The following is a 71,024-nucleotide window of genomic DNA, read 5'->3' as shown; positions in this document are numbered from 1 at the left end:
AGAAGAAGGTGGAGGGCTGGAGGGGGAGAGAAGGGGACGCAGGCACAGAGCCTGCCTGAGAATGGCAGCTTAGCAGAACTCAGCTTGGCCCTGAGTCCCAGACAGTCCCACTTTTTCTCACCTGGCCACTTTGCTGTAGGCTGGTGTGAGGTGTCATGATGGGACACTCAAAGTCTTGTGGAAGCCAGGAAGGGGGAGGAAGCAAGATACAGAGTCAAGCTCTCCCCTTCAAAGGCATGTCCTGCCCCCTCCATTGGGGATCTAGCCGCAGTGAGGTCAGTGCTCCCCACCCAAGCATAACTCAAAAGTAGCACTTGTTGACTAGAAACCTCCAACCAGCCTTTGGGGACTCAGATCCAAACCTCCAAACCATAACAGAGAATTCAAGGAGGAAGTCTGAGGGGCTCCCAGCTAGCAGAAGAGAATAGTCCCCATACAGGGTACACATGCATGGTACATGCCCCCCACAAGGTGCACACACATGGTACATGCAGCCCTCATACAAGATGCACACACATGGTACATACAGCCCACATACAGGAAGCAGGGCCCTGGCTCAACAGCTCACGCCTTCTCACTCACGCCTCCTCTGTGACCCTGGCTTCCCTAGGCAGCATGGGATGAGGTCTAAGAGTCAGTGGGGGTTGGGGACAGACAGGTACTATGACCAAATGCTTAATCCCCAAGCAAGGCCACTGGTCTAGGACACCCAGACCTAGGTAGCTGGGATCCTGTGGCCATTCCCATCTCTCATGCTCTCTGCCTCTCCCAACTGTCTCTGAACACCTCTGGGCCTCTCCAGTCTGCGTGGGGGTGGCCACACTGACCCCTGAGCTTTCTCAGCAAGGACCCCTGGAGGGTAGAGGTGCTGCATGGAAGGGGAGCCATGGGTCTCTGGTCTCTCTTCTGAGAGCCTCAGGGCTCTCAGGTATTTGCTTTAGGCCATGGTGCTGCCCAGAGCAGGAGACCACATTCCTAACTCCCCATAATGCAGAGCCCCATATATCCCCCCTCTCCACTTTCTGACATAGCACAACCCGTGTACTCCCCAAATCCTAAACCAGCCACAAGGGAATGTGATGAAGCCACCACACACTGGACACTGAGTGAGTTAGTGGAGCCTTCAGCCCCTGTGGGCCTTTGACTCCTCCGTGGAGATGGGCAGCAGATGGGGTCACAATGACCCAAACCCAGTGGGAATGTCTGAGGGTGAACAGAGAGGAAGTGAGTATGGAGGTCTCATCCGGGAGAAGGTACTCTGTGCTAGTGAGGGGACTTCAAGGATATCCCACGGCAAAAGGGGCACCTTTCGAGGAAGACTCTACAGTTCTCAACACATGTGCGCCAAACGGCAGCATCAAAACAAGCACAGCCAAGATGAACAACACTGGGAAAAGAATAGGCAAGTCCATAGTCATGTGCGGAAACCATATTCCTGCAAAGGATGGAGCCACTGTGCAGGGAACCAGCGTGACGATGCTCCGTCCAGTCTGCCACAGTGAACATCACTCCACAGAACAGTCCAGCCCCTCGCAGCCTGGTGTTCTCGCCTCCTGCTCCCCAGGACCCTCGCCAAGACAAATGGCACTCCAGACCAACAAACTTCAGGAAATCAAAGAAAACGTTAATCACAACCTTGAGCCAGGAGCCGGAAAGCAATCCACCACCCAGACAAGTTACAGAGCCGGAAGACGCTCCGCTCCACAGAACCACAGCTGGATGTGAGGGAACGCCTGAGCCTGTGGGCCTTGGCCCATAACTGTGGCCTGGGAGGGAAGAAGGAAGGGGGGAAAGGAGAGAGGGAAGGAGCGAGGGAGGGAGGGAGGAAGGGAGGGGGAGTCTGAGGCTGTAGGTCTGCGGGGCAGTGGCTATCTCAAATGTGACCCAGGCTAGGCCTCACCATCCATCCACATCTGGAACAGGTCTGACTGGCCCAGCTCCGTTTTCTGGCTGTCCACCCATAGACAGGTCACTCACCCTCTCTGAGCCTCCTCAGTCTCTTGTGAAAAATAAGGTGTTAGCATGACCCCCCCAGATGCCTGCAGTTAAGTCAGAACCCCACATGCCGCCTGTGAAGCCGGCAGGACAGGGGCTTTTCTCATCTATTGTCCAATCACAAATCCCCTCCCTCCCAGATAAATAAGGCCACTAAGACCCTTGAGAGAACTGGGGGGAAGTGGGGTTGTAAAGCCCCCTCCTCCATCCACACCAAGGATATGAGACCCTCATCCAGTCAAAGCAGCCGCTGATGAATGAGCACCCAGAGGGCCAGCCTCAGCAGGACTCACCCAATCCAGTCTGAGCCAGAAAGCAACCTGTCTTCCTAAAGAAAGACACTTATCTCTCTGTGTCAGGAGACCCCAGGTGGCACAGGCTGGCTGGCGCCTCCTGCTGCTGACAGGCTGGTCAGCAAGAGACAGAGCCCCACTTTGAACTGTTATCTCCCCAGCCTCTGGTGGGGAGACAAGGTTGGGTCCTTTATCCGGGAGGCTAGACCCAGAAAAAGGACCTATATAAGTCTGGAAGGTTCCAGAAGGGTCTGGCTAGTCTGGAGCAGGGCTCCTGCAAAATGGCTGGAATGATTCATGATTGAGTCTCAGGACCCAGCTGCAAGGCCTGGGGTTTCTAGAGACTGCTGGCCTGGCCCTATCTTCTTTCATTGCTCTGATTTTCTGGCAATCGCTGGCTGCCAAGGAAACTGAGGCAGGGCCCAGAGGCAGCCCAAGGCTGCCCAGTGAGAAAATCCAGTCTCTTCTCATCTCTCAGCCCTCAGCGGCCTCCTGCCATGACTTCCACAATCCCACCCAAACCCAGAGCAATGAGTCCATCTGTTGGTCCTCCCATGACCCAGATCTGTCCCACGGGCTGCAAGAAGAAAGAAAGCAGGGCCTGGGAGAGGGGTAGTGGCCGGGACTGTCACAGGGGCTTCTCTTTGCTTGTGATCCATGTACTCAGCTCTTCCAGGAGTGTCCTTGTATCCCCAGGACACACTCCTCCTCTGTCCCCAGGCTGGACCTTGTCTGGACTCCACCTGGTATTAAACGTGGCGAAGGAGACTCACAGGGTGCACTCTACCGCGGGGCTGTCTGCTCTGAGCTCAGCTGGTAGGCCCGCTGGCCATGGCCCGAGTCATCATAGCTGGACCACACATCCTTCTGTGAACATCCTTCGGTTTCCTCACCCTGCCCTGCTGGTGTCAGGCAGCCTCCAGCTCCCATCTGCATGAACCCTGCGGGTGTGAGCCCTGTCCCTTCCAGTCTGGAGGTGAGTGGGTGGTCAGGCTTCAGTCCCTAGTCCCCACCATCTGCCTACTTTCTAGTCTAACTCACTCATATTACGGATGAGAACACAGAGGCTCAAAGAGGGTCACACAGCAACATGGGTTTTCAGACCCTCAATCTCTGTTCTCTCCCTGACCCTAACCTGCCGGGGAACCACTGTGGCCTATGAACTGCATCACCACCTTGGAGGTTAAAATGCATACTTCTAGATCTCAGTTTAGACCACCTGAATCCAAATAGCTGTGATGAGGTCTTAAAATCAGCAGTTTAGCCTACACCTGAGTGTGGCCCCACTCATTAGCACTGTGGAGCCTGAGGCAATGTGAGCAATTCCGCTTGCTGCTCACTAGAGGGAGCCAGAGCCCCAGAGACCGGGCCCCAGAAGCCCTCACTTCAGGTCTAGGAGGTTTAGCCATTGGACACACGTGTGCACACACACACACACTACACCACGCCACACCATACCACACCTGAGTTCTAGCTCTGCCCTCCTAAGACGCCCATCAACCTCCACTTCACAGAGCACTCACCTCTCCATGACTCAGGATTCTCACCTGGAAGGTAAAACCATGACATCCAAGGGGCTTCTGAGCCTCAGCCTTGATACTTTACAATAAATATGTTAATGTCTACCATTAGCATGAGGAGACGAAAGGCTGTCGTGTAATTCACGTGCTCTGCCGTCTCTCAGGTTTGTGGAACACAGTGCTACTTCTGTAGGTGAGGTCTGGCGCGGTGGCTCTTGGTAGGTTCATAAGGAAAGGTATCCAAGGAGATGGCAGCCCCTACAGCAGCCCTCCACCATCCTGTGGCTGGATTGCACGACCTCTGCACACCCTGCCCATCTTAGAACATTCTGTGCTATAAGCTGGGGACCCTCTGGAGGCTCACATCAGCTGGGCTGGCCCTCTGCGACTTGCAGTTGACAGTAGTCCATCAGTGTCTGACCTATGATGGCCACAGGAAGTAGTCCATCAGCGTCTGACCTATGATGGCTACAGGAAGTAGATCTCCAGCTAGTGTGACTCTAGGGTGATGGCTGGGGCTGGAGCTCTGAGAAGACACAGCCTTGCTCTAGGGGGAGAGGTGAGAGGCAAGAGGAAGGAAACTGGTGGGGCAGTGAGCATCCTAGGGTGTCGGCATTCTCAGAAGACCAGAGTGCGGTGGAGGTGATGGTGATATTGATGGTGGCGGTGGTGATGGTGGTGATGAGGATTGTTGTGTTGGCGATAATGGTGCTGATGATGGTGAAGATAGTAAGGATGGTGATGGAGAAAGCCATGTTGGGTCACCTCTGTCATCTATGAACAAGGATGGATCTGTCTCCCCAGTACCCATTACATAATGATCCCAATACTTGCCAGAGCCTCCCTGCCAAGGCTCCTTGTCAACGCTTCATTCACTCATGGAGCCGGCTTCAGGCACTCAGCTTCTACCCGAGGTAGTTCCCTGAGGAGGAAAACGTGGTCTCTTACTTCAAGGAGCCACCAGCATGCTCATTGGTCAGACATGCGACAGGTACTCAGCTTCCCCAACACGCATCCGGCACGCCTCAGTCTGCCTGGTGTCTGCCCCTAGAGCATCAAACACCCTGGCAGCCTTGTGTGATCTGGGCGGAGCTCACGTTTCCCTGCTGCTGCTCTTTCCCGGTTGTGTAGTATTCGATCGTGTGACTGTGGCATTCTGATGTTTGGTGACTGTCGCCGGGCTAAGTGACTGAGAGCCTTTGTGTGTAGATCTTGTGGGGACACAAGCCCTCCTTTCTGTAAGGTAGGATTGCTAGGGCACAGTGTGCCTGAGGTACAATGACTTAAGATGTGTCAAGGCAAGCCCTGCTTCCTAGTAGTGGGGTTTCAGGACCCATCAAATGAGGGCAGCTGGGACAGAGAGTGGTGCAGCCCAGGCTGGTCACAAACGAGGCATCCTCCTGCCTCGGTGTCTTAGTTAGGGTCTCTACTGTTGTGATGAAACACCATGCCCAAAGCAACTTGGGGAGGGAAGAGTTTATTCAGCTTTTGCTTCCATATCACTGTTCATCATCAGAGGAAGTCGAGACAGGAACCCAAGCAGGGCAGGGACCTGGAGGCCGGAGCTGATGCAGAGGCCATGATGGGGCAGCGGATGTTTAGTGGCTTGCTCAGTCTATGAGGCTGGATCCTGAAGAAGCAGGCTCTAACGCCTAAAGGAATAAATGGTGCGAGCAAGCAGGCAAAGAAAAGAGCTTCCTTCCTCCATGTCCTCTACATAACCTGGCATAGAAGGCGTGGCCCAGACTTAAGGTCTTCCCCATTTCCAGGTCTAGATTAAAGGTGTGTGCCTTCCCGCGTCAAGATATGCATTAGAAGTGAATCTTTACCTCAAATTAAGCCAAAAAAAATCCTTCACTGGTGTGCCCTCCATTTTTTAATTTTAGATAATTCCAGATGTAGTCAAGTTGACAGCCAAGAATAGCCGCCACACATTCAGTCTCTCAGAGGCCAGGCACAGGAATGTGTGCCGCCACACCCAGCCAGAGCTGAGTGTGGTAACATACACCTCTACTGTCATCACAATGGTCTCTGTGTCGGTGCCAGCTGTGCCCACTGAAGGCCCCACACAGATGGTCTGGGGCCCACCTTGGGAGAGCTGGTAGGCCTCAAACATGGTGAGGAACAGAGGAAGTGGGCAAGGGCAGATAAGGAAGCAAGAAGCATGCTGGGATGGTGGACGCTGGAGAGAAGGCTCACTTGGCCACAGGAGGTTGGCAAAGAGGAGAGCACTGATCACCTGCAGTGCCCTAGCACAGTGAATGCAGAGGAAGAGGTGTGAGGGATAGCCAGACACCGAGGACGCTGGCCAGACCCAAGCTGGCCAGGGCGGAAGGAGATGGCGGGGTGATTGAGATGAGACACCAGATAACAGGGACATGGCAGCACCATTGACAGAGAAGGCGTGAAAGACGCTAGGGGCTCAAAGCCCCCTCACTGACCTCGAGACTGAGCCATCTCTGCTATAAAGGAGAAGCCCACAGACATCTCATGATTTAATTGTTTAATTGTTTATCTTGGTGCTTTAATTGTTTATCTTGGTGTCACACACACAGTCACATAGACACACAAAAAGCAAACTTCAGAGCCACATTCTTGGGTTAATGTCATCTGTAGCTGGGATATAACATGAGGAGGAAGAGGGAAGGAGGCGAATGGGAGACAGAAGCGCTCTGGGTGGCACCGCTGGCATTGTTCCATCCACCCCTCACCTTAGGATGGGGAAACTGAGACCCCAAGGCCTGTTTAGTGATAGACAACAGAGCCAGTCCCTCTTTCCGTCCCCAGCCCGATGGTGTGGGTCCAGAGACCAGGCTAAGTTTCTTCTCGCTGTGCCCAGTGACACCCCCAGCCATTGTTTCGTTTCTGTCGTTCACTGTGTAAAATTAACTCAGCCGTGGGTTTCAGGAACACACACCTGTCACCTCCTTCAGTGGCAAGAAAAGAAACTGGCAGGGACTTTCCTGCCAGCCTGGGCGGGTGAGAGGCAGACGGGGTGCAGGGTTGGTGAGAGGCAGACGGGGTGCAGGGTGGAGGACTGCGCCTCGCTGTGGGGCAAAAGGAAGGTCCCTAGGACATTTTCCATCCACCCCTCTCCTCACAATGTCACAAGTACGCCATGCTTTGTACTGAGGCATGGCACAGGAACAAGAAACAAAAGCAAAGAAAAAAAAAAAAAAAAAAACACAGGTTCTAAGTACACCTCGGCCATATTGTCCTCTGCACACAGTAGGTAGCAACAGCACCTGTGGGGAACCAGAGGCATAGGCAACCTTAGTCAGGAGCCCTGAGAATCCTGCTCTGTCACCCCAGACCACCAGACTGCAGCCCCAAGCTGTCCCCCAGTCTCCTGCAGTCATGCTGCCCTGCACCCAGCTCTCTGCGTGGGAACTTGTGGCAGCTGGACACAGGAGTCTGGTCTGCCTCTCCTCTCTACCATAATTCTCAGCATATGTCACTCAGGTGAAACCAAGTCGCGTTCTTTGTAGATTAAAAGAAATCACGGGGAGCGGAGTCTGGAGGCTTTCTGCCTTTGTCATCTCTAGCGATAGCTCCTGTGGCCTCACTTCCCCTCCCGCGCTGTGTGAACAGGCTATGCCCAGCCCAGCGCAGGCCCCCTCACTGACAGACCACTTGACATAGAGATCACAGGGATACCCAAGAAGACAACTGTGGGGTCATTTCTTTGTTCTTGGGAGACTTGTCCCCTGTAGGTCCTCCACAGTCTCCAGAGGCTGCACTTCCAAAAGTTAAGAGACAGCCTGGCCTGCAGCTTAGGGAGAAGGTGGTTGGAAAAGAGAAATTCCAGAGGCCAGCAGGGGGCACTGCTGCCCCGGGCATCCTCCAGGCTACAGTTACCGGGAGGGTCACCTAAGGCTCCTGCTCCAAGCTACCCTGTTTTTCCCGTGAGAGACACCACCTGGGATGGACATGAGCCCCTACACAGGTAGTTGGTAATGACAGGAGCTGCGGGAAAGGGTCACAAGCTGTGCAGAAAAGAGGTCTCCACCCACCCAGCATCCTCTCTCTATCCAGATGTTCGGACCCCAGGAAGGAGAACTGGAGGCACGAAGGGACCTTGAGGCCATCCCAGCACCCTGGCTCCCAGCTGGTGTCCACACCGAGCATCTACCTGGGACTCGCCCCATCTTTATGGCCTTACCTCCAATTAATATCTGGACTTTGAAACACTGCCAGGGTCAGAAAGAAAATGAAAATGAAAAAGAAAGTTGAGCAAGAACTTGCCACCGAGGCCAAGGGCCAGCCACCCTGGCTAGCTGGCCCTTTTTTCAACATGATAAGCACTGACCAGGTTGGTTCTGGAGGATGCCCTGAGGATGGAGGTCAGAGGTTAGACCCTTCTTTCCTTCCCTTCCTGCCACGACAGCAATTTCATCCAATCATCTATCTGTGCCCTTGGGCCTGTCGGCCAGGGGACCAAGAACCAGAGCCAGAATCCCCCATGGTGGGATCAACCCTCTCCCACCCACGGCCACCTTCACACAGTGGGTGATAGTGAAAGAAACTTTAAAGCAGCCCACACAGCAAGAGCAACCTCCAGTTCTCTGGCTCTCCTAGTATTTTGGGTTTTGTTGTTGTTGTTGTTGTTTTTCAGTTTTAAATAGCAAGACAGCACCATTGCCTCAGACAAGGCTTTGACTCTTTCCGGTCCTGGCAGCCCTCACCCGCTCTGTTATCCTCGTCCATCTATCACTGGGGCATGGCCAGGGGCACGGTAACAAAGCCAGGCATGGTGTCCCCTCTCCCACCTGATGATCCTCCACTCCACAAAGGAGGACAGGGACCCGAAAGCTCAGGAGCTCCCCCAGATCACCCACAGCTAACTGTGGGGGGACTGGCTTCTAAAACAGGACACAATTTAAGGGTTCAGGGTCATGCCCACCTATCCATTCACCACCCAACCAAGTCCAGGACAGCTAGACACCTGTGTATTGGAGAAGGTTCTAGAAAGAAAGCTTCAAAGAGAAAGGGGTTTATGGCTCCTTGAAAGTGAGAGCGGAAAGTGTCCCCAGAGAGCAGGGTAGTATCCACACACCCATGCCAATGAGACATGCCTGGCCTTCTATTTCACTCCCTTTTTCTGTTTTATGTATTTTTCCTCAAGATCTGTGCTTTTCAGAGTCATCCCTTCACATTTGAATTTTTACCCTCAGGGGTGAGCAAATATCTTTCTTGAAGTCATGGGTCAAAGAAAAGAACGGTCCACATGAGCCGCCAACATCACAAAGCCACATTGCGTCTGGCGCTTTTCCAGGGTGGCTCTGGCCTTGAGGGAAACTTTTCTAGAAAGAAAGAAAGAAAGAAAGAAAGAAAGAAAGAAAGAAAGAAAGAAAGAAAGAAAGAAAGAAAGAAAGAAAGAAAGAAAGAAAGAAAGAAAGAATCCTGCCCTTCCAAGTGAGTATAGAATGGATTTGAGGGAACCCAAAGGCCTCAGAGCCCTGGTCTCCTGAACAAGCAGTGGGGATAGATCAGGTTCAGCCATGCAACTGGGGTTCACTCTCCGAAGGCCCGGGACCGTAGGAGGGACTTGGACCATGGTGAGATATGGCTGAGGGAAGCCAGCCCTCAGTGTGCACAGTGGGACACAGACTCACTCAAGAGCTGTGCAGGTTGTGTGAGCTGCCCTATCCAGCGAGGCTGGGGTCAGTGAGCAACAAAGGGAGCAAGAGCCTTGCGGGCTGCATGCGTGTGAAGAGCCCAGGCTGTGTAGGCCCCATCAGACACATCAGACACGTGCTTGCTAAGAACAGCTGTTCTGGAGAGGGGATGGGAGCTGCCCCCTCTGCACCGTGACACTCACTTCCTTTCTCCAGCCTCAACTTCCCCATCTGTCGGAACGATAATAACACCAATTGCTTCTTCGGTCAGATCACCTGCTGAGTGCAAGCCCTTGTTCATCTTCAGGAGAGGCCTGTACAGGTAGAGAAACTGAGGCAGGTTCCTGTGGCAATGAGGAGCAGAGATGGGATTTGGATCTGCAGCCCCAGCTCCGAGATTCAGACCAGCTGCCTCCCAGAGGCTTTGGCGTGAGGCTGCCGCCTGCATCCGGTTGGTATGCTATGGACCAGATGCCCAGTCAGGAATACTACAGAAATGGGTTAGAAATGACACACCGTGCCACCTCTCTAGGACAGAAGGCAATGTATTTGTCATAGTTTTACACTTGACCTCTGCAGAGGATCCAGAGGACAAAGCGGTCCCTCACCTCTCAAGAGAAATAGAAGACCAAAGGTCACACATGGGTCACTGGCCACAGGCCGTCCAGCCCCAAGTCTGAATGTGGGAGCCTTGGTTTCTGGAAATGACTGTGCGCACTGGCATCATCACTCGATGAGTGATCATTACCCAGAATTTCAAAGAACTGCGAATGTCATGCTACTTCCACGCTACCAGGGATTGCCCCTGTGCCCTAGTGAGAAAACTTAAGTCGCAGGAGTCCCTGGAGCTGGGAGTCGCCATGAAAGGACTGGGAGGTGAACCCACAGCAGACCTGTACAACCAAACACCGTGATTCCCAACCATCCATGCAGAACCAAAGTCACACATGTCCTTCCTTCAGCATACATGTGACCGTGGCTGGCCAGCTTCAGGATGAACAAAGGCTGTGCCAGGGACAGGCTTCATTCCCACCCCACAGCCTGCGCCCCCAGTGAAACTTCAACTTACAGACTAGGAAGCCAAACTGGGAGTCACAGAAAGCCAGCTCTAAGGCACTGGTGAGCCGGTACCAGCAGGGACACAGACGAGGGACTTTGTCCTTTCAGAGATTCAGGGGGGCCTGGCTTATGAGGGCCTCAGTGGAGGCAGCCTTCCTGAGCACAGCAGCCTCAAAGGCCAGCGCGGACTGTAAACTGTGATGACCTCTTCCCTGGTGAACTGCCCTTAGCAGGGTGTTCAAAGCCTCCCATCTTGTCTCATTCTCCATTCATCCTTCCCAACAAGGGCAGGAGGGTGGCCAAAAGGATCAGGAGTTCCAGTAGGACACAGACAGAGAGCCATGGGTGGGGAGGAACATGGGCACTCTGCTGGCAGTTCTGCCCTTGGTACTCTGAGGTTGTCTCTGCATCCTCCATCTTTCTCAAGTGCTGTGTGACCTCAGGAAATTGACTCTACCTCTCTTGACTTCACGCTCCCCCTCTGAACAACAGAACAGAAGGAACTCATGCGATCATGGCTTCCATGCCATCTGGTGCTCAGAATAGAATCTGATGTGCACTAAGAACCCATCAGTGACCGTTACTGTCTTACCACCCCGTCCCCCCCAACACATAGCCCACGTGTGCCTCCCTGCACCACATAGCCACACGACCCACCACCTCTCCGCATGTGCCAAGCAGAGCCAGCCAGGCAGCAGGGACAACACCAGGGCAGATTCCTATTGCTCAATTTCAGGGCTATGTCGGGGGCCCAACGGTCAGGACCTGCTGCCGGAGTCCAGGCCTTGCTGCCGGCCTCTGGCGGCCACAGGCTTTTAATATTTTAGAGAAGTTGCCTTCAGACCACTTCCTCTCCCTCAGATTCGTCCTCTGTGGGTGGGTTCTGATCCCCAGTGTTCCCAGCTCCCTGGGGAGGGGGCATGCAGGGTCACAGAGAATACTGAAACAGTCAGGCAATGGTACCAAGTCACTCTTGGGGCTCACATCAGCATCCTGACCCCTCCCATAGATGAGGCCCTGCTGCGGGCCTTCATCAGTCCAAACCAGGGTCCTGATTTCTTTTTCTGCCCCCTTCATCTTTGTGTGTGTGTGTGTGTGTGTGTGTGTGTGTGTGTGTGTGTGTGTGTGTGTGTGAGACGTATCAGCCCAACCAGTTGATGAATCAAAAGTCCTTCTATCTGTGGGTAGGTGTCCCTACTACCAGACACATGGGACGGGCTGTTCACCGCCCATGGCTTCCTCTGCTCATGTGGGAACAAGCCAGTCTTCTTCTCCCACTTCCAAACACAAAAGCCCATTGAGCTACAGACCCCACACAGCCTTCTCCAATTTGAGCAGTGACTTGGGAGCAGCTCAGCAAAAGGTTTGGGGCTCAGTCACGTGGTGTGCCTGGACATGGCTCCCCTCTTGGGAAGCACAGCTGACTACTACAGTCTCATAGTGAGTGAGACCAGGCATGAAGTAGAGTAGGGGTATCACACGAGAGCTCTGTCTTCTCTGTTCTTCTGAATGCACCGGGCCCCTCCTGCAGGCACAGCACAGCCCCTTGGAGAGAGCACACACTTGTCCCCCCACGGTTCTAGGACTCAGAAATCCCACACGTGTCTCGCTGGTCTCAGATCTAGCTATGAGCAGTCTTAGTTGGACCCAAGAGCAGAGCTGCCGCCCTGGCTTCTGTTGCCTGAGCTCCTCTGCCCCTGCAGGGCATCTGCCAACAAGGCATGATCCAACATGGCATCCTGTAGTCTCTCTGGCTCTGCTTCTCTTTTCCTATCTGACTCTGGCCTTCCTGCTTCATGTGAGGAATCTGTAATGCCATGGACCACAGAGACGATCCAAGACAGTCTCCCCTCCTGAGGTCTGCACTTAACTGTGTCTGTAAAGTCTTCACCTATGGCAGGCACCTTAGTTGCCGGTTCTGGATATTTGAGGAGGGATATCTTTGGGGGTTGGAGGAGCCCTATTCTGCTAACCATACTAATCTCAGGAAAGTTACTGGTAGTCTCCAAGATCCCCTCTCCTCTAAGGTTTGAGTGGAGGTGATGGAGGAGATGGTGATGATGAAGATGGTGCTGATAACAGGGACAATGACAATGATGGTAAGAGTGGTGGTACTTGTAATGGTGGTGATGTGAGGATGAGGATGGTGATGATGGTGATGGTGGTGATGATGGTAGTGGTAGTGATATTGAGACTGATATACCCATCTTCTGGGATATACTGGGAGTATTGAATGTCTAGTCATACAGCTGACCAGACACATAACAAATGTCATACATGTGAGCCTTTCATAGAAACATGGGAAGTTTCCTCCAGCCACAGTGAAGTTTCCGCATGTGACTTTAGCCCTTATCCCTGGATATCTAACTTGACATGTAACACAACAATCCTTGGGCCTTCAGAGGAAGCCATGTTTCCACCATATCATTGACAGATTTCAGTGATGTGCACTGTGGGGAGCAGGAGTGGGTAGAGTGTGGCACCTCACCTCTTGGTATGGTTGCTCTACCCCAAAGTTGGCTAGCCCCTTGCATAACCAAGATCTTTTTACCCAAAAGCCTTTGTACCAACTGGGCCGCCTTCCTGGCTCTTTCCAGCTGGCCTCTGCCCGTGCCCCAGCCTACAGCCATCCACAATGGTCAATGCAAAGAGGTCTGCAAATGGCCCTCTCAAACCCAAGCTCCCGGTGGACCATTGGCTCATGACTCCATCTTAGATCTACCAGAAGATGCAGCATGAGGCTCTGAATTCTCAGAGGTGGTTAATTAATTTCACTTAATGTGAAACTCAGAAACATCAAATTTCATTGACCAGGGGCTAGAGAAAACATTCAGTTGTTAATATAGCTCCTACTGCTTTTATAGGGAACCCAACCTGGCTCCCCACAACCATGTAAGGCACGAGTATTGCATCGTAGGACAGCGCCCCCTAGAGGCTGCGGTCTCCTCTCACGGTACTGTTAACTGGCATTGATCCTGTGATCGTGAAAGGCCAAGATTCCAACTTCGTAATAAAGATCCTGAGGGGCTGTCCAGACAGCTGGCGTGTGACCTGGTGCTCTGCCTCCACCCAATATACTGCTCCCTTAGCAACCAGGTGGCCTGTCAAGGCCCTATGCAGTTTGGTCCCCAACAGTGCAGCAGGACATTGGGGCGGCAGAGCGGTCAGTGCATGGCTCCCAGTTCAGGAAGGAATGTGTTTTTTGTTTTTGTTTTTTATTTAGTTAATACACGTGTATGTATGAGCGCCTGGGTGTACAGGTGTGCCAAACAAGCAGAGGTCAACCTCAACCATGTTCTTCAGTTGCTCTGGAAACAAGGTTTCTTACTGAACCACCAAGTCCTAGGAATCCTCCTGTCTGCCTTCCCAGAGCTGGGATCATAAGTACGCTTCATCACACCCAGGTTTTTCACATGGGTTCTGGAGAGTGAGTGCAGTCTTCACGTTCACAAGGCAGGCACTGGGCCAGCTGAGCCATCTCCCCAGCCTGGATTCTGAGAGGGACCAGCTCCAGCATGCCCCCAAGTCCTGCTGAACAACACACCAGGCTATTTTTACTTAGCCCTCATCATTCCTCATGGTGAAAGAGACCTGACAATTGAGGAAGTAGTGGGTAGGCATTGTTTTCCCTTCTCAATCAAAGTGCCAACTTTCCCATAGGAATAGCTCTAGGGCCGAGGCGGGGGGGGGGGGGACACGGAGGGGACCAGCAGCAAGAGCGCACTAAGGACAAAGCCCTGGGCATCCTGCTGGTGGATCTCCAGGGGGTGCCCATGATGGCATGCAGAGCTGTGTGTTGTGACACCCCAGAGTGGACAGGCACACGCCCAGGGGTCAGGCTTGGTTTTTCATGTGATCTTGAAAACTCTGGCCTTGGATCCTTTCATAGCAGGACAGAGAAGATTCGTACACACCGGTCACTGGGTGTTTTAGGAAACGCCACGCTTCTACAACCCTGCAACCCTTCAAACCTTTTTTTTCCTTTTTCCAGTTTTACCCTTTTGCAGAATAACTGTTTTCATTCAGACATAGAAGCAAGTGAACTCTCTCAGGATCGCTCTGAATGGAAAGAATCCTGCTGGTGGCATGGGGAAACAGGTGATCCAGGAGACTGTCTAAGGTTTGGGACGTCATCCCCCTGGGAAGAGTGAGCCCAAAGCAGTAGTCAGGCCACCTGTCCTGTCAGGGTCTCTGGCACCCAAGCATACCTGCCCCATCTCCTTTCCTATGACCATGGGAAGGGTCCTCAGACACAAGGATCCCACTTTCCTGGAGGTGGAAGCCCCAAGCCCAGGATCTGCTAGAGCAGGCTGTGCTCAAGTCAGCCTCACGGGTGAGGGTGGTAACCTGGCTGAGACTAAAGACCCCTCAGGATGCAAAGCCTGGGGTGGTGGATGCAAAGGGCAGAGACTGCTAGCTCATGCACATCTGAGCATCCAGAGAGACACTTGGAAGTTTGAGCACAGGAGAGATGTTCACTTTTCTTTGAAATTTTTAAATCTTTTCATAATAACCACCCTCCCTCTGGTGTGTGTGTGTGTGTGTGTGTGTGTGTGTGTGTGTGTGTAGTGTGTTCATGCAGGTAAGCATGTGTGTGCAGGTACTTGTGTATATATTCGTGCATACATGTACATGTATTTGTGTTCATGCAGATGTGCATATATGTGCAGGTACTAGTGCCTGTATTTGTGCATGCAAGTGCATGTGTGTGGGAGGGATACAGAAGTCACCTCAAATGTTATCCCTCAAGAATCATCCACTTTGTTTTTCAAGACAAGAGCTCTTACTTGGACCCGAAGCTTGCTAAGTAAACTAGGCTGTCTGGCCAACGAGCCTCAAGGCTCCACCTGTCTCTGCCTCCCCAGCACTGGGATCACACCTGCATAAGCCCCAGGTTTGATGAGAGACCTTGTCTCAAACAAAAAGGTAGAGCCAGGCTCAGTGGTGCACACCTTTAATCCCCATACTCAGGAAGCAGAGGCAAATGGATCTCTGTGAGTCAAGGTCAGCCTGGTCTACAAAGCAAATTCCATATGAGCCCTGGCTACATAGTGTGACCATCTCTCCCTTCCTCAAAAAAAAAAAAAAATAAATAAATAAATAAAATAAAATAAAAAAATAAATGGAAGAAAGAAAAGGAAAAAGAGAGCTAGGTTGTGGTAGTTCAGGCTTTTAATCCCAGCACTTGGGAGGCAGAGGCAGGAAGATCTCTGAGTTCAAGGCCAGCCTGGTCTACAAAGGGAGTTCCAGGACAGCCAGGGCAACAGAGAGAAATCCTGTTTCAGAAAACCAAAGAAGGAAAAGGAAAGGGAGGGAGGGAGGGAGGGAGGGAGAAATAAAGAGGGAGGAAAATTTAATTTAGGGAGCAAATGCCATCTAGAACTTTGATGTGAGGGTTTTTAAATCCACGCCCCTGGTTTTCTTTGTAACTTGCTTTTATGCACCACAATCACAATGTGAGTATGGGGGGAACATAACCACATAGCTGTCAAGAGATGACTGAGCTTTCAAGGCTGATGCCCCTGGCCTGAAGATGAGCTGCGCATACAGCATCCAGGAGTTCAGACTGCGCACTGCACAGAGGACCAGGATCTCGAGTGGTTAGTTTGCCGCACCCTGGCCAGCAGGTGTGTTCAAAAAGCTTTCGTTTAATTCCTCTCCTACTTCCCAGGGCTAGCCCACGAGATCTTTATGATTCTAGACTGGAAGGGCTGTGAGATGAGGGAGAGGCAGTGCACCTTAGTACACGCTCAGCAGAGGGAAACAGGGCCATGCTGCAACACAGAGAAATGAGGGGATAGGGTTAGAAGGAAGAGCTGTTTGCTGCCTGGCAGTCACAACTAGCTGGGCTTTTTCACATGGGGCTGGTCACGAGCCCTTCCTAACACAGACAGGGGACCACCCTGAGGTCTCTCTTTGCTACTCTCGCCTTGTAGCCCCCCAGGAGCGACAGGAAGAGTGGGCATGTACAACACGAGCATCTCCCATTCACATTTAAGCCCCTGTGCATCAGTCTCTGGATCCTTGCAGTAGGAACTGGCCAGCCGGCCACGGCCCTGAAGGACAGGCCACAGGGACTTAAACCACAGCCAGAGAAAAATGGTTGACACCGAAGCTTTTAGTAACAGGGCAGGGCATTAATGGAGGGAGCCACTGGAGAGGAAGGACACGAATGGGGGAAGAAGGGGAAGGGGGGAGGAGAAGGGAGGGGAAAGAGAGTGAGAACTCAGCCTTTGCACCTGGGCTTCCATTCTGCCAGCTCCAGGAACTGGGGCAGGTTTCAACCGGACATGCACTTGCTCACCCAGGCAGTGCAGAGAGCTGTCATGAAGACACTGTCCCTGGATCCACAGAGCTTGAGGCATCAGCTTCCAAGCAGCAAAAAAGCCAGTGGCTCCTAGGAACAAGCCTGCCAGTGCGCCTGCTCTCTCTCTCTGCTCATGGTCCCTGAGGCTAACCTCAGGAGCAGCAGGGGGCCTAACTCTGTCCTACTGCATGAGGGAAAAACACTCAGAAAAGAGATGGCCGCACTCAGACCGGACACGTGGACAAGGAGAGATGAGGTGCTGCAAAGGGGGACACTTGTGGGGGTGTCACACTATAGGAAGGCACCTGCGTAAGTCTAATCCCACAGAAAGGAACCTTAGCGAGTTTTCCAGAATAAGTTACAAACAGCCACAGTCTCACATCCGACCATACTGGCAGGAGGCTGCAGCCATGCAGCAGAAACAACCTTGTGCTTGGTTGATTTCTTCAGGGGAGAGGAAAGAGCCACAAGCTGTCCCCGAGCCAGCCGTCCTAGGTCTCTGCTCTCACTATGGTAGGCTTCTTCTCCTCCCAGACTGTATCTGGCCACCAGCCCCACCCACCCCTTCCCTGCTGAAGGCCGCAGCTGGAAGTGCCTACAGAGAGAAGCAAGGTTTTGTTGTGCCTCAGTGCCAAAGGCCTCAAGCAAGGATCTAGTCCTTAGGCAAGCATGGAGCATCTTGTCATCTACTGTCCTGTCCTAGGCAGTGCTTTCTAGGCTTCATCTTTATGGCTCTGATTGCTACTGTCTCTGAATCCTCTAAGGCAACATTGTTTTTCCCTGCAAGTACCCCACCTGGAGCTTCGCCCTGCAGGCCGGTGCCTTTCAGCCTCTCTCCACATTGTAATTGCTGACATCCCATCCTCTTCCCTCCAGAATTCAAGTATAGATAGCAGCTTCTCAGAAGCCCCCCTGGGGGGAGCAAGAGTGGCAGAGCTGACTGTAAACATAGCTCACACCAGACCCCTTCAGCAGCTGATGCGCCCATCACAGAGGTCACACCACAGCAGCCATGCAGCCCTCCACCAGACAGCCTGCACCAGAGCTCCTCCTGTTCCACTCAGACCCCATGCACGGCCAGTGTAATTTCCACCCAGCTGCCTGCAGCCTGAAGTCCTGGAGGTCAGGGCTGCATGCACGCTGTACTTGGCCCTGAGCCCAGCAGTCGCAAGTTTTTCTGAAACCTACTGTGAGACTTGACGGAGGGGAAGCGCAGACCCTGCAGACCGGCACTTCTTCCCATCCTCACCTGACCTGACCCCACTTTATCCAGCTGACCCTCACCTCTGCCCTGTCTGCTCCAGCTGGGACCTTTGACCCCTCTGCAGAGCCATCCTATAGCTTCAGCATTCAAGACTGAGCTACTGCCAGTGTGACTCAAGCCCTCCTGAAGCCTTAGCCATTGAGGTCACCTTGGGCACCCACTATGACCTCCTGTTACTGGTGTCATCGTCATCGTTCACAGTGACCTAAGTCGTCAGTGCCACCGCCATCACCCACTGTGGCCTCAGTTGTCATCGATGTCACCTCCATCACCCACTGTGACCTCAGTTGTTTTAAGTGTCATCTCAAGCACTTGTGGTGACCTTGGTCATTAGTGTCACCTCATTTGCAGGGGTCATCTGTGGCACTTGCTCTGACCCTGCCTTCCCGCTGCCCTGTTTTCCAAGCCTTTTATTCCCCACAGCATGCACAAGTTAACAAGGGTATGAGTCTTTCTTGCCAGCTGCAGCTCCACTACTAACCTGGGGACTTATTTTATTCTTAGCTCCTCCATTGCCTCCCCACTTGTGACTAGGTGCAGCTGTCCCTGATATTCAGAACCTGCCTTCTGCTGTCTGAGCTTCCTCTTCCTGAATTCCTCTTCACTTCCCCTCCACTGGTCAGCTCTGGCCTGTGGTGACCTCTCCCGCACAGACCCTCCTCTAGCCAGATCTAGTCAGGGTTTTCACAATCCCTTACTGCCATGGCTGTATCTGAAATAGAGCCTATGATTAAGATTGCAAATGTTTATTGACGGACATGAAGAAAGATGGGTTGGATGGATGGGTTGATGGATGGATGGTAGATAAGTTGATGGAAGGATGGAAAGATAGAACAGAAGGATGGATGGATAGATGGATGGATGGGTAGATAGATGATAGGTGAATGGATGAATAGGATAGATAGATAGATAGATAGATAGATAGATAGATAGATAGATAGATAGATAGATAGATAGATAATCAGTTGATTTACATCGTTTTCAAATCCCACACACCAGCATGGAAGTTACTGGCTCAGCCCAATGGTATTCCCAAAGCTTGTCATGCCTAGAACTGTGGCCCGTGGAGATGTCTAACAACATCACAGTTCATGACACTTGGGGGCCAGTGTGCTGTGGAAGGACAAGTCAAAACTGGCCAGCCTCTGATCAGACCCAGTGTTTTCCTCACAGATCAACTTCACCACTGAGATGACCCATCAGTCGGCTGGAAGCTGCTGGTCTGTGGTAAGGATCCTGAGGGTCCTACACTGAGGCCCCCTGACCTGAACAGCCGTAGGAGCCAATGGGAGCATGTGGCTGCGTCTGTCATAAAAGGTGAGGGGATTTATGGTTTGGATCTGGCTTATCAACCAAGGATCTATGGACTGGAAACTGGGTCCTCAGAGTGTCACCGTGGAAGGTGGCAGTGCCTTTAAGAGGCAGTGTCTTATTGAAAGTCATGGGATCATTGGCAATGCTATCCCAGGAAATCAGATGTTTTATTTGGAATTCTGGCTGATTCTTGATATGATGTCTCTCTCTCTCTCTCTCTCTCTCTCTCTCTCTCTCTCTCTCTGTGTGTGTGTGTGTGTGTGTGTGTGTGTGTGTGTGTGTATACCACTGAGCCCTCATTACTGGAGCCAGCACCAGTCCTATGTTCCACAAAAGTTACAAAGGGCTGAGCAACGTGCGCCTCTGGACAGATATTAGCTTCAATTGAGGTGGGATGCCCCACCCTAAATATAGATGACACCGTTCTCTAAGCTGGGATCATGGACTGGCCCAAAGGAGACCATGAGCTGGGTGTTCATCTCTGCTTCCCGGCTGTGCATATAGCACGAGCGGATGCCTTCTGCTGCTGTGACTTCCCACCAGGTTAGTGGGACTGCCCCCTCAAACTCTGAGCAAACCTTCCCTTCTCACATTGCTTCTGCCGGGTGTTCTGTTACAGCAACACGAAAAGAGACCAATGCAGAAGCTAATTCCAGTGAATTAACATCAAGGCAGCGGCAAGGCTGGGCTTTCTCTGGAGACCTGGGGCTGAGTTCATCCCCTTCCCGCTTCTAGCTTCTGGTGGCCACTGGCTTGGCCTGGCTGGTGGCCTCTGTAGTTACCACCATCCCTCCTCTCAATAAGGACTTGGCTGGCATCCTGGCTCATCCTGGGTCACCTGCATACCCATGGCCATCTTTCTGAAACACTTGCCAAGATTTTGTCCTATGTTTGCCTCTATAACATGACTCTCGCAGGCTCTGAGGTTAGGGTGAGCTCTCTGAGGGGTTGTCGCTGGGTCTGAATACCACCACAGACAGGTTACACTGGGCCTGGCATCAGGGCACATGATCTACAATTCTAGCTGCTTTTATAATGGTGTGGTTCAACACGGTGCCCAAGGTCCCAGGACACAGGAGAGAGAAGCCAGGGCCACCATTGTCGCTGCCACTATCGGTTCTGAGAGTGTGGAAAGCAGAATCATGACTTCCACAGAGACTTTGAAACAGGGGTACCCACTGTTTGTCTGCATGGACGTTTCCTCTGCCGTGCGGTCACAGATCCCACCATGGCCACTTCCCTGAAAGGTGTCATCACTGGCCAGAGGAAGTGCGCTTTAGCATAGCCAGGACATGGTCAGTGGGTGTTAAAAGGGGTCAAGAGCCAGGGGTGAGGAGGAGGCACAGGACCCCTGCCTCTTGAGCTGCAGGCCATCCCAAGATACGTATCTCTGGCCAAGGACCTGAGTCTTCTAGAGACAGTGAGCTGCAGACAGGGGAACCTGATGTCTATCCTGTGTGTGACCCGAGGAGGCATTTCTAATAAAACAACTGGACAGGGGAAAGAGAAAGAGGACCTCTGTCTGGGAGCACTGCTGCTGTTTCCGCCAAGTCAGTCATCTTAGAGAGCTCTTATTAATAACGTCTTAGAAGCTGGAAGAGACGGGAGGTGGCGGTGGGGAAGAGACAGAAATCTTAAATAAATAGATAGATAAATAAATAAATAAATAAATAAATAAATAAATAAATAGAAGCTGGAAGAGGTTAACAATCTCCAATAAAATCCCAAGGACAGAATCATCAAAGGGTTGATAGTAAAAAATGATACCAAGACCCAGAAGGGATGGCCCACACAGGCACGAGGATCTGAGTTCAAACCTGCAGACCCCGCTTTATGCTAGGCAGACACTGTAGTGTGTGCCTGAAATTCCAGTGCTCCTACAGTGACATGAAAAGCTGCATCAGGAGACTGGCCAGGAGTTCAAGGGCCAGTTAGCCCAGCGTACTCTACCTCCAGAAAGATGCCCTGCCTCAAACAAGGTGGTAGACAAAGACTGACTCCTGAGGCTGACCTCTGACCTCCATCTGTGCACCATGGCTAGCGAGCCCCTGCACACATGCACACACACACACATACACACATACACACATGTGCACACGCACTTGAACACACATGCATACCCGCACATGCACATACACACATCTCATACACACAAAGATTTTAAACCTGACCCTGAATCTCTGTGAGCTGACAGCTATGGGAGTGTGGAGGAGGGAACCTCTGTTCTTCATAGATGCTCCCAGCATCTTCGTGTGTGGCTGAGCCACCTGCATGAAACTCGCCTTCACGTGGGCCAATAAACTCAACACCAAAGATCTAGAGAGCAGACATGGCCCAAGTTACCAGCTGCTGAAGGTGGAGAGAGGCCATCTGGCCATCAGTCTCTGTAAGAGTGGAGTTTCCTTAGTAAAAGTCAGGAATATCAGGAGCAGAGAAAGATGGTAACAAACGAGGAAGTTCAACTGACCCTTGCTCAAGATTCAGTTTGGTGGTGTTGGGGAGCATCCTTGGATGAGAGGAGAGCATACCTGGGCATCCAGGCCAGGGGTGGAGCAGGGAGATGGAATGGGAGTAGGAACTGTGCTGAGGAGCCTTCCCAGAGCTATAGCCAGACAAGCAGGGCAACAATGAGGTGGCAACTGTCCTGAGGATGAGCCTCAGCTAAGCCGATTTGATATCGGAGGCTATGCATGTCTGGTGAGAGCTCAGATACGGAGGCGCATGACTGTGTTCCTGGGGGCTGGACCAGCAAATCTCCTCTGTGTTTGGAGGTCTTTGCTGCAATGCTGAAGGATCCAGAGACCTAGACTAATGAAGAAAAGCAGCAAAGGACACTGCTGAGGATCTGAACCACAGGCCAGCAACAGATGCAAGTCTCCTATGAAATGGCCTCGGGAGACAGATGTTCTCTAAGTGGTTCAGAACCTCTGCCCTGGGGGCCTCCAGAGTCCAGCTGGGCCTTAATGGCTTAGGAAGTGAGGGGGGTGTCCACAGGGCCCAGAGGGCCCAGGACAGGATGAGGTTCATGAGCTAGGCACGCAATTTGGTCTTGAACTCTGGAGCTCTGAGCAAGAGGCAGCTGGGGGTGGGGGGTGTCTTGGCTTCTGTTTTCCAGCTGACAGAGAGATAGCTCTGTTTCCTCTTCCTCGCAGGCTGGAGTACACTGCCAGAACACAAGGGGTCATGGAGAGCCCAGCAGAACCTTCGAAGACCCAACCATAGAGGGTCAGCTGTCGTACGTGGGTTCACTCGCCGCCTTTCCCAGCTGCACACTTCCGCTGAGCTTCCCCAGCTCACGGCCAGAACCCACGGAGAAGGGAAGATTTGAGTTGAGGGTCAGTGGGCTCCAGGCTTTAGGACGGCCTCGGTGCCGGAATGTCTGCTTGTTTCCAGCTGGGTGACCTCCAACAGACAAGCGACTGTGCCTCTCTAATCCTCTGTCTTGCCACAAAAACGTGAATGACAATAGAAGGTCCCTTTCAGGACACCCGGTGAGACTAAGGCGTTGTCTGCCAAGGACACAGTACCTACCCTGGCTCACAGAGAACATCCATAAAAATGTAGCAATTGCTAAAGATGCACAGCGCTTGACAGTTTGGAGAATGCTTACCTGATCACCTTTGCTCTGACTGAAAGACATAATGGGCCACCCTGGAACAGCTCGGAGATTCCTCACACTGCCTGGGGGCTGCAGAACCTGATCTGCACCAGAGAAGCTGGAAACCCTCTCCTCACCTCCACCCTCCCCAGACCGGGGTTCCTAGCTGCTAAGTTTCTCTCAGTGTGAAACTTTAAATGGCCCCGATTTCCTTAAAGTCTAGGGTAAGATCCCATGTGTTTTTCTGTTATCCACAAAATGTTTGTTAGTTCCTTAGGGCATTTTAGGCTCACATATGGGCTGACCTCAAACTCAAGATCCTCCTGCCTCAGCCATCTGAGTGCTGAGATTATAGGCGTGCACCACCACACCTGAGTAAGATTATTCTCTGCTTCCATAGAACCCTTTTTAAATGGCCAGCCACCTTATTAGTGGCGGGGGTAGAGGGACAGCCCAGTGTTACCAACAACAACCTTGAGGAGTTCCCACCCAGCTCAGGGACTTCCAGCCAGAGAAAGCCAGATCTTCAATTTTGCCACAGAAAGAACTTTGGGATAAGCCACAGAGAAGCAAAGGTACTGAGTTTATTAGATATTTTGAAGGAGTCATGGAGAGGGACACGACACACTCAAACAGGTCCAAACTCCTCGAGGAAGAGCGGCACTGAGGTGTAGTGACGATGGTTGTACAGGAGACCCTCTGGCTTCTAAGTGTGTTCTTTGGGGATCTGATTTACACCCAGGTATAAAGAATAGGCAAAGCTTAAATAAAAAAAATGCTTCTAATTATCTTTCTTAAAACACTTCCCTTTTGCGAATAAAACTGTCCGGTGGTTTTGTGATGTTTGTTGTGCTGCCTTAGGGTGAGAGAGCAATGCTAATTCAGCAGAACTCAAGGCCCACACATCTGGCCCTACTAAGCGCGGTTCACCTCTTTCTTGTCCTGAACATCTTATCTTGGCTGTGTTGCCATTTCTTGACTCACAGCCCCAGCAAAGGTAGATGAGACCCCAGGGAGAGGGGCTTCTTTGCCTTCCCAGGTTCCCTTTGCTTTCTGTTCTGCCTCAACATAACCAGCCCCTGCTCAGGTTATCTTTCCGGCACTAGGCTGATCTTTTCTACTAAGGCTGGATGCCTCTGGCTGCAGAAATCCGTACCCTGAGGATGGAGGCTACGTGGGCAGAGCTGAGCGGTGGCGCAAGAACCAGCAGGAATGTCCTGCATGGCAGGCAGCAGTGACAAATGACATTTGCATTTGTTCATCCTGTGGGATGCTCACCACCAAGACTGCACTCTGATGTCAGCCAGGCCTGGGTGACAATAACAAGTCCACACGGACCAGGACTCTGGAGAATAGAACTGTGATGGTGAGGAGTGAACGGGCTCCAGGGTGTATGGGAACCCTTGGTGTCTCTCACTGTCTTACTGCCCTCCCAAATACAGTTTATTTTTAAATTTTCAAAAGAAGAGAAGGCCCAGAGCATCGCCCAGGCTCCAGGTGTCCCTTCAGACCCCAGATCCTATCCCTCCGCCTCCTGGCTTTAATTAGCACTAGTGAAAGTGGCTGGGCCTGGGACCGGTTCCTCCTTGGGCAGGGAAGAAGCTGCGGGCTGGCAGGTGCCGCACCCTCGCACCCCCGTGCAGGCAGATGTTTTCACCGTGTGGTCAGGTTTGGGGAAGAAGTGCCTGGAAGCTCTGGGTGGTGGTTCCTTCAGGTGTCTTCAGGGCCACACCTGGGAAGTGTCGAGAAGCGGCCTTGGGTCCTACATGGGACCTGCCAAGCTAAACTGCAAAGACCAAGCCCGAAATTCTACTCTCTGCAGTCCAGGTGCCATGGTGGGTGGGGCTGTCCCAGAGGATCAGGAGAAGGTGGAATGCCTTACTCCGTTCTCCCAGCCAACTGTCCCCTGGGTCTTTCCCCACAGTTACCACTTGCTGTGTAATGGCAGGCAAGGCCCTCACTGCTTGAGTCTTGGTTTCTCCAGCTGTGACATGTCAAAGGGTAAAACTTTGACCTTGTGTTACTGTCATTGTGAGGGTCTGAGCCTGGGGTCCAGCAGCCCAAACAACTTTGAATCCGAAGGTGGCTCAGACAACAATTAATAGATCAATTAAACAGAGAAAGAAGCAAAGCGAACAGGCAGAGAAAGATTCATTCAGGGTGTCTACAATGGAAGGAGGTGCAGTGCCCCCCCACCCCATCCCTCACACACAAATGTGTATTTGGGATTCTGAGGAGTTTCATGTTTAAATAGAGGGCAGAAGTGTGCAGAGATCATCTGTCCTGGACCAGGTGTAGCCCTGACTACCACCAACCACCACTGTCTCAGCTCCAGCCTCCCTGACAAGGCTGTGTGAAATCTCTTCCCTCTGGCCGGCACCTGCTTTAGGCTTTTCCTTCCCACAACAGGAGACTCTCCCAGCAAAGGTCTGTTGTCCCCAGGGTCTGCTAGACAAAGGGAGGGCTCAAGGGTCTCTTTAGGAAATCTTCATGCCTGCCAGGACCCCTCTGTACACCCAGAGGGCATTAGATCAAAGGACTCAACTCGACTGGAAAACTTGCAGCCCGATAAGTCTGTGAACCTCCAGATATGGCAGCCAATCCTGGGAGCCTTGGACCTGGCAGCCCCTCACTTGAGTGTTGCAGAATATTTGATCACACTGTGAAACTCCGAGACTGTGTTCAAAAAATTAACCTTGCATCAGGTACCAGAGCCATTGACTAGCTGACAAGACTTAGCCATAGAGAGTGTGAAGGACCTAGGAATACGGATAAAGAAACGCACAGGAAAGAGTAGGGAGGGACTTAGAGATTTGTAGTCCTTTTTGGTTTGGGACAAGGGGACACTCTTCTCTTGCTTGGTCTCCAGCCAAAGCGGAAGGTTAACCGGTTGCTTCTTGACTTCTCAGATCCAGAAGGTTTCACCCCAACATCTGACTCCTGAGTCCTCCCCTGTTACCTCCGGGGAGCAGTGACTCCCGACTCCTCAGTTTTTGGGAATGAGAGGCATGAAACTGAGGGCCGATGCTGAGCAGCCCAGGCTTAGAGCACCAGGACAGTACTGAACACCCTGTACTAACGTAATAAGTATCCACACTGAGGGCTGTAGCAGTCTAAGCCACAGAGACTGGAGAGGAGAGGGGTCTTCTAAAATGGTCTCCCAGGCGGTGCTTTCCCCCTAAGCCGGTCCTCGATAACTGCCTGTTGTTTGCCCTCAGGGACTTTGGAGATGTTTTTGTTTAACCACAGCCAGCCAGTGAGACAGGAGCCACTGCTGTCCCACCACCAGGTTGAGAATTGTTCAATGGCTGTGTGACACACAGCCCAGGCCAGTGGCTTTAAGTAAGAGACTGCTGGTTCAGACCTGAACCACTAAGAGCAGATTTGCCTCCACGCGCTAGGATCTGAGTCTCTCCAGGTCCTGGCGTGAGTCCCTCTGAGTGTTAGTATCCATGACATCAAACATAATAAATGAATCCTAAGAACCTGTGCCACAGGAAAAGTGACAGAGAGCTGGTAGATACTAAGAGTTAGTCCTGTGTGCTAAGCAGGACGCCATCCTTGACAAGCTCAGCAACCGACAAAGCTGGACAGGGACTGAGGAGGGGTCAGGGAGAAACTCTGGAGATGTGACTTGGGGGAAGAGCTTGGCGGAAGTGAAGAGAAAGCTAATTCAGTGAGCAGGTAGAGGGGCAACAGGGTGACGGGCACAAGCCCCTTTTGACTGCCTGGGGGCTGAAGGGAACATTGGAGAAGTGGACAAGGATCAGGCAACACTACCCCCACCCCTTAGCAATTCCAGTCCCTCAGAGACGAAAAGACCCACATGTCTGCTCATTCGAAGTACTATCCTGAGAGCCAGCAATGTCACACAGCCGGAGTGCATATCTGTGACTCTCCCTTGCCACTGTCCTAGTGACAGGTTGAAGGTGTGTGGCTCTGAGAACACTGTGTGAGATGTAACACATTAAAAAGAATCACAGTTCAGATAACAGCCCCAGAATGAAGGCAAAACAGCCCTGGATGGTAAGCAGGCAGACAGGGAAAGCTCTTTCCCCGCTTTCAGATTTTATATAACGTATTTACTAGGCACTGTTTTTACAACTAATTTTTAAAAAATTACTAGTGAAGATATGTTCCAACCAAGCCGGTGACTGAGGGGGGGGGGTAGCCCAGTTTGCTTTCCCTTCCTCGTGAGGTGCCCTCCCACCTGTGTTTCGGGGTACCTCACCACTGCTGATGGAAGTGAGCCAGCCCCAGGGATGCTACACCCACAGGGAGCATCCTCAAGCTGCACAGCCAGGTGCTGCAGCCCCTGTGATCTCCAGAAAGGCCAGCTTGACCCCAACAGCCTCCTGCCCAAAGCTCAAAACAATGTTAGCAGAGGTGCTCCACAGGACTCCTGACAAAATTACAGCCCAAAGGTACCCTTGGCCTCGGGAAGTAGACAGACAGGATCTCCTGAGTAAATTGAGAGAGTGGGGATCATGGGAGAGGGCAGAAGGGGATAGGGCAGGAAGGAAGGGAAGCGGAGAAAAATATATAGCTCAATAAAAACAACAAAAAATGTAAAAAAGAGAGAGAGAAACCATTTAGAAAAATAACAGCATAACAAAACAAAAAATCTGGAAAAAAAAGATAGCAAGAAAAGCTATGTGACTCTAACTAAGGGTAGGAAGCCTGGACCATCCCCTGCGCACAGGGTCCAGAACAAAGGCTTTCAACCTGGACTTCCTGTTCATTCCTAAATGTGGGCAGACATCTTTTGAATATCATGGGTTCTGCTCAGTGATAGAACTCTGGCCTAGCATGTACAAGACTCTAGGTTCCATGCTCAGCACAAGAAACAGAGAGAGTATGTATGTGTGTATGTGGGGCAGGGGGTACCCAGGTGACTCCAGATTGCATCCAGGCCTGAGACCTAATCTAACTTAGAAAACACCAAGCAGGAGTCTGCAGTTGCCTTGGACTGTTTAGATAAAATCATGGCAGGAGTCACGAAAGTTTGCAGACAGGGTGAATGCCATGCTCCCACCCCCACCCCTGATGCTTCCGGTGAAGCAAATGTGAATTGTTGGGAAGGTCACACAACTCTGTGCACACAGTAAAAGTGGCCAGGGTCCCTCCCACTCCAGTCTCTTCTTGGCTTCCCAATCCTTGGGAGGGGGGAGTCAGTTTTAGGGGCCCATCACACACTACTTCACTCAATGCCTGAGTTCCCTGTTACCCGCATTGGGGCACCACACGGGCCTTAACTCTCCATTCTAAGCGGTCCCAGGAGAGACAGGTCCTGAAGATACACAGGGCTTTGGGAGAGGGAACCAGCCACGGAGGACAGCAACTGCCTAGATAGGCCAGCCTGAGGGGAGAAAAAGCAAGGCCCACACCTGGGATCTGGCCCTGGGCTTTGGGGGGGGGGGGACCTGATTTAGAGTCAAGGCCAAGAACCAGCTGGAGATCAGTCCAGAACCAAGCTGCAACGTCAGTTACAGGGTGTGGGTCCTGAGGGGAAACCTAAAAACACCAGGCAGGGTGGTGGTTTTTCCACGGGGGTCTAATTCTGTCTCCCACGTGCCCCTTCCCTCGGCACCTGGACCGGCCTTGGCTGGAGGGCCGCAGAAACCTCAGTGGCTGTGTTGCAATCTCATGGCCCTGCCATGAAGCAAGGGCTGCCAGACACAGGCAGGGAGGAGAGCGCCAAACCCCGGCAAAGCAGAGTAAGAAATCCCACCTCAGGCCCTGCTAGCCGCCCCCTACTTTGCCCCCCCCCCCACACACACACTTAGGTGAGGTGAAATTCTGAAACTAGACCTGCCCCAAGCCAGTTCCCTTTCCAGGGCCATCGAAAACTTGGTGTTTCCTCCAGCAATTCCTTTTGGGGAGTCACTTGTTCCTTGAGGCAGGGTGAGGACGGCTGGATTCAGGAAGTGGCTGGTGTCTTCAGTGGCCAACTTCGCCTTTCACTTTTCTTATCAGTTAGGTGCGTGAGTTATCTCAGGGCTGATGCTGTGGAACCACCTCAATGGACAGGACCCCTGAAACTCTGCTCCCATCCAGGGCAAGGCATCAAGGTGGGAACCTGAGCCAAACTGAAATTCAGAAGGAGAAGCTGAAATAGGAACAAGAAGAGACAGGGATGGAGGGGGAGCTGGCTGCACACCCCCAAGGACGGCACTCTCCGCCCGAGCCAAGGTCTCCTTTGCGTGGAAGGGAATGGGCCCTCTGGTTCAAAAACCACAGCTCTTACCTCAAGGCAAACAAGAGCTAGTTTGTTCTGGAGCCAAACATGAAAGACCATGGCCCAGGAATACAGATTCAGGTTTCTATAGCAGCAGGGAAAAGAAAGCCGTAAGCCACCGCATCTTTCAAATTTGTTTGTGGGAACATAAGGCTGGGAGGTGAAGCTCAGTCAGGGAGTCTCCACTCTAGACTTCACATGCCACCTGATTACACTCTTAGCCTTTGTATTGGTGGGAGCCGGGTTCTGTTTGTACGGTCCAAAGAATTTACTTACAAGGATGTTAGGTCACTCACAGAGGTGAGCAACCACGGTTACTTAGGGGTTGAGAAAACCCAAGATAGTTGGCTCATCTGCAACTTTCCAGGTCTCCACAGTAATTAAATTGTGTGTGTGTGTGGGGGGTTGTTTGGTTGTTGTTGTTTTGCTTTTTTTTTTTTTTTAGTTTTTCAAGACAGGGTTTCTCTGTGTAGCTTTGGAGCCTGTCATGGAACTCTCTCTCTAGACCAGGCTGGCCTCAAACTCACAGAGATCCACCTGCCTGTGTCTCCCATGTGCTGGGATTAAAGGCATGCATTATGCTGCCCGGCTATTAAAGTGTTTTTTAAGATATTTTTATTTATATGTCTGTGCCGTAGGTGTGCCAGTGCCTGAGCAGTGAGAGAGATGATCAGGTCACCTGGAGTTGGAGTTGCAGGCGGTTGGGAGCTGCTGGGAACTCAGCTTGGGTCCTCTGCAAACACACTCAACCACTCAGCCATCTCTCCAGTCCCTATCACTGAATTTTTTAAACTTATTTATTTTACTCCATGTGCATTGGTGTTTCGCCTGCACATATGTCTGTGTGAGGGTGTTGGATCCTGGAGTTACAGACAGTTGTGAGCTGCCATGTGGGTGCTGGGAACTGAGCCCAGGCCTTCTGGAAGAAAAGCCAGAGCTCCCAACCGCTGAAATTCTAATCATCCTCAAATCTGTCTCCAAGAATGTTTAACACAGGATGGTTCTTATTTCCCTGGGAACTTCAGTTTCCAGACATAGGCAGAATTCACTCTCAGTGACTCTGAGGAGCTGTTCCTTTGGAAGGGACCCATGGGCAGCTGCCTCACACCCTTGTTAATTCCCTTTATTAAACCTCAGTGCGGGGGNGGGGGGGGGGGGGGGGGGGAGGTGCTGGAGAGACAGCTCAGAGGTTGGGAGCATTGGCTGCTCTTCCAGAGGTCCTGAGTTCAATTCCCAGCAACCACATGGTGACTCAAAACCATCCATAATGAGATCTGGGGCCCTCTCTGGCCTTCAGGCAGACATGCAGACTGAATGTTGTATCCATCATGAATAAATGTTAAAACAAACAAAAAACGTTAGTGGGGTACCAATGATGCCCATCCCTCTAGGTTATTAACTGCCATTTTCATCACATGATGTTTGAATCTTCATAATGACCATGTCTGAGGAGCATCTATTGAGATGTCAGTCAGATGGTTGTGTCCAGGACTGAGGTTCACCTCCAGCCACACCATCTACACCATGCTGCCTAACAGCTGCCCCAGTTCTGTACTGAATCTGATACAATCACTGCTCTACGATTCCTCCCTTAAAGATAGGGAAACTGTGGTAGTCAGGCCAAGTGACCTGCCCAGAATGAACCTAGTCTAGGTCTCTGCTGCTCGGAAACCCAAAGAGGTTCCTTTTTAAGAGACAGAGACTGGGGGCCTTAAGATGTGACTCAGGGGCAGAGCATTTGCAGAACATCGATTAAGCCCAGCACTCGGGAGGATGCACCAGAGTCAGGAGTTCAAGGTCATCCCTGGCTATGTAGGGAATTCAAGAACAGTCTGAGCTACATGATACCCTGCCTAAGGAAGAAAGGGTGAGAGGGTAGGAGACAGACAGAGGGAGATAGACATGAGCCTGACTGTGTATCTCCAGTGACCCCTGCACCATGGGGCATCATGCAAGGCAGACCCAGAGGCTCATAGAACAAGAACTGTCTTGTAGGTAACTCTACCAGCACACAGCCCTGGGAGAAGCACTTGTGGGTGGGAAGGGGTCATGCAGGGAGTGAAAAGGCTCACCTGGGAGCCACAGAGGGATCCCCGGAGGAAAAGCTGAGGATGGAAGTCGGGCGCTAACCTCACAACATCTAGATTTTAGAATGTTTTTCTCTTGCTCCCAAGCAGAGCAGGAACCTGAAGCTTGGAAGCCAGCATCCATGGCACCCCAACTCCTGTGCTAATTCTGAGTTTCAGTTGCCCCTGGAGCTCACAAGCACCCCACCCCACAGCCCAGCTCCAAGGGCAGGAAGTGAGCTCTGAGCTGCTGTAGCAGGATCAGATCCATAGCCAAATGTCTTTGGGGGAAACTGCCTTGTCCTCCCATGTCAGCGAGCCCCAAGACATGGCAGCAGCTTGGAATAAACCTAAGGACGCAGACTGCCATTAAAGCCGACTTTAGCTGAGATGCTGGAACCAGGCCAGGGCCAGGCTTTGGGTTGGGAGGAGACACCAACTATGAGGGGTCCCAGAGCAGAGATGTCCTGGCTATTCCCTGGACAGTTGTAAGTCCCTTGCCTCGCACTGCCACTGAAGACACAGGTTTGGATCTTGACAGCTCAGAGTGGTGGCTCTGTTGTAGGAGTGGACATGGTCATGGGAGGGCATCCAAGCCAAATCTGGGATCACAACCTAGAAGAGAGCCCAGAAGAGATAGACACTCCACCTGGCCAAACCCACAGCATACATCAGGGGGCTAAAAGGGTTTCCTCTGAATCTGGGGACTGATTCTGTGGGGTCCACAGGTCTCCCTAATGCCAGCCAGATGCTCTAGTCCTTCAGCCAATGGCTTTCTCTGGTCACCGGCATCCATCTTGCTACCCGGACAAAGGTCAGCAGTGTGGAGAAACTCACACTGGGGCTACCATGTGGACATGCTACCTTCACATGAATCTGAGAAGCAGGAGTCCCAGGTCCCGGCATACAGAGGAGGAAGCTAGAGTGCCCACCACAGAGCTTCCGCCCACAGCTGGGGCAACAGAAATCACTCTTCTCCCTCCATCCCAGCCCCACCACACGCCACCCAGCAGCGTTCACAGCCACAGTCCTGGCCTCTTGAACATAACGCCTGCTGTAGCCAGCAACCAGCAGAAGCCACCTCCTTGACATTTGGCCATTTTCAGCCATCTCTGGGCTCCCTCAGCTGTTGGCTTTGAACCCATCCCTGCTCTCTGCCTGTCCTTCATCCTCACTTCAACCACCCTATTTCAAAGGCATCTTTCCTAAGGGCATCCTCTAATATCCACTCCCCTTAGCGCGTGCCTGTGCATGCACGCGCGTGCGCGCGCGCGCGCGCGCGCACACACACACACACACACACACACACACACACACACGCTTCTTCTACAGGCCAGGGCTGATGTTACTACCTCCCCACAGCAGGCCCTTTGGTTCTCACTTGAGAAAGACAGAAAGAAAGAAAAAAAGAAAAAGGAGGAAGGAAGGAAAAAACTGAAAGCTGTGTTCAAACTTAGCACCAGTTAACTACCAAGAACACAAGACACGATTTCCTGTGTTTTTTCTGGTTTTTTAAAAGAGTTCCAAAAAAGTTTCCTCTACAAAACTGAGACCGAAATGGCAAAAAATGCAAATGTGGTAGCCCTGCTTTAAGCCATTATCTGCACCCAGCACAGGGAAGTCACAGAGACCCTGAGGGTCCAAAGCCTAAAGAGAGAATTTCATCAGGAGACAGGACTATTCCCTACAGAATCACCAAGACTACAGGCTCCCAGAGAGCAGACTATCTCTTGACCCTGTATGCCAAACCTGTCACTGTGCAAGGCTCAGTAGATGAGTGGGTAGATGATAGGTGAAGAGATGATGGATGGATGGATGGATGGATGGATGGATGGATGGATGAATGGATGGATGGATGAATGGGTAGATGTTTGGGTTGATGGATGGATGGTTGGGTGGATGATGGATGGATAGATGGATGATGGATGATGGATGACAGATGGATGATGGATGGTGGATGGATGATGGATGATGGATGGATGGTATGGAGAGATGGATAAGTAGATGGGTGGATGGGTGAATGAATGGGGGTAGGTGTATAACAGATGGTAGGTAGATGCATAGGTGAGTTGATGGATAGATGGATGGGTCAATGGATAGACAATTATGTGGGTGGGTGGAGAGGTGGGTGGATAGATGGATTGGTAGATGGATAACTGAGAATGGAAGGGGAGATAAATATGTGGTAGGTCAATAGATTGGGTAAATGAAGGTGTAGGTGGATAGGTGTGTCCATGGATAGGATAGTAGATGAATGGATGGATGGTTAAGTGGGAGGACATATGGATAAGTGAGAGCTGATGCTGAATGAGTGGATGGTGGATAGACAGATATGTGAGTGGGTGGATAAGTGAGTGAATGGATAAGTGTATGGATGGATGGATGAATGGGTAGATGTTTGGGGGATGGATGGATGGATGGATAGATGTTTGGGTTGATGGATGGATGGTTGGGTGGATAAATAAATGGGGAGATTTTTGGGTGGATGAATGGATGGATGATCAAGTGGATGGATGAATGGATGATCCTGTGGATGAGGTGCTAAGTGAATAGATGAGCAAGTGATAGGTGGGTTGATAGGTGGATGGATCTAGTTACAAGTGCACCTGGACCCTTTGTAATCCAACTGGCTATGGGCTACAGGCCCTGGACATACATCAGGGAATGCAAACAGAAAGAGTCTTGCCCTCCTCGAGTGTACTGTAGAGGAGACTCATTAACAAAAGAGAAAAGGCCCTACATTCAGGTGTCCTTGCCCCAGCTCTGTCAGTGTAAAGGGGGCTCTTCTGTTCTGGAGCAGAGATTTTCTCAAGGTGGCTGTTGGCAGTTGAGTCTGAAGGAGGAAGCTGTCAGCAAGCCTACCAGGGAAGGAAATAGATTCCAGGCAGAAGAAATGGTAAGAGCTGGCTCTGGGATAGCTGGAAAGGGATGTGGATCTGGGGAAAAGCAAAAGGAAGCTAGCATGGCTGGAGCCCAGCTAGCAGGAAGGAGATGGTGCTCAGGCAGAGAGCAGGCTAGGGCTCCAGAGCATCATAGGCCACGCCCCCAGAGTGTCATGGGCTATGTCATTACGGGACTTTTGGAAAAACTGTTCAGGTTAACTTGCTGAGGAGCGCTCTCAAAAACCAGTATGAAGGAGCTGCTGGAAACCCCAGGAACTGGAGGATCTACAGGGCCACAAGAAGGCCTCCTCCTTTGTTCCCTAGCAAAGCACATATCCCAAAGGCCTCTGCTGCCTCCCGTCATTGACCTGTGAACTTGAAGAATCCACTGTGGAGACCAAGGTCAGCACCCACAAAGAAGTCATCTGAACAGAGTATTCCTGACAGCCCAGCCTTCATCTGAAACCTGACATCTCATGTTTTTGTTTTATTTTATTTTTAATTTATTTTGAGACAGGGTTTCGCTGTGTGGCCCTGGTGGTCTAGAACTCACTATGTAAAACGGGCTAGCCTCTAATTCATAGAGACCTGCCTACCTCTACCTCCTGAATGTTGGGATTAAAGGCATGCCATCTCTGTGCTTGGCCTCAGCATCCTCCTTTAAACAGGAGAAAAATATCACGGAGTGCCAACTAGGAACCCTCTGCAGGATATCTCAAAAACAATCAAGACCATGCAAGCCAGGCAAAGTCTGAATAAATCACAGTCAAAGAGATGTGACCACCCATAGGATAGGGAGCATGGTGGGTCCCAGAATAGGAAAAGGGGAGAGGGGACACTTAAGTAAAAACAGAGAAGTGTGGGATTTAATTAACAAAAATGCACTAAGGTTGGTCAGTTCCCTTCAGGAGTTAGTCATGTCAGGAGGAGTGGCCACCCTGGGCGGGTCCATGACCACCTGAGTAGACACAAGATTCTATTCAAGACATGTGGCCCTAGGCTTTGGCCTCTAGTTTCCATAGATACAGAGAAGCTGAGATGGAGCTGCCAAGAGTGTCACCCCGACAAGCAAGCTTGCCTCTTCTGATCAACACAGATCCAAATGCTTGTTGCAACCCTTAGGTTGTAGCCATCCCGGGCTCTCAGTGAGCCTCTGTGGAGGTCAGTGATGACGGATACAGGAGCCTGGCTTCAGACTGTGCCACCTATTGGTCTCTGTGTGGCCTTGGACCAGTCATGTGACCCCACTGTTCCTCTGCTTCCTTGGCATTAGCACGATAACCATCTTAAGACAGTGTTGGGCAGCTAAAGGAGGTGAGCCAGATCACCTCCCGTATCAAATCAACTCATGATACGGGGCTCATGGACAAGACAGCCCAGGGGCAGCACCAGTGGAAACTCTGTAGACCAGCCTAGAAGAACCAGAGGAAGACACCCAGGCTTATGCTCAGGGTGTGAGACTGGCTAGTTCTGTTCCAGGATACTAGGTTCTGTACCAGTGTCTACAACAGATCTGCAAGAGTTTGGGGGACACCCAACCTCTCCCAGCACGGTGGCCTCTCTGAACCCATCTCCCTTCATATGTCCCACCTCCTCCTGCTCTATCCACGGGCATGAGGGAAAGTCCACAATGCAGGAGGCCAAGCAGAAGCAAGAGGAGTTCACTGTGCAGTGGGTAAGAATGGAGACCCAAGGCTGGAGTGTTCTTGTAGCTGTTTGCTGACTTAGGGGGGGCTGGGAGAACCTTGCAGAAGCCGAATGGATTGTCCCCTTATATTTCACTGGCTGATATCCAGTCACATGACCCTACTACTGTCTCAGAGATGATCAGGGTCCATAGCGGGGTGAGGATGGGACCCTCCCTGAATCACACAGAGGAAGACAGGGTGCCTAACACAGTCAGGGTTCCATGATAAGAGGCAGACAGGCTGCAGACCTATCACCAAACACAGGGCCACCTCCTGGCCAATTCCAGTGCAAGCCACTCTGTCATTTAAAACCCATCTCTGGGTCCTAATTTCTCTGTCTGAATAATAAGAGTGCTACCCTTGAAGTGGGAGGAGATGAGCTGGAGGACACCGCCTCCTGCCACAGTGTCTTCCTGATCACAACTGTGGGGACCTGCCCTGGACATCACTGGGGCATGCCACTCAGGATCGTGGGGTTCAATCCATCATGCTGAAATGAACCCATGTCCTCATGAAGTAATGGTCTAGTCAGAAGACCCTCAGGGCATTGCTACCCACTGGAGAATGATTTCAAGTAAGCGCTTGAGTCTTATTTAACAGAAGAAGGTGACCATGCGTTCTGGAACCTTCCAGCCATGTCAGAACCCATGTGGCTCACGCTCACATGCCCCTTTCCCTCACGCTGTGGTGAAGACTAGCAAGTGGCAGGCCATCATAGCGGGGCACTGTCCTCCCCCCCCCCACCCCGCCTTGGTATTTCAAAAGCGATCTGGGTGAAATGAGGCACACTGTATAGCGGGCATTTTCCTCCCACACACCTAGGGCAATCTGGGCCCTATGGCGTCATTTACACTTTCCAGCGGCAACCAGCCCTGAGGTTAAGCTTGAAAACTTGGTGGGGAGGGGGGAGAGATTTCTTGAAAAAGGCCTATGCTGCTGCCCGCACTTTTGAATGGAAACAAGTTATTGGCCATGACACCATCGTGGTCGGAGCTCACACCCCGAGAAAGGAAACACTGTCACCTCGAACTTGAGAGTGAGGAAGACCCTAGAACAAAAAGACAGAAAATGGCAGCAAACCCTGCACCAGCCAGGCCACGAACACTGGTAACTGGGCACTTGCTATATAGAGCCCCGTCTGGGCCGCCCCCACAGCTGGGAACTCAGCAGGACAGACCAGACGAGAGCTGCCATTATGGACAGCCAGGCTGGCAGAAGGAAGTGGCTTTTTCAGCCGGCTGCCCCGAGGCAGCTGATAGCAAGAAACCCAACCAAGAAAAGTGCAGGGCTATTTTCAACCTTGGGGTTTCCACCCCAATGTCCCCAAGTACTGAAGGCAGTGTGGCTCCCCTGTAAGAAAGCCAGGCGACTGATGAAAGAGGAGCAGCTATAGGGAAGTTGAATCTGGAGGAAAAGGGGCACGGTACAACCCACCGTGAAATACAGGACCTCTCTTCCCCTTCCTGGGAGTCCTGGGTGTCTCTGCTGAACTCCAAGGTTCTGTGCAACTGTCCTAGGGCTGTGGGACAAACAGGACAAAACAGCACACATTCCCTTACAGTCCTCAAGGTCAGAATCACAAGGTGACACAGCAGTTCCTTCTAGAACCTTCTGTTTCCCTGCCATTCTCAGCTTCCAGAGTCCCCTCATTCCTTAGCTCATGGTCTGGCTTCCCTCACAGCCTGACTAAATCCTGTTCTGTGGTGTTAGGTGTCTTCTCCGGCTCTGATCTCTATGTCCCCTCTCCATAGACTCTGACTCAGCACTGGGACATCAGCCCCTATGGATAATCGAGGGTCTTCCATCGTAAGATTCTTGGCTTGTTCACAGGGCTCCGGCAACAGTCGCTTTGTTCTGACCTCAGGATCTCTAACCTGCTTTGTCCAACAGCTCACTCCAGACAGAGGCAGGGGCATTGCAGAGATTGAGAGACCCCTGCAGAAGCCACAGGCAGGTAGGAAAGGGGCATCTAGGGCATCTGAGACACTGATTCTTCTCCCCCAAAGCTGGCCAAGGAGCTGCCGTGGGGATCTCTTGTGTCCCTTTGGAGATTCGGGCAATTTTTAAGTTTCCATTTTTGTATACTCCAGACAAAAGCAAAGCAGGGGGTATTATAGTCACCAGACCCTCAGTGCAAGGGTATCACCCCTAAGGCTTTGAGTTCAGTCCCACTCAGTAACACAGCTCCAAGTCAGAATTCAGCCCTCCACTTGAACATGCTGGAGGGACCAGGAGGAGCCTGCTCACTGGGCAGCATCCACAAAAGCTGTTCCTTCCCCACGTCTCGTCACAAGTGATCCTAGACCCTGAGATTCTGCCCTTCCTCTCCTCTCCTGCCTCTCTCCTTCCACCAAGTAGGAAAGACTGACGGAAAGCACACTATTTCAGCGGTCTCCAGGGAGGTGGTCACAGTGACACCTCCTTCGGGGTGTGAGAGTCCATCTGACCGCTAAGAAACGGTGGAATGGCCTTCATGCTCCCACCGCTTGCCAGGAGAAGATCGAAAGGGAGTCTCCCTTCTCTCAGCAGCTCTGGGCCATCCTTGAATCCCTTCTTCACATCACAGCTCTATGGGGATCAAGGCAGCCTGGCCACTAGGCTAGCTGAGACCCTGTGTAAGTAAGCTTCACGAGAGAAGTTTAATCATCTCGTGTGTGTGTGTGTATGTATGTAAAATATACTGTTTATAGCTACAGCTTTCAGAAGCAATCACATATCATCTACAATTAAATCAGTGTCCATAACTAAAGGGAACCATATAATTCTACACACTCATGCATTGCTTTAGCAATTCTAACAATTGAGTATTTATTATTCCATTATTATTGCTTTGCTTTGCTTTGGTTTCTTGAGACAGTGTTTCACTGTGTGGCCCTGGATGGTCTGGAACTCACCATCCTCCTGCCTCAGCCTCACAAATGCTTGGAAGACAGGAATCCAGCACCTCACCCTACCAACAATTACATACTGATGTAGCTGACTGACACACATACTTGAACCACTGGCGTTACAGTTCATTGACAGGAACTATTTAATATTTATAGTGCGACTATTTAATTACGCAGCTTAATCACAAATGAGCGATAAATGGAAATGCACTTTTGGTCAGGGGCGGGATATTTACTGAGCGGCAGGTCATTTGATCCTCAGTGTATGATGCCGAATCCCTCTTACTGATGAGGAAACCCAGAGTTGGGAGCATGAGCAGTTGGTGAGCTTGGAGTGGTTGAAACCCTAGTCTGTCCTGTGGCTACACATTCTCCCCCCACTCTCCACCAGCCTAACCAAGTTCTCATACAGCAAGCAGGTGCACCCTGGCCTTGCCCCAACCCACCCAACTCCTCCCTTTTTGTCTCTGAGGTTGGTGTCTTATGTGGGCAGTAAAAGAGAAAACAGAACACTTGCTCCCCAGTGGATCCTGCTCTGGGGTCAAAGGCCTTGCACAGAGGCTCCTCCCTCTTAGCTTCACATCAGCCAAGCATGGGCCCCTGCCTCACTTTCCACAGCTGTGACTAACAGGCCTTGTCTCTGAGGGATTCCATGAGAGCAGAGGTGGCGTGCATTGCCTCGGTGACAGGATGTGCTAGGCTGTATCTGCCCATCTGAACTCACAGCCCAAGCCCTCCTGAGCTTGCAACCTGTGCCCACCTGAACTAGCAGCCCGTGCCCACCTGCAGTGGGGGCTTTGCTCTCAGTTTCTAATGCAATGGCTTCTGGGCTGGATGCAGCCTCAGTGAGGGCCATGCTGAACTTGTGTCCAGCATGAGTGTGTGCATGGAAATGGAAGGTCAAAGTTCATCGCTATGACTGGTAACCGTCCCCCTAATACTTCCAGAAGCCTCCAGAAGGGTGCTATCAGTGCAATATCCTTCCTCCATGCCTTCCCACACTTAACACCATCTGGGCTCACTAAAACCCAAACAGGCCTCTGATTGATCAGTATCCATGGTCCGCTGCACTCTCCAGTATCTTCTGTGTAATAGCCCCATTGTTCCGTTCTCCAGACCTTTCTGCCATTGTCTTGGGAACCAAAAATAAAATTCTTAAAATTTCAGTCCACTATTCCATTATTTCTTTAAAATTCCTTCTTAAAGAATCCTCAAAGCTGCCAGGCGGTGGTGGCACACGCCTTTAATCCCAGCACTCAGGAGGCAGAGGCAGAGGCAGAGACAGGCAGATCTCTGTGAGTTCAAGACCAGCCTGGTCTGCAGAGCAAGTTCCAGGACAGGCTCCAAGGCTACACAGAGAAACCCTGTCTCAAAAAAAAAATCTTCAAAGTCATAGTGACTAATGCCTATGCTCCCCTCACTCAGGAGGCTGAGGCAGGAGGATTGCAATGAGTTCAAAGTCTGGGCTACAGAGTCAGGTGTTGTCTCAATTTTTTTAATCATTTTTTTTAAAATCCTGGAATCTAATAAAAATTATATTCAAGAGTGTTTTTTTTCTAAAATAAAGGAACAGATATCACTTTTATGAAAGAGTAATTTACTTTAATAAAGAATAAGATCAATACTTTTTCAATGGATACAAAAATAAATATTTGGATTACAGATTCGTGCGCTAGCACTCACGGAGGCAGGAGGTGACATGTGACACATTGTGACATGTGGCCAGCAGACAGTCCTGGCTTCAGAAGAGATGTTCCTGGCTTTGGCCGAGGGGGAGAAGCAAGCCCCAGGTTCTGTTCGCAGGTGGCACACACTCTGGGGACGGTGTCTGTTGAGCTGGCCCACCTCAGCCACCTCCACACAACAGCCATGAAGTTCTCTGTGTTCTTTGGCTTTTCTGGTTGCAAGGCGGGGCCTGCAGAGCCCCTCAGCCCTCATACTTTCCCCCACTTCTCAGAACTACAGTCAACAGGTAAAGCTTCCCCTGCCCTTCACTGTGGAATGCTGAGCACATTAGGAGGGACCCAGGCTGGTTACAAAGGAGAACAGATCCAGGAGGTCTCTCCTGTCTCCAGACAAGAGTGGAAGGAAGAGGATGCTCCCTTCCAATGAGCTTGGCATCGGCACCTGCTGTGCACCGATAGCTGAACTAAATCCTTGGCAGTGGCTCACTCCTACAGGAAGCGGCCCTGGAGGCGTTCCTGCGGCCCCACAGCCAGTGATTTAAATTACTTAGATACTAGACAGGATGGCCAGATTGAGGGCACAAACGGGCCTCTGTCACAGAGCCGTGCACTAAGTTTTTCACCCTGGCTTCTACTCAGCATGCTACAGCTGGGCATTCTGCCCTGTGCTGTGTAGGATATGTACCTTTCTCTGGTATGTGGGTGGGCACCTCTAAGCCTAGAGTGCAATTTGGACATTGCTTTTCACTGGGCCTTAGGGCTATATGTGGAGTGGGACAACGGAAGGGTGAGATGCCTATGGACGGGTCCTCTCCACAGTTCCTGGTCCTACCATGCCCCACGCAAACCCCCACCAGCTGACACAGAGTCATGGGAATTGATGAGCCACAACGAAAATTCATATGAAACCCACAAGCAGTATCTACACTCCTATTTATAATCTGCCCTTTACAGGAAAGGTCCAAAGTGATTGACAGCAGGCATACAATACAAATATTGTTTAAAAAGTGAAAACCATTTAGACAGGAGACAGAGGTTACCTGGGACCACCTCATTACAGAAGCTTTTTGAGAAAAAAAAATGTATCAACTTACTTTCTCAGCCTTCTGGCCAAAAACTAAAAGAAAAGGGCCGAATAGTAAAAAGATGCATTGTATACGATCAAGCAGAAGAAGTCACAAATCTCTACCTTCAGTCAGAGGACAAAGATGGCTCTATTGGCAGACTGACTTACTGTCAAAGGGACTCCAACATGCAGAAAGAATAGCCATTAATGGTAAAGGAAAAAACTCATTTAAAAAAATGTTTTAATCGCAGGGTTCTGGCCACAGCCCCTGCAAGCTTCCAGCATCTGCCTGAGCAGGAGCGTGTCCATAGCTGGGCTTCTTGAGGCCCCACGGGGGACACTGCCCACCCTAGTCAGGGGGGTTCACATCCTTCATAATCCTGTCACTCAAAGAATTGTGACACTTGAGTCTCGGGCAAGGTGGGATGCCCGGAAAGAGGCTTAGACGGTGATCTGTTGATTTTCCCGGAAAAAGGGTCTCTGATGTGAGGCACAAATATCTGGAAACATCCGGAAGGTCTGGTCTAGCTGGGGCTCCTCCAGGGCTGGCATCAGGGAGCCAGCACCACAGGTCTTGCCTGCTTCCTCCATCATCTGCCTGGCATACAGCTGCTCCACCTGCAAGGGCCGTGTGCCAAGTCAGAAGAGAGGTGGGAGGAGAATCAGGGCCTTCCTCCACCACAGTCCTCCGAGCCCCTCAGTGACGAGAAGGGGCTGGGCAGGCAGTACTCCTCACATTGCTCAAATAAGGGCTCAAATCGGTCGCTTAGACCTTAGGGCCACTGGACAGGTGAAGATTTTCTGAAGAGGGAGGAACAGGGGAAGGGAGGAAAGGAGAAGAAAGGAAACACAGACAAAGAGAGCCCCAACCCGGGAAGACAGAACACAGAGGTGGCGGGAACTCTTTGCAGTCTGGTTCGCCCACCTCTGCCCTGGTCACACAGGTGGAATATTCAGTCCTTGCTGTCTCTATTATACCCTGGGATAAAGTTGGTCCCATATAAATGAGGGTGAGGCTACCTGGGCACGAGACAGAAGCCGCTAACTCTCACCTGCACTAGGATGAGCTTGGAGCGCAAGGGCGCTGTGTCCGGAAACTCCTCCCCGAAGCACAGCACCACCCTGCTGTCGGGAAGGCGACTCTGCGAGGCGTAGAACTGCTGCATTTCTGGAAGAACACAGAAACCAGTGAGCCTCTGAGCTGTAGTCAGGGTCCGGGGTGGGCTGCAGCACTTGAAAGGGAACCACATGCAGCCCACAAGCTGAGGACTGGACACACAATCACGCCACCTCCCCAGGGACCCTGCCAAGGTCTTGGCTGAGGCCCTGGACTCTGTGTTTCTAAGCAGCTTCCAGGCTAGGGAACAACCACACGCTTCATTAGCTCCACACTCTGAAAGGAAAGGCTCCAGCTCTAATATCCTGTCTACCCAAGGGAAACTGAGGCAAGGACCCCTGGGCTGCTCAGGGAGACTGTGCAGGTCAGGCTTCAAAGGGTTCCCCAGCTATACCATCGCCAAAGCCCTCAACCCCTGAGGAGTGAATTTAGTCCGTGATGCAGAAGGCACAGGGTCAGAGGTGGGTGTGAACTCTAAGGCAAGGGCAGCCAGATGACTCAGTACTGACCTCTGAAGAACTGGTTGGTGTCAAAGACCTGCACCACCTCATCCCGCTCCAGCTTGTTGGGCCTGCCCTTGGACACCACCGCGTTGCCGCTGCAGAACACACGGCCCTGGCACAGGCGCTTCACAAACACACCCTTGCGGTTGCTGTGCAGGAGCACACCACGCTCCAGGTGCCCAAACAACTTCCGGGTCACCTGCCTCTGCCGCTCACTGGGGATGATGTCAGCTGTTGGGAAGCACACCAGCTCCAGGCCGTCCGGCCCATACATCTTGGGAAGGCCCGGCTGGCTCAGGGATAGGCGGCAGCCCTCAGGGCAGGTGGTAGTAGCCTGGCCCACGTGTTTGCCCCCATAGTAGAAGCTGATCAGCATCTGGGAGAAGGCTGTTGGGGGATGAGAACACAGGGCAGTCAGGGGCCTGGGAAGAGAGGGAGCCCCAGGCCCTCCTTTCCAAAGGCCCAGAGTCTTTTTCCCCTTCCAAGTGGTGTTTGCTTATGATCCCAGCACCTGAGTGACAGAGAAAGGCCAATCCTAAGGCTGACTGGCCAGCCAGTCTCTCCTACTTGGTAAGATCCAAGCCAGTGGGGGAGTCCCTGTCTCAAAAAATAAGATGGATGGTATCCAAGAAATGATACCTAAGACCAGCCTCTGGCCTACACACACACACACACACACATACACACACACAGACATGCATTCATGCACACACACACATGAACCTGTATTCATGCACACACACACACACGAACACGCATTCATGCACACACACATTTATATTCACATGCATCTGCACACACAGGAACACACACATGTGAACTTTTACACATGATCTAGGAAGACCTGGGAACTGTGCCAAGTTCAGGCCATTTAGGCATTGCCTGTGTAATGTCCCATGAAGTGCCCTGTGGCTCTGCTTCCCTTGTCACCCTGGACTCGGTGGCCTTTATTCAAGATGGGAAGGCACACCACCTATGAAGGTGTGACCATCACAATACCATCTTCCCAACACACGGTGACCTGGGAGTCCCTGGATTCGGGTGGAAACCTCTGCAAAACCCTGCACACAGCCTGTCCTCCAGACGTGCTCTGTCTGGGAGCTACCCAGGGGGGAACTGTGACAGACAGGCTACACCTCCACCATCCCTTCACTCTGTCACCTCAAGAACTAGAGTGCCATTCAGAGCAGGGACGACTGCCTCACACATGCAAGGTCCTGGGTTACATCCTCAGCACCACAAGTGCAAACCAATCAATAAACAGAATTTAAAAGAAAGAGAAGAACTTCAGTTTGGCACTAACAGACCATAATAATCCCAACTATCTAACTTGAGCCATGAGGCTGGAAATTTATCAGCGCTATATTTTGCTTTCGTTGGCTTTGGTTGGCTTCAGCCTCTGGCTTCCTGTATAAGAGGTGTTGCTGGTGTCCTCTTACAGGCAAGAGCAGCAGCATTCCAGATAAACTTAAGAGTGAAGAGACAAGAAACATACACCGCAGAGGGCCCAGCAGGCCCTGAATGACAGCCAGCGTGGAGGTGGGGCTCCAATGCTGGGAGCTAGACAAACCCTGAGCTACTGTAGGAATAAAGAGAAGAGCCCAGAGCTAAGGGCTGGAGATGCTCTGTAGCTGCTCTAAACAGAGTTTTCTTTCCACCAACAGCAGCCTGAGGAGTCCTCGGCTTCTCAGCAGCCCAGGCTTCCCTCTGGAGCCACAGAAACTGACAGCTCCCCAAACCTATAGTGTCCTGGAGCTGTGCGGTCACCAGCAGCACCGCTGGGAGGGCCTGTGTGAGTAACACACGCCGCTGGGGCCAACACTGCTGTGCATCTGGAACACTCGGACCCTTCCCTAGGGTCTATCCGCTAGAGCGCCCACCACTGTCCAAAGATTCTTGTCATCCCCTGCTGCCGCGACATCGTGTTCTAGAGTCACCCGAGGAAAGCCAGCTGTTTGGGTTCAGGTCATCAAGCTCACATTTGGGGAAACTGAGGGCAAAATCGACCTGGTCAGCAATTCAGTGGTAGTACCAGTGCACCTACGCCTCGCTCCTTGCACTCCCCACCAGCCAGGTGAGGACCCTCTGTGTCTGCATCACCAACAAACTGACACATTCCCTCTGCACCCTGGGACAACTGAGGACTTCATTCTGAGTGAATGGAGACTCGGCATTGCATCTGCCTCTTACACTGTGCCCTGTGCCCACACTATGCCTTGTGCCCACACTGTGCCCTGTGACCACACTGTTCCTGTTCCCGCACTGTGCCCTGTGCCCAGTACATGCCCTGTGCTCATGTTAAGCCCACATTGTGAACTTCACCCTGTCATCTCAGAGGAATTTCGGAACCAGAACCCCTCAACACACCCAGGAACAGCAAAATGTCTCAGAGATGCGCCAGCAAGACTGGCTCAGCAAACCCACGCTATAGCATCCTGAGCTTGGAGAAAGGACAGGTGGACGGAGCATAGGTGCCAAGCTGCCACACCTCACAAGTGACAAGTGCAGACCCAGAGGAGAAGCGGGTGACCGGCGTTCTCCATGCTGAGATGCAAGTCTTCACCCCACCACTGAGATTCTAAGAATCTGGACACAGTCTAAGCCTGCTTTAAATGCATCCACCGAGGACACTAGCAGCTCACCCCACATGTGATCCCAGGCCCACCACTAATATCCTAAAATCAGGATTGGCACTATCACCATTAGCATCACCATCATCTCCACCATCAGCACCACCAGCATCACCTTCAGCATGGAATTCCGGCACCATTTCCTTACAACTGTGTGACTTGAGGCAAGTGGCTTCACCCCGCTATCTGCTTTTCATCAACAAGGTAGAGATGGCAACAGCACCAGCTTTGTGGGGGCTTTTGTGTGACCACATGAGCCGGGGAAACAGGACAATATATGGTCTACAAATAAGCCCTCTGAGACTGTGCACCACAAACCCTGGTCTGCGGGGATTCTGAGGGGCGCTGAGTCAGGGGCTTTGGGCCCATCCACACACTGGATCCCTGCTGTGTGTTACTGGTCACTGCAACAGTTTTGTAGATGAGGAATGGAGGCTGAAGAGGCGAAGGTGCAGTCCCTGCCAGCCTAACTGTTCTGTGGGGGAGCCTGGTCTTGCTCTCCACAGCAGGCTGGCTCTGGCTCACTCTGAAACGCTAAGACATGCCAAAAAAGCCTCGCTGTTTAATCCGTTCATTGACTATACACAGACTGGGAAACAAGCTGGCAGCCTCAAGAGAGCTGGCAGCAGGGTGGCACCGAGACATACTCGGGGGTGGATGGCAAATAAAGAGCGGCAGCTCATGTCCTAGCACTTCAGAGCCTGAGGCAAGAGGGCTGTGAGTTCATAACTATCCCGGGCTACACATTGAGACTGTCTCAGAAAAACAGTTAAGTTTTAAAATCCAGACCTCTGAATTTATCTGATAAATAGGAAGTCCATAGAACACTGGTTACCCACAGAGAGGCAGTTACCATGGGGCAGTCCTAGGCCAAGGCTAGTGTAACATTCTCCCTCATTCCCTGCCATTCCTCCCCACCCATCTCCCTCTCTGTCACCTCTGTAGTCAGAAAACCAGGAGCCCTGGCTGTGGCTTATTTACAGAGGCAGGGTGTGTGACCTGGGTTCTGGAAGTGGAGCTCCGAGCAGTGGTGGGGACTCCTTGCTTTCCTCACATCTGCTGAGACAGCTCTACAAGGCTCAAGGACACTTCCTCCTCACGGCCTAACTTTACTGCTCACTCAGTTGGTCACAGGTCTGGGCCAGGCAACGTGGCCCCCAGAATGCATTGGTCAGCAGATTCCCAGGGCCACAGCCCAAGACTGACAAGGTCAAAGGCTGAGCCCATTAACCCAGGCCTCCTGTGGGGGGGGGGGGGTGAAGGGGCCTTGAGAATAGGCTAGGAGGCAAATGCTTTCTGAAACTTGGAGGAGCTAGGGTCTCTATCTACAGCCAGGTCTCAACCCCAACACGCAGGCTGGCACTAGATAGAGCATCATTTCCTTTGTATTTTTCTTACTTGCTGGGCACCTGCCTCTGCCCTCATCATGGCCCCCAGGGCATGCTTCTGCCTGAGCTCCTCTGAGTCTGCCATGAAACCAGACAACACCATGGCTCCTGGGAATGAATAGTGATGCCAGCAGTCCCACTGCAGGCGGCAGTGAAGATGGAACACCAGGATAGATCCCTGCTCTGGGGCCTATCAGACTCACCACCCAGGACCTATGAAATGGCAAATAACCTATCTCCATAACCTAGAGGAAGTTGGAGTCAAGGGTAGAAAAGGGCCCACAAGAGTGTCAGCCTTAACCCTGGCACCCAAAATTGTACTGTAAATACCACCCACCACCATCAGCACCATCACTATCAGAATCATCAGCATGGCTATTATCACCATTATCAGAACTATTAGCTCCAGCACCACCACCATCAGTACTATCGGGACCATTATCACCACCACCGTTACTATCACCATCACCACCATCACCATCAACATCACCGTCACTATCACCATCAGCACCATCAGCATCACCATCAGTACCATACCCAACAGCATCATCAGCAACATCACCACCGACATCATCGGCGCCAGTACCACCAGTCTCAGCAGCATTAGTGCCATGTTACCAACAAAAACAACCCCCGTGGGAACAGCTTTTCTCTGGAAATACCTCTTGCCTTAAGAAACTGAACTTTTGCAGTTAGCCTGGCCCTGAAACCAGGTTAATAATTTGCCTTTGAGACCATTCACAGTTTTGTCGCCATCTGTCTTCCTACTGTGTTCTCTGCCCACTTAACCTGCCTTTAAGAAAACAATGTAACCAATCTTACTATGCCTTGGATTTCCCATGCAATGAGCTTTTAAAACCCAAGATAAATAGTATTCTCCCATGCCCATGCCAGAATAGTGTGAGTGAGTGAGTGTGTGTGTGTGTGTGTGTACATGTATGCATGCATGTGTGCATACTATGGTAGTCATTTGCTGAAAGCAGCCCATAGATTAAAACCAACCCTAAACAAAACAAATATCCTATAAATGTTAGAAGCAACATGAGGATAAAAATTAATAACGTATCAGCTGGGCAGTGGTGGCACATGCCTTTAATCCCAGAACTCAGAAGTCAGAGGCAGGTGAATATCTGTGAGTTTGAGGCCAGCCTGGTGTACAAGAGCTAGTTCCTGGGCAGGCTCAACAGCTACAGCAAAACCTTGTCTCAACCCCCTCTGCCCCCCCCAAAAAACAAAAATTAATCAGCTATTCTGGATCAGCTGGGGTCAGCAAAGTAACTTCTTCCCTTATAAAACTCTGCTCAAGATCTCTGTTAAAAAAATAATTCCCCAGTCTTTTCACACACTGTGCTAAATAAACACAGAGCAAAGCACTTTAGTAGGATCACAGAGACATCAGACCCACACAACAAAGTAACACTGACCCAAAGACAACAAGACAGTCAGAAGACACAAGGAGAGAGGTAAAGAATTCAAAGATACAATCTACATCACCATTAGCATCTGCACCAGCATCATCACCATTAGTATCATCTGCATCATCACCATCACCATCACTGCATCATCATCACCATTAGTATCATCTGCATCATCACCATCATCATCACTTCATCATTATCACCATCAGTATCATCTTCATTATCACCATCACTGCATCATTATCACCATCAGTATCATCTGCATCATCACCACCATCAGCATCACTGCATCATCATCACCATCAGTATCATCTGCATCATCACCACAAGCATCACTGCATCATCATCACCATCATCAGTATCATTTGCATTGCATCATCATCAGTATCATTTGCATCACCATCAGTATCATCTGCAAAGCAGGCTACATTATCTTCTGCACTGCTGCTTCTGAAGACCCTCTGGACCAACTGTGGCTACCTCAGAAAGATATTCAGCAAATCTGGGCCACTTGTCTGTTCCCAAAACCACATAGAATGAAGAGAAAAAAACAGTCCTCGAAGCCTACCCCCAGGCCACACTTGTCCATAGAACCTCATGACCCTACCCAGGTCATGAGACTGTTTTCAAACATAGCCTGTACCATGCCCACCCACCCAGAACACCCTAGTACCTGAATGATGTGTGTCATAGGCAGCATACCCGGTCACCAGTGGCAGGCCTGTAGGCAGAGAATAGAAAGTATAATCCCACCTGGTTCTGTGAACATCCCTGGGGTATGGATGGGACACTAATAATGCTGGTGTTGATGCTGATGGGCAGATCCCACTCTATGTGAGCTCTCGGGCTCACAAACACAGAAATCCACCAGGATAAAGTGTTTCCTTGGTGCTCTGGGATCCTGTCCTTGTGCCAGAAATCCACAGGACCATGTTCCCTTCCTACCAAAATGTCACTGGACTGTATACAACAACAGGGCTTATCTCACAGGGGAGCCTGGGGTCCCAGGCAGCTTTCCCAAAAACATCTCTGAACACTGGACCCCTTGCAAGACAATACTCACGGCCTGGAAACCTCATAGGCCTCCAGGGCCAGCTAAGACATCCTGGCAGCTCCTGTCTTAGCAGGAAAGAGGTAAAAGAGGAAACCAACGTGCCTGTGAGCCAAAAAAATTGCTCACACACTATAGCAGGGGCCCCGGTGAATGGCCCTCTAAACGTCTACAGCCTGAATGTACCCACAAGATGCTAACAAAAGGGTGAAGCCCCCTTATTTAACTTTCTAATTCCTTTGGCACCGCCAAGACATATAACTGCCCATCGTGGTTCCAAGCTATTGCCCTGACTGGGCTCCCTTCTCTCCAGAAGTCCTGGGTCTCTCAGGGTCTGGGAGTGTCCTGATCATCTGAATGGAACAGTGAACCTATGTGAGCCGGGAAGGAGAAGCAGGGTGGCTGAGAGCTGGGGCCTCCCTTGAGTCTTGGGGATGTTGGCAGACTCCTCCTCTCAACTTCCTGGGGGTATGGGAGGAGAGTGGCCATGCATAACCACCTATTATAGACCAAGATATTTGTGCCTTCCTGGGAGGTTGCACCTGGCTAACTCAGCTCATGGCTGTGATTTTTTCACCTATCTGGACTTAGTAACCTTCCACAGGACATAGGGCCTAACAGTGACAAGTACCCCCAACCATAACACGAAGTACCTAATGGCTGGCAGTGCTGGCCACACACACTCACCTGCATTGGGCTGCTGGACCCACCAGTCAGGAAGGACCTGGCTCCTGCCGGGCTCTGGTGGGGATGGGCTCCTTTTGGTCAGACCCATGTACTCATCCACAGAAGGCTATAGGGCCAGGTGACAGAAAATAACCATTGAGTCACGGGTCTCCAGCACAGTCTTCCCCAAAATCCATGCTTGTAAAACCCAATATCAGATACGCAACGAAAGCCACAAAATCTGTCACCTTTATCTCATGAGACAGAACCTGACCTTCACTTTGCAATTCATTAGACCCTAGACTACAAGCCCAGCAGCTGACAGTCTAACCAAGCTTGTCAAGGCTATGAAAAAGCTCACTGATCTTTTGATGCCAGGAGACATGGCCCAGCTCTAGGGCAACCAGTACAGTGACGCTGAATGAATCCTACGGTGAAGTGAGACCCTCACTCAGAGAGTCACATCCAATTACAAGAGGTCCTAAACCTCCTTCGCTTGTGACCCTAGTGTGTCATCATATTCATCTAATTGTTCAGTGAGTTGGCCAAAAAAAAAAAAAAAAAGATACTGAAAACAGGACACAGGACCAAGACCACCTAGAACGTCACAACCGCCATTTGCCAAAAAGCTGGGCCACACGAGGCAGGTGTTGTTGGCTGTCTGCACTATCCCACGGCCAAGCTACAGGGTGCACAGCTGATGACCCATTGCTAACAACAATCTTGGTTTTGTTTCTCTGACGTCATGGTGCTGGGGATGGAAGGCAGGACTTTATGCACACGAGGCAAGCGCTCTACCACTGAGCTACATCCCCAGTATCTTTTCCCTTTTGGTTTCAAGACAGGGTCTCATGGGAGTTTCCCACCTTGAAGTCATTCTGCAGCTCAGACAGGCCTTAAAACTTGCTATCCTCCAGCCTCAGCCGCCTGAGTAGCTGAGATGACAGGTCTGGGTCACCTGTCATCTAAAATGCCCTCCTCTTCCTTTACATGAGCTGAATAGGGTCGTTAGCTATGAAAGCCCCACCTTGTGCAGACATTTAAAATATGATAGAGATGCTAAAAAGAGACACACAAAAGGCCATCTGTTTAACTTAAAGAGACCCCATTGCACCTTCAATTACAGGCTACCAACCATGCATGCATCATCAGTGGATTATTTTAAGATCTTGGTTTCGTGTGTGCTGTTAGGAACTAGACCTTAGGCTTCATGCACCACAGGTGAGCGCTGGGTCACTAGCTAGTCCCCAGTCCAATTGGTGGATCCAAAGGGTCTCAGTCATCCAATTCCAGTGGCCATTCAGGAATAAACTTTGTAGGTTAAAAAGCAAGCCATATAGTTGCCAAGAGGGCCAATAGGATGACCAGGAGTGATGGAGAAGATCATGCTCCATCCTGGAAGCCGGCTGAGAAGCAAGGCTAAGACCACATTGTGACGTTTCAAATCTGCTATTCAACATGTTTAAGTAAGCTTGGAGCTTAAGAAAGCTTTGCCGGAGGCTCACAGGAGAAGACAGGACATACAGGACCTGACCAGGACAGGGAGGCTGGCCTAGGGAGGTGGCCAAGGAGTCCTTCACTCTGCCTCCTCAGCTAGAATTGTCACTTTCCTAGAGGGCCTGAGGCGCTCAATGCCTGTGAGGGGTAAAAGTGATGTCTGTCCCTCCCTGGAAGGTGTTTGGGAAGTCACACTCACCTCCTTGATTAGCTCATCGATTTCAGAGCGACCACACTCCATCTCCGTGACATCGCTCATGCAGCCTGCAGGCACCACGCCCAGCTTGCCTATGGGAAAGGGGATGGACACCATGACCCAGGGCGGCCAAGCACTGCAACCTTTTATAAAATGCTGAGTTAAGGAAACAGAGGTGGTAAGCGTCCTCCCTGGCTTTGACCAGCAGCTGCTAGAAGGTTTGGGAAAGACTCAACCGTGCCTTCTCATGGCCTGGTCATCTGATCAGCTAGGTCAAAAGAGAGAAGTGGGTGCTGGGGGGGGGTTGTAAACACAAGGCTTTTAAAGGACAAGGCTCAGACTCTGGCTTCTTCCTCCTATCTGAGCCTTGCCTGGTACGTTTTATACGAGACATTCACTGCCTACATATTGAAGATAAGTTTGCTAGTCTGGGTATTTGAAAACATTTAGAGATTTACTGGAGAATATGCTGGCAGATGGGGAGCCAGATGGCAGAAAATCTTTGTCCCCTGCAAATATACATGTCTGCACACTTCTACCACATGGCAAAGTCACATCTGTGTCCTGTTTCACAGCCCCCACCTGCCTCCTGGGGGCCCAAAGCTTTATCTGCTGGCATCTGAGCCCAGGTGGCTTCTCACCCACTTTGCTCCTCTTCCCTGATCAGCATTTGCCTTAGAAGATTAGCATCTATGAGATAGGGCATGAGCAACAAAGCCCAGGCTCCCCACTCCCAGGGACCTGTGCAATCTCCCTACCACTTCACCCAGTGTAGGGGACCACTTCACCCAATGTAGGGGCTCACTCAGAAGCCACTGCTGGCGCAAGAAGAAAGCAAGAAGCTCCCCCGCCCCCTCCCCCCAGAGAGGCTGGCAAATCACTCAGGTTCATAGTACAGTGTACCAGGACAAATGCTACGCAAATGCTGTGTTCCTCTGCTCAGGAGCCTGCTGAGCCTTCACCCCCAACACTGCAGGTGATGGGGCTCCACCCGTGCTATAAACAAGTCAGGGCCATCTACCAGGTCAAGCCCGGCTGAGCCTGGAGGAGCAGGGCGCTGAGAGAAACTTCCCTATTGCTTCGAATCGTTTTGAAGACACACAGTCTAGAGTCGGGAGTAATTAAGGCTGTTGGACCTTCCAGAGGCTGCGCAGAATGAACCAGGCCCTGGGAGCCATAAGGCTCTTCCAAGGAAGGTCGCTGAATAAGCCTTGCCACGGTCACCTATTAGGACTCTGAGTCAATGCAACCAGGTGTCCATCTGCAGGTGACTAAGCTACAAATGACCAGGTCACACAACACTGCCAACCACGGTGCCACCACCTGCACCCGTCAAGCATCAGTTGGGTCAGCTTCCTCTTTGGGGGATTTTTGTTTGGTTTTGTTTTGCTTTTGAGACAGAGTCTCACTCTGCAGGCCAGGCTGGCTTTCATGCAATCCTCCTACCTTGGCCGCCTGAGTCCTGGGATCATATACACATACCAACACACTTCCTACCCCTAACAGACTAGACATGTCACATCTAGTATTTCATATTCTCCGACAGGCTTTGTCACCATGTCAGCTTCCTGGTGGGTGCCAGACAGTCTGATACCGGCTCTCTGTCTATATGTTTGAGTTCTGATTTTTACTTTTTAAAAAATTGTATGCCTGATGTTCAGTACCTCCCACCGACACGTGAGGACAAAGCCAGAATTTATGTCCAGCCCTAAGAACTGTTGCAAGGTTTCGGCTATTAGCAGACTGCCTGTAAGTTTCCAAAGAAGAAGTGAAGTCACAACTCCACAAGATTCTTTACGCCTATGTGGAGTGGCTGTGAAAACCAAAGCTTTCAAAGACCCTCACAGACTCACGGTGGAGATTAAACAGCTCTGATTCCACACAGAACGCGGGTTTAAAAGGATTCTGAGGTTAGCACTGAGGTCGACACACTCTGATTGATTAGTGATGTCTCACCAGAGCACAGGCACACACTTCTGAGGTTAGCACTGATTCTGATTGATTGGTGATGTCTCACCAGAGCACAGGCACACACTGTGTGGCAGGTTTCCGCTGCCCCTGCTGTCATCCCTTTACAAGTGCTGTAAGGATTTTACTGCTGGAAGGGACCTCAGGAATGATGTGATCCCCGACAGCAGTCACACACTGAGACCATCAGTGAGGTCATTGCTGCTGTCTTGTCTAACTGGAGAACTCTTCACTCAACCTTAGCCCACACTTTCCTCCCCACTAGATAGACCTTCCCCGGCCTCCTCTGTAAACTTCTCGACAGCAAAAAGGAATTCTGCATCCCATGCTCTGCTACGGCAGACTATTCGGGGGAGGGTACACCAAGCTCCGGGGGCTCTGCCGGGTTCCCGCTCTGACTATGACCCAGAGTGCTCTGAGCCTTGACCCAGGCTACCCTTCCCTGCCTCCACATGGCCACTCCCTCGGCAGGAAGCTGCCACTTGACAGCACATGGCGTGTGAGATCAGCAGACCAGCTCTCTGGGTCTGCTTACAAAAGAGAGAACAACTTTGTTTAGCTAAAGCAGGCACCCAAACCCTGTGGGTGGCACGCCTGCTCTGTGGAGGCCAAAGGCTAATGGGGCAGAAGAGGGAAGGTGAGGGAGGGTCCTGGAAGGCTTCCTGGCCCCAGCAGATAGTTACATTTTTGCTCTTCCTCCGGGACAATTCGGTAAACTTTATATGGCTCGGAAATGTCCAGCTGGGATCGATCGGTCACTTCCTCAAAATCTGGGCTCTTGTTCAAAGCACAGCGTAACCTCGTCTTCCACGTGGCTGGCTCAGCTTTGTCCCCCTCTTTAAACTTCCCTTTAAAAACTGCCCAGGCCTGAAGAAAGAGAGAGAAACACAGTCAACACAGAGGGACACAAACCACAGAGTTCAGCATGAAGCCAGGACTGCAAACCCCCTCCTCCCCAGAGGCTTTCTTGGCCATCGACTCTTGTTCAAGGTCAGCACTCCATGGGACTTCAGGGAGACCACTTTGTCTACTGTATCTGAAGAGACCAGAGCAACACTCTGCAAAGCCAGAATTTGAACCCATGCCCCCAGCTCCCCACACCCTGGGATACATCTTTGGCAAACTCCTTCTCTGGCTTGACGTCATGATGCTTGAAGAGAAAGGTGCGCATGGCTTCACCAGTATGCTCAAAACAAAGACTTTCTGCTTTTTCAGATAAAGCCCTGAGCATGAAAAGGGAACCATGTGAAAGTTTGAATGTGACCACCATTCTTTCCTTTTAATAGAAATTTTGTTTTGCATTTTTTGCCTGATCCTGGCCATTTAAAACGCAATGGATTGCTCTCCCTGTTAAATGTCTCTGTTTTTCTTCTGTGGTTTCTTTATAGCTAATTTTCCTGACCTGTCTAAAGCTTATGATATAAGCAAAGACCAAAAATTCAAAGCAGGGGCTCAGTCAATACAATGCTTGCCATGCAAACATGTTCAAATCCCCAATGCCCACAGAAAAAGCTGGGTATGTGTGTCTGTGATCCCAGCACTGTGGACACGATAACAGAAGGATCCCTAGGGCTCACCAGCAGCCAAGCTAGCCTAATCTGTAAGCTCCAGGTTCAGTGAGAGACTTTGTATAAAGATCTGAGGTGGAAGGCGATAGACAAAGACACCAACCCAGGACCCCTGGCTTCCAAAGGCACACACACCAGGGCACATGCACATCTATGACTCCAGGGAACTCTGAGGTTCAACGCCAGTGCTCTCTGAACTGTTGATGCCAGATTCTGTATCTCTGCTCAGCAAGAAGCTGGAAGAACATTCCTACCGCTGAGCCTGAGTGGCCACTTCCTCTCTGACATAGTTGTAACCCACTTTTAGAAAGATTTTTTAAGTAGATGGTTTCCAACTCTGGCCTTTATTGTAAACTGCACTGCGGGCCACTTACTGGCTTGTGGACTGTTGTGAATTCAAAGGCAGAAAAGAACAACTGGCAGACTATAACAGTGATGTCAGGGTTGTTTGTGATTACTGGAAGGTTCTGCCTCTTTGCCGCTGATGCTCAGAGTGGTCCCCACAGTGAGGACCACTCAACACACTGTCTAAAGCATTTTCCAGCAGTACCTCCCCCTGGAGATAGCCATCCAGGACATCTGCCACAGAAGTAAAGACCCCTCTCTAAACCACTGAGTGAGTCCATGCTCCAACAGCGCCTGAGGAGACACAGAGGCCACAGCAGTGCTGTAGTCAGTGGGTCCATGATGGAACTGTCCTGCCCCAACAGCGCCGCCCTGTTCATTCCGTCATTCGGGGCTCACGCTTCCTCTGCGAGGAAGGCCTGGAGGCTGCTACCATCAAACCAGACTCCACAGTCAGGAAGCATCCTGACAGCAAGGGCCTGCCCTGAGCCTTGCTACATCTGGCCAAAGACCAGCTCTACAGAACTGTCTTGACTGCCTGGTCTCTCGGGGTCACCCAGCGCCGAAGCTCCAGAGTAGGTCATGCTGGGACTCACTGCTTGGACTTTTTCCTCAGCTGACATTTAAAAAGCAATACCAGGAATGTACCTCAGCTGATAAGAGTGTTTGCCATGAGTGCATGAAGCCTTGGGTTCAATCCTCAGTGCTACATAAACCAGGTATGGTGGCCCACACAAGCAATCCGAGCATTCAGGAAGTAGAGGCAGGAGGATCCAGAGTTCAAGATCATCCTCAGCTACATAGCAAGCTTGAGGTCGGCCTGAACTATGTAAGTCCCAGACTCGAAACAAAATAAAAAATTAGCTCCTGTTTCTTCCTTCAAGGCCCTCTGTGTATTGGGTGGTGTGGTCGCTAGACCTATGACCAGTAGGGCCCAGGGAATCTCAGCCCTTGCCTGATTGATGTAAGCTCAGAGTCTTTTCATTCTCCATCTGTGGTCTACACAGGAAGCAGGCCCCAAGACACTGCCTGCAGACAGCACTGGACTCTCTGGGATAATCCCTTTCCCTCCCCCCAAAAAAGCAAAGCATAAACCTTTTCCTTCACAGCCACATTTTTTAAAGGTTTTTAATTGTCTGAGAATAGCAGGTTTCCTACTTCACCAAAAAATCCCTAACATGGCTCTATCTGCCCAAAGTCTCAACACAGGGTCCCTTCAACTGTCAAGAGGAGTCTGGCTGATGATGCAGAGACACTCCACCCCACACAGAACAGCTCAGAAAAGCCTCTCTTTGCTCTGTGTCTCCTGGACTGTCCCCCCCTCCCCACACGCACTCGCCTCCCCATCTGGTGGGCACCCGTTTGTCTCCCGCCATTCCTGCCGAGATTGTTGTCTCATTTCAGATTGCCACACAGAGCGGCTGCGTAACCAACGGAAACACTGGGAATCTTGCGTGTTCTTCTCAATGCTGTTGAAACGGCTTGTTGGCCATGAAGAGCGTTGCATAAGATGCATAAATCTGGGGCTTTATTTCAGGACTCCTGGTTTGCTGAAACAGGGAACTGGCTGAAGAGAGACTCACTGTCTCCTGCAACAAATGAGACCCCTGGTCCAGCACTCTGCCTTTTCTCACCATGATGGTCGTCCCGCCAATGCCCTGCACCTCAGGGCAAGTGTCAATGTTGTCGTCACCAGCTCAGTCCGGGGTCTCATTGGAAAGGGGAGACTGTGCCCCAGAGTGCAGCATTCAAGGCAGTTTGGGCAGTTGCAGTGCTCTGCAGGCTGGGCTTCCCCCCTTGATCCCAGTCTTGAGTCAGTTCTGGTCCTCAGCAGTTCAATTTGCCTTCCTCCCCCACCCCCAGCTCCCCTGAACACACAGAACTAAAGGCAGTGGTTTCCAGCCTGGGCTCTGGGTCAGGCCACCCAGGCTGCAGCTGTTCACAAAGTAGAAGTCTGGGCTGACCACGACCTGTAGCCCTGAAACTCCCAGAGAGAAATGCAATGCCTAGGGCCTTAGGAGCACCCGCTTTGACTGTGACAACCCACAGGGGGTCCTGACCCAGCCTGCCTGCAGAGCTGGGCTGGGCTGATCCTTAGGGAGAAACCACCCTACTTCTCAGTACAATCAAGGGTTAAGACCTTGAACCACCTGACCCCAGATGCTGGCTATATCATACAGGGGCTATGAGACCTGGAGAAGCCACATCTCCTCCCAGCACCACTGCAGAATGTCAACAGGAATATCACCCGCCACACAGGATGAGATGAGGAAAAGAAAAGACTAATTCAAGCTGGCTCTCACCCCAGCTGTCTGACCTGCTCTCAGTGGTAGCACTGACTCCTCTCAGAAGGGGAAACAGCAGGGGCAAGCTCAGGACGCCTGCCCCTCAAACCCTGACCCAGAAGCAATGATGGAAGCCTGTCGCCCTTTCCGCTGACCCTGTCATTCCAAGCAGGAGTCTCACTTTGACAGAAGCCCTCCATAGTACACCGAGCGGAGCCTGGCAGGACGTCAAGGCACGGGGGTGCAGGATGGGTGGGGAAAGCACACTTGGCTTCACAGGGGAACATGCTAGAGCCAAGCACTCTTCAGTGTTTCCCTTTAAAAACTGGGTCAATTGTTTAGTCGTCAGGAGACTCTAGAGTCAGGGAGAAATCTGAAACCCCCGCGTGGGGATGCAGGTGCCTTTTACCTTGAAGATGGAAGCATCCACTTCCTGATTGTAATCCTGCTTGCCGGCATGCTTCCAAGGGATACGGAACATGGTCTTCTCGTCGCTTTCCCATATCAGCCCTGGGTACAGGCTGCTGTCAATCTGCTCAATCAGCCACTGCCGGAGCCGACGCCCGCCATTCCGGTCACACATCCTTGGAAAGAAACAGATCTCTTACTATAATAAATGTGCCTTTCATGAGTCACGGGGACCCCAGAACGGACAGGAAGATCAGAGATCCACACAAAGCTGCTGGCTTGGGAGAAGTCTGGGCCGGTGCCAAGAGAAAACAGTGGCGACCCATGACCCTAAACCCAAATGAAAACTGAAAGCCCGAGGGACCCAGAGCTGCCTGTCCGAAGGTGTGCCCCACCCATGGCTCTGGCTGTGTGTCCCAGCTCTCCCTGATCTCCTGTGTCAGAAAGACACTGAGGGCACCTGCAAAGAAGCAGCCGCTCTTAGACGATGTTGTACTTTGCTACGAGCTGCCCACCGCTCTGAGAACGAGCCTAACCACTGATACCCAGGGGCTGTTGTCCCTGGCAGACTTTAACCCCGGCACCTCCTGAGAAAGGGGGCACCCTCAAGGGTACCCCCTCTTACAGGTTGTCCTTTCCTCGCTGGCGTGGTAACAGCAATGTAGAAGAGTATAGGGCCTTATTCCCACTGGGAATGAGTCAGAGCTGAAGTCATGTTCCAGCTAGGTGACCTTAAAGCCATTTAACCTTGTTGGGGATTCAGTCTGGGTGATGAGCGTAAAGTACCTGCATCAGGGCCTGTGCCCTAGAGGACTCCTCCAGTAACACAGATCCTCAGGGACTCTTGTGACCAACCCTAGACGAGAGCAAGGCACGGTACAAAGCCAACTCAGGGGCTCTGTTTCCAGGCCCTACCATCCCCAGACACCTGATGGCATCCTTGGACATTCTCGCCAGCACTGCCAGATAAACATTCCCTGCCGACTGGGGAAAGAGAGCACTTGCGCCCTGAGTCTTGCAGCCAGCGTTTACTAGAACAGCCTGGAAATCCCCACGGCAGTTGGACAGATGCCCACCCCAAAAACTAGAACACAGCATTTCTAGCCTTCCAATTAAAATGTGACCTCTTCGGGCAGGAAAGAAGTCATCAGCAGTGAGGAGACACGATATCTCCAAGGACATGATTACGTCCAGAGCCAGCATGGCCCACAAAGCAAAACGGCAGTCAGGAGTGTTGGGAAGAGCTGCGCAGGTCAGAAACTCCAGGCCACTGTAGGTGGCAGCGGGAGAAGGAAAGCAGGCAGCGTCCTGAGAAGAGGGAGGTGAGATCTCTTCAGGGCTGGCTTAGCTTTTCCACCCAACAGCCCCAGTGGCCACCTGTGGGCTTAGAAGTGGGTGAGGGCTGAAGTGAAGATGGTCTCTGGTTCTGTTTTTGTTTTTATTTTTGAAACAGGGTCTCATATCCCAAGTCGATCTCCAACTCCCTGGGTAGCTGAAGATGGCCTTGAACTCCTGATCCTCCTGCCTCCATTCCCCACTTTACAGGGACTAAACCCAGAGTTTGTGCGTGCTAGGCAAGAGCTCTTGCCACCTGAGCCACATCTCAAGAAAAAACTGCACTTTGGCTGGGAAATCCTGACCTCAGTCAGCAAAGGCTCTTCTCCTTGGGAAGCCATTTGATTCCCAGCCTGAAGACCTTCACCAGAAAAGCAGGGGAAGAGGGGATACATCAAGAAACCCAGAATTCTAAAACAACTGTGCTTACAAGTGACGAACCAGAAAAGAATACCTGAGTAGAGAAATAAAATGCCACCAGATACCCCCCAAAAGCAAGTAGGGTGCTAGCTCCAACAGCTTGCTCTAGGGAAGACAGAGGAGACTCTCCTGACTTGATAGTATCTTATGAGGTCTGCAAGGATAAATGTGGGTGGGAGCAGAGTGGGGGGCTCAGGATACAGCAGAGGAACTGGTCTCTAAGGAGATGTCAATCAGAAGCCATCTCAACTTCCCCCCGGAGATGGATTTGTAAACCACAGGCCCTGGCACCTGAGCCCTGAAATCTAAAGAGAATTCACTGGCAGGGCTAGACCTCTTTCCAGAAAAAAAAAAGAGAAAGAAAGAAAGAAAGGAAGAAAGAAAGGAAGGAAGGAAGATAGATCCAAGCCTGGAACTTTTTCATCAGGGTTCCTCCGATGACCAACACCCCAGAACCGTGAAGGACACCTGCCATAGAAGGTGACAGAGAAAAGAACGGCGTCACTGGAAGGAAAGGTGAATCACAGATTGTGAAAGTTGGGAGGTTAAAATCCTCTAACCCAGCTTCCTCTTCGCTCAAAAGAGGAGAAACTTGGAGGGACAGCTGTCCCCTGGGCACGGCACAAACCGTCAGCACTGTCCCCAGCTCCCAGAAGTGATTTTATTCATTCTACAGACAGAAGCTTCAGCTGGAATCTGAATCTCAGCACACAGACAATCCTTTCTATTTCCTCTACAGTCACCTCTGAGGTCCTAGGCAGGCAGAGCCTGACCCCTTTATAACTATGGACAATAATAACTTACAAACACGCTCACATGATCGTAGCTTCCTCTTCTTGATGTTAAGGGAGCATTCCCTCTCTTGGCCCAGTCCTGTCTACAGCTAACCCAAAGCCAGAGCACTAAGTCCCGGCCAGGCTTCTCACACGGCAGTTGAGGCAGAGGCTCGCCCCACACAGATGTCAGCATCTCCACCAGTCATATGTAGCAGGGCTCACCCCAGGCCATCTCCTTCCTTCAGCCCTGGGCACCACTCTGGCTCCTACGAAGCGGAAATATCCATCACGGCCATTTCTCTCGCGTGTGCCCCAAGCTTCCTCTAGCCACTGAATTACTCCCAGATCTTCATGAAGGAGCCTTGCCATAGCTTAAAAGAACAACCTAGAATTGTCATGTGACTGCTCTTAACTTTGACTTTAAAAGAAAAAAGTGGGGGCCATTGGTGGTTCAGCCTGAAACCCTAACTCTCAGGAAGATACGGCAGGAGGATCTCCAGATTTCCCAAACGAACCTGGGCTACAGGGTGAAACCCTGTCTCGAAACAAATAATAACAATAAAAAAAAAAAACAAGCTATGGGGAAAGAATTTTAAAATTCTAGAACATTTATGGCTAGTTTCTATTAGTTTCTACCCCCTGAACCCCGTCCCAGCTGTGGCTATGGAACCCTTCTCACCAGGAACAGTCTTCCCTACAGCCTGGGGCCACGCTCACAACAAACCAGTCCTGGCAGCTGCGACCCACACGGAACAGAACTTTCCTGCCAGGGTCAACTGGGGTAAGGCGCAGTCAGTCCTGCACCACTGGGCAATCAGACAGCCACTAGTCAGAATCAACGCCTGTCGACCCCTGGGCAAGCCCACGCTTTGGATAGTTCACTCTTGGTAACCGGGCTGCCTGCCGCGCAGAGATTGGCAGGTCTTACATTACAGGGGGTCACTGTTTCTCTTCATCATCAAGTTGCCCATCAGGCAAATTTTAAGAGGAAAGGCTGGGGGAGAAGGTGGCTGTTGTGGTGATTGCTGTTTTAAGAAGCCGTCAGTCTTCGGGAACAGGCACCTGCTAACGTGCTGTACACTTCGTCTGGGAACGAGTGGGAGAGGCAGCCCCGGCCTGCGCGCCCTCCCCGACCGCGTCCTACCTGCTGCTGATTCCCACGCTGCCCGCGCCTCCGCGACCGGCCGCGGGCTACTGGATAGACGCACGCGCCCCTTTAAGGACTGGGCGGGGGCGAGGGCGGGTCCCACTCGTGCGGAGCGACGGTCGCACGAACCAATGGTGCGCGGCAGGGACGCGGGCACCGCCCAATCAAAGAGTCCCGCTAGGTCCGCGTTCTCTGAAGCGCTGGCCTTTCCGAGAAATCACTTCTGCGAGTCCTGGCGCCCCATTGAGCCCTTTTTCTCCCTTTACCCCGGGGGCGGCGCGGGAGGGGGCTGCCCCAAGGAAGGGTTGGGGGACTGGGGCGTCCTCCCAGGATCAAGACGGCTGGTAGTGCGCACAGTTCATTCTTGCGGTGTGGCTAAGGTTCCAGGGCGCCCCTGTCTCAAGCACGTGTCCGGGGGCTGCCCTGGGTGTCACCTGCCGGGATTGGGGTTGCAGAGCAAAGGCCGGTCCCAGAGCTGCGTAGTGGACGACAGCTAACTTCCACCGGCCCTAGTGGAAGGAGGATGACCACCTGAAACTGCCCTGGGGGCCCGGGAAACCTGGGGCGTCGCACGCGTTGGGGCTGGGATGCCACCCTGGAAGGCTCCGCAAACATTCTTTGTCTTGTGCCCCCAGTGGTGTCAGGAACCGGGCCGGAGCCTGTTCCTAGCCTGAATAGGAAGTGAGGGAGAGGAGCCTTAAGTGAGGTAACTGACTTTTACTGCCTACTGCCAATCACTCACCTATGGCCACGTTTGCCGGACTCATTCAAATGGGTTTTCAAAGAGGGAAATGTTGGAACCAGGACAAGGACTTTTAATTGGCCCCCAGATACAAGAAGTACACAGCTAAGTTTCAAATAAATACAAATTCAAGTAAGAATTTTCCAGTCTTCTAATTCTAATTTATCCTAATGAGCCTGTTGGTACACCTGAAGGGCATTTGTGAGATATAGATTGTCAGTTGTTAATTCACTGATCAATACTGTCCAAAAGTCAAGAGCCAAGTGGAGTTCCCTGAAGCCAAAGAATTACAAATAAAACACTACTTTTCAAAACTCCAACTCGAGTAGTGTGGGAGTGTTTTAACGTGTTTTCTGTGGTGAAGCCAGAGTCCAGAAATCAGAGACGCTCTACAAATTCCCACAACAGACCCCCATATATGCCCCTTATGGATTGATGCAGATTTTCCTACCTACAAATGTTGTCAGAGGCACAAAACTCAAATGTCCAGCCAGCCTGCCTGCTTCTTAGCTAAAGGTAGAGAGCGCTAAGGGAAACCAGCCCCAGCATGTGGTCCTGGCAGCAGGTGTCACTGTGCACACTGCAGGACACCAGTCTAGCCTGCCTGACAGCTGTCCCCTGTCCACTGTCCTGAGGCCACGTGTGCTTCAGGAGCGGCTGCCTACTCTATGTTTGCTAATGTTTGCACAGAAGTCCGACACATATTCGCTGACAGCACAGGTTTCCTCTCGGCCCTAAGAGAACCCAAGCCTGCAATGGGCACTGACTCGTGGGTGGACACTGGCAGGGTCTTTGCAGGTGGAAGCATGAAAGTGGTGTCTCAAAAGAGCCACGTGTAAATGTCCTACGTGTCAGAGGTGGTCGCTCAGGAGGACTGTGGGATCCTGCCTCTCACAGCCTCCAGGGAGACAGAGGGATCTTGGGAGACAGGCATAGGCATATCTCTCTAATGCTGACGCTAGGTCACAACACCACAGAAGAGAAGAGGCATCTGCCGGGCTTACCTCAGGAAAAGAGCCCCCAAAATGTTCTGAGAGAGGCCATCAGCACCTCCCAGCTCCTCAAGGAAGGCAGCTGAACATGTTTTCTACATCTGCAGGGCACACCCTCCCAGTAAGACCTAGTCACTGCTACAGTGACCGGACCTCTTCTGAGGGCCCCTGGCATGAACATTCTCACCAAATCTGTCTCTCTATCTCTGTCTCTCTCCCTGTCTCTGTCTCTCTCCCTGTCTCTGTCTCTCTCCCTGTCTCACTCTCTCTTTCTCTCCTTGTCTCACTCTCTCTCTTTCTCGCCCTGTCTCACTCTCTCTCTGTTTCTCTCTGTGTGTCTGTCTCTCTCTCTCAAACACACACACACATATGTCTTCTTGTCACCTAAAAGAGTGTCTCCTTCCCATTCACCGTCTGTGGCCACTAGACCAAAAACAGGCATTCCCCACCCATAGGTGTCAAAGGGCTATGGTCAGGGTGTCAGTAGGGCCTTCTGAAGACTCCAGGAACAATCTGTGCCTGGAGGGCCCATCTCCCAGAGGAATTCTTGGCTTCTGGCCTTATTCATCTCCAAAGCAAGCAATAAGCAGACAAGTCCTCCTCATGTCTGATCATGTCCCTGGCTCTTCTCTGCAACCTCTCTGTTCCACTAAGAGCTTTGTGACTGTATTAGGCTCAGCTGGATGATCCAGGGTCATTGCCCTAAAGTCAGCTGAGCACCAGCCCTGGCATCATTCCGGTTCTGTGGATTTTGACTTGGGCATCCTCGAGGGACCATTGTTCAAGACCCAGCTTCAGGCCTTTTTGCTGTGCCAGCCTTCACAGACCTTAATTTTAAAAACCCAGATTCCAGTGACACTGCCATCTTTAACACAGCACATTGCACATCTTTTTGTTTATTTTAAATTTGTGTCCATATTGGGGGGGGGGGCAGTGTGCACACACGTTTGTGAGTACGGATGTCAACAGAGGCCAAAAGAGGACAGCGGATTCCCAGGAGCTGGAGTTACTAACAGTTGTGAACTGGTAGACATAGGTGCTGGGAACCCCCCAACAGACTTTAGGTGGTGGAGCAGGCAGATGAGAAAGGCTTTGAAAGAATGCACTTTACTGGGGCTCACCCACCATAAATAAAAACAATAAAGTATGAGCTGGCATTCGGAGTGTGGGAGGAAGAAAAGCTGGAGAGACAGTGTGTCATCTAGAACATCTAAGCCAGAGATGGTAGGGTATGCCGGGCACCCCAGCGCTCAGGAAGCTGGGGCAAGAGGACCGGAGTTCATGCTCAGCCTGCGCTACACCCTGAGCATCTGTCTCAAAAAGAAAAAGAAAGGGCTTCTACTCAGAACATTTCTTAAAATTCCTGTGAGTCAATAAGAAAAAGGCAAACTGAGCGTGGCGACAGCTCTGTGGCGGATCCCTTGCTTGACCTGAGCAGGGCCCTGGGTTCCAGAGCCAGCACCCTGAGAAAACAACTTCCCATGTTAATCAGTGCCTGCCGATTCCTCCACTCCCCGAGGAGAATCCTGTGCTCTGGTGAGTTCCCAGAGGCCAGTTCATCTCGGTCTGAACAACCCCTCCTCGGCTCGGCGCACACCCTCAGCAGTGCCTGGGCTGTGGCAGTATCAGTCACCCTGGCACTGGTTGTGGAAGAGTCCGTGGGCATTGTGTCCGCCTCCTGCTGCAGTTGCTGTGCAGCCACGGTTTATCCCTTCCAGCCCAGGCAAGTGATCAGGATTGTTTTCTCCGAGATTATTTATTTGCATAAAGCCTCTGGGGTCATTAATGGCCTCAAAATCTCTTCCTGAGGAGAGGGACACAAAACAAATGCTAATTTTGAGCTGATCCCGCTTACTGGAATATCAGCAGTAAGTCGGCTTAATTTACTAAGCCCTGAATGCATAGGCTTGTCTCCAGGAAGCAAGCAGCCAGAAAGAGAGAGAGTGGAGGAGGGGCAAATAAGGAAAAGAGGGAGAAAGGGGAGGAAGGGACGGAAGGAAAGAGGAAGGGAGGAAGAAAAATAAAAGGTTAAACAGCCGCAACACTAAGAGTAGCCTAGAAACCCGGCGAAAACGGTCAAAATCACACTCGGGAACATAGATTGAAGCTGGCAATAAGGCGATGCTGCCCACTCCCCAGAACGACTAGATCATAAAGCGACAGCTCAGACGCTGGCGAAGATGTACAGCAATGGAACTGTCATTCCTGGCAACAACTTTGGCAAGTCAGATGGAGCCTCCTCTAAGCCAGGAAAGCCAGCTGCTAGACACATGCCAGAGAAATAACGTCAGGGAGCCCACAGAGAGGGGGTACAGCTGCATTTACACACCCCAAACTTCAGACCTGAGCGCCAGGGCCATAGCTCCGTTGGTAAATCCCTTACATAGGCACAAAGCCCTGGATTGGTCCCCAGCTGTATAAGCCAGGGAGGCTGGCACGTCCCTACAATCCTAGAACACGGGAGACAGAGGCAGGAAGATCAGAAGTTCAAGGTCACCCTCAGCTGTGTTAGTAAGTTCAAGGCCAAACTTCTGTATAAGAACTTGTCAAAAAATAAGTCTTCAGAGGGAAAAGAATCACAAGTTTCTCAGAACAGAGTCAGGACAACTGCTGTGGTAGTTTGAATAAGAATGGCCCCCAGAGGTCCATATATTTGAGTGTTCAGTCACCAGGGAGCGGCTATTTGAAAGGAGGAGAAGGATTAGGAGGTGCAGCGTTGTTGGAGCAAGTGTGTCTGTCACAGGTGGTGGATTTGAGGTTTCAAAAGCCCATCCCAGGCCCAGAGTCAGTCCCTCTCCTCTCTTCTCCTCTCCTCTCCTCTCCTCTCCTCTCCTCTCCTCCTCTCCTCTCCTCTCCTCTCTTTGCCTCCACTTCTCTTCCCTCTCCTCCCTCTCTCTCCCCTACCCTTCCCCCCCACCCCCACCTACAGATCAGGATGTAGCTCCCAGTTACTGCTCCAGCACCTACCTTCTTCACCATGTTCCCTGCCAATGCTGATAAGGAACTAAACCTCTGAAACTGTAACCAAGCCCCAGTTAAACGTTGTCTGTTCTAAGCGTTGCCTTGGTCACAGTGTCTCTTCACAGCAATAGAACAGTGACTAGGACAAACACCAAACCTCAACAACCCTCTTGGCTCAGTCCTTGGATAAGACACTGCAGTAAACAGAACAGGCTACTCGGCATTCCCCCACAGGATGGATCTCTGACACCGGGCTCGGGGAAGGATGCAGACAGAGGCACCAGAGTGACAGGCTAGCACCTGTGAAGATAGAAGAGAGCCCCTGTGGGAGGGGGTGGGGATGCGTGGGAATTGAGACCACTGGACTCATTGGGTTTCTTTCAGATCTAAAAATCAGGAAAAGGAAACACTGGAGATGCTGTGCAGAGTGGGGGCTTTCTGCATCCACCTGAGCGGTGTGGACGCAGGAGTGGACATGCACAGCAAAGCCATCCTGCTGTGCACTCGAGCTGACAGGACACAAATACACAAAGGTCCACGGCTGAAGGTGCCAGTCAGCCAGGGGCAGAATGTTCCTAGGACAGGAAAGAAGATGTGAGTCCCAGGCTGCAGGTGCAGAGCTTCGGGTGACTCACCTGGGAAAGGCAAAGAGAACATCAAAGTTTATAGTTAATCCCAAAAGATAAGGAAGGATTAATTCATTCTTTTGCTGAGCTCAAAGCACAGGACCCCAGTTTATCAGGGTGCTCAATGCCATATGCATGCATTTGTGTGTGCATGTGTATGTGTCTGTGCATATGTGTGTGTATGTGTACTCATGTGCAGATGGATTTTTTTTCCATGCAAGAAGCACCTACCAATAAAAGTGGGATTGCCTCAAGCTGGCTAATTGGGACTTTGCGATGGCCCTAGAAGAAGGTATTCAGAACTGGGGCAAAACTTAGCTGTGCTGCAAGGGAAGACCTTTGCCCTGCTTTCTTAGCCCCAGTTTTCTTTTACTGGATCCATCTGTTCTATTTGCTCAAGGTGGACTTGGATGATAATTGACTAGTCGATAACATTGCCCCATCTATTTCTTTACTCTAGAGAGGAAACAAGTCAACCCTGAGATCCCTGTGCTTAGCTGTAAGTCAAAACCCACAACTGTCGAGGGCACATTGGTGCATTTATCAGATGCTTATTACATGCCCAAAGTGTGCTAGATATCATGTTCGGGGCATGCCTGAAAAAAAAAAAAGCACTAAAGCAGATGAAGAGTTAAGATAAAGGGAGATGGGCTGGAGAGATGGCTTACTGGTTAAGAGCATTGCGTGCTCTTCCAAAGGTCCTGAGTTCAATTCCCAGCAACCACATGGTGGCTCACAACCATCTGTAAAGAGGTCTGGCGCCCTCTACAGGCACACAGACAGAATATTGTATACATAATAAATAAATAAATAAATATTTAAAAAAAAAAGATAAAGGGAGAAGCCCAGCAGTGGTGGCGCACACCTTTCATCCCAGTACTCCTGAGGCAGAGGCAGGCAGATCTCTGTGAGTTCGAGGTCAGCCTGGTCTCCAAAGCCGGCCTGGTCCAGGACAACCAGGGATGTTACACAGAGAAACACTGCAAAGGTAGGAAAGGGTCACTTGTATTTATTATCAATGGAAAGGCCTAAAACAGTCCAGTAAAGAGCAGGTCTCCCAAGTAAAGGGATTGTAATCATAGATGGGACTATTGGGATATCAGGAACCATTGCCTAGAAATAGCAATTTACTGAAAATACAGATTTTTGCTGGGTATGGTGTTGCAGACCTGTAATTCAAGCACTTGGTGAGGGGGGTGTAGACGAATCAAAGTTCAAGGTCATCCTCAACTACTTAGTGAGTTAGAGACCAGTTCAGGCTACAAGAGCCCCTGTCTCCAAAAGAATACCCTTCTTTAAAGAGTCAGAGGTAACTTTAGTGTCCCTGTGTCAGCTGGCGGTGGTGGTGACTCAGCCCATCATCTTCAAGTCAACTTCACTGTTGCCTGGTGGGTCTTCAGTGAGCTTCAGTGAGGACAGGACAGCCACCCTGAGAGGCAGTTTCTCCTGTGTCCCTTCCATGATGCTCTCTGTCCTTACAGGGCTGGCAGAAGTGCTGCAGGGGACTTCCCACCAAAGACTCCTGCAAAGAAGGCTCACAAGGCATAGTTGACATCCAGGTTCTGAGGTTGTGAGGGACCCATGGGCTGTCAGCACGCTAGAACTCAGTGCAGATGAAAGGGAACCGCTGTGCCGAGCAGCCTTAAATGCTAATAGCAGTTTAATAACTAAACTCTGCAATTCCCTCCCCCTGACTTGCAAAACGCTTGCTTGGGCAAGTTTTTGTTATCCCCACTTCATAGATGGAAAAACTGAGGTTCAGCAGGCTCGGGCCTCTTGCCTTCAAATCCCAAGCTCTCCACTCCTCCACCATGTCCCGCTCAGGGGACACAGGTGCAGCCCAGAGTACAGGGGTGTAATTCACACCTCTGTTTCCTCTTCTACGAAGTGAAAGCTTTGAGCTCAGTCGGGTCTAATAGCCTCAGCCAGTTCAGGCTTGGTGGCACATACCTACTGTCACAGCCCACGAGAGCGAGGGGCAGGAGAATTGCAAGTTGGAGGCTCCGTCTCATAATGACAAAAGAACGACAGCAGTTTTATCCAGCCTATGGTTTTATGTAAACATCTACAAACTGAAAAGGAGCCAACCAGATACCAGGCGAGGAGAGGCTGGGTACAGGACATGCATGGCTGACCAGGACCAGCAAGTCATTTCCTTCCTGGCAGCTTTCTTGTTCTGTGCTCCTCACTCTTACCCCTGTGACCCGCTCATGCAAATAAACGTGTGGTCACTTGGGAGCCAAGCTCGGGTTGTGTTCGTAGGACACCTGCTTGGCCTCTGCTCAGGGACTCCTCAGAAGCCGGGCTTGAGGCAGGTGTGAGCAGGTCCGCCTGCAGGGAAGCTCCTTCACTCTGCTTGAGGACCACTCTGGGGTTTCTCCTGGACCTCAAGGGTTAAAAATAATCCCTTCGTGAGACAGCTCCAGGGACTCCTGTTTGGATGTAGGCAGATGGAAACCTGGTGTTTCAGGGAAATTGTGAACACGGGGGGGGGGGGGGCATACATGCATGCTGCTCCTCAGAGCTAACCTGCCCTTCGCTGGCTGGAACAGGCCAGTGGCTCCTCCAACCTCTGGAGCTCAGATTCCTTTCTCCCCCGGAGTTTCTTCTTGGCTCTTATGACCTTACCACTGAGTGGACTCTGTTATTAGCTATTTCAACATACAAGTTTCCACAAACGTCTCACACAACTGTTAATTGCTCAGTGCACACCTGTCAGGAGCAAGGTCCTTTCTGCTTCCCTGCAGCAGCATGCCAGCCACCTACCAGGACCTTGAGCCTGTTGGGCAGAGTGGCCACGTACCCGCAATCCCAGTATTACAGAGACTAAGGCAGGAGAATTGCCTCAAGTTCATAGTCAGCCTGGGCTACAGTGAGAGACTTTGTCTAAAGAAAAAAAGAAAGCCTACATCATAGAAAGCAAAGCGGGACTCTCATTCCACGAGTCAAGATGATTGACACCTAGCCTGATGACTTGTGTTTGAACACTCATGATGGGAGGAGAAAACCTACTTCAATAAGAAAAAAGAAACTTGAGACCATATTTGAATTAATCCAGATTAAAAAAAATGGTGGTGGTGGGACTTTTTTATATTAAAAGTATGATTTATTTTCTATATAATATATGTGAGTGCAGTGCCCAGAGAGGCCATCAGAGGGCAGCAGACCCATCTGGAGCTGGAGTTATCAGCACAGTGTGGGTGCTGGGAACTAAACCTGAGTCCTCTGAAAGAGCGACAAGTGCTCTTGACTGCTGAACCATCTCTCCTGCCTAAATTATGAATTTTTAAGAAGGAAAATTATGCACCATCATTTATAAATACAGACTTCAAAATCTGTGACAAAATATCAGAAAGATCTAGTTGGACACTCCAGCTTCTCTAGAGTGACTGGTTGAGGCTGCACTGAAGGCGCAGGACGTTTGTCTCCTGTGACCCTGACACAGTGTGGTCAGTCAAAGTGAAACAAACAAAACACCATGTGCTGGGCCAAGTGCTTACCATG

The 71,024-nt window shown here is 51.3% G+C and overlaps 1 protein-coding gene across 3 annotated transcripts; it reads right to left on the bottom strand.

Annotated features, from left to right (window-relative positions):
- Positions 1-40,310: 40,310 nt before the first annotated feature.
- On the bottom strand, positions 40,311-62,330 carry Irf8 (interferon regulatory factor 8). Of its 3 annotated transcripts, none has more exons than XM_050165277.1 (10): positions 62,197-62,236; positions 61,081-61,318; positions 58,523-58,697; positions 54,599-54,782; positions 51,951-52,039; positions 50,276-50,381; positions 49,211-49,258; positions 43,108-43,488; positions 42,534-42,649; positions 40,311-42,099 (listed from the first exon to the last, which is right to left on the bottom strand). In XM_050165277.1, the coding sequence occupies exons 3-10, from the start codon at positions 58,694-58,696 to the stop codon at positions 41,923-41,925; spliced, it is 1,275 nt and encodes a 424-aa protein (XP_050021234.1). In that variant the 5' UTR covers position 58,697; positions 61,081-61,318; positions 62,197-62,236; the 3' UTR covers positions 40,311-41,922. The 3 variants fall into 3 exon arrangements, with proteins under 3 accessions (XP_050021234.1, XP_050021232.1, XP_050021233.1); XM_050165275.1 differs by having other exon boundaries at positions 61,093-61,318; XM_050165276.1 differs by lacking the exon at positions 61,081-61,318 and having other exon boundaries at positions 62,197-62,330.
- Positions 62,331-71,024: the final 8,694 nt, after the last annotated feature.

The sequence above is a fragment of the Alexandromys fortis genome, unplaced genomic scaffold (assembly GCF_014885135.2).
Source record: "Alexandromys fortis isolate MF-2015 unplaced genomic scaffold, M_Fortis_MF-2015_v1.1 scaffold_165, whole genome shotgun sequence".
Classification (NCBI taxonomy): Eukaryota; Metazoa; Chordata; class Mammalia; order Rodentia; family Cricetidae; genus Alexandromys; species Alexandromys fortis.
This window is presented reverse-complemented; position numbering and strand designations above follow the sequence as displayed.

Excerpts from the sequence above, each read along its gene's own strand:
- Irf8 (XM_050165275.1), bottom strand. Across the intron at positions 52,040-54,598 it reads CCCGGAGGAAGAGCAAAAAT|GCAAGCTGGGCGTGGTGCCT; the intron begins GTAACTATCTGC and ends CCTTTCCCATAG. Across the intron at positions 49,259-50,275 it reads GGTCCAGCAGCCCAATGCAG|GCCTGCCACTGGTGACCGGG; the intron begins GTGAGTGTGTGT and ends CTCTGCCTACAG.